This window comes from Dendropsophus ebraccatus, chromosome 9, assembly GCF_027789765.1.
Source record: "Dendropsophus ebraccatus isolate aDenEbr1 chromosome 9, aDenEbr1.pat, whole genome shotgun sequence".
In the NCBI taxonomy this organism is placed as follows: Eukaryota; Metazoa; Chordata; class Amphibia; order Anura; family Hylidae; genus Dendropsophus; species Dendropsophus ebraccatus.
In genome coordinates, this window is record NC_091462.1 from 75,787,775 (window position 1) to 75,859,863 (window position 72,089).

Here is a 72,089-nt window from a genome sequence, read left to right on the forward strand (position 1 = left end):
TGGCCTCCAATGACTACTGCTGCTCCTTCACTGCATTAGTGACCTTTTTCCTGCATAGACCCTGTAATGGTGAGTTTCCTGCATAGACCATGTAATGGTGAATATTGAAGTTTAAAAAAAAAAATTGACTTTGAGATATCGAAAAGATAATGATGTTACTGACATGTAGAGCCCTAAATTCAACCAAGTACACTACCCCCGTATCATATGGATGCTTTAAACTATGAAATCCAAAGAAATACGAAATTCGGTCGAACTGAACTTTTGAAGAGTTCACTCATCTCTAGTGCTGTTGTATGGAGGCAGAAGCAGTGCTGCCATTTTAAGAGATTTTTCCTACAAACGTTCATTTCACAGAGCTCTGATTGGTTGCTATATGTCTAAGGTAAAAATCAGACACATGCATGCCTTAGATCGATAAATCTGGGCCATTCATTACTCGAATATTTTTAGAGCAAGGGTTAAAGACAGAAGGTAGATAGATCAATTTACAAGAGGGACATTCATGTTTTCTAAGAAACTTTTTACAATAATCTTCAGGGTATGTCACTCAGCACACTGATACTACCAAGAGTGTAAATTGTGACAGCTTGACTGGCACAAAGGCTATTGAGGAACAGGCCCTTTTCTCTGTCAAATCGAAACTGATCTAGGGATTTGTCAAAAAGCCGGCAAAGCTTCAAAGTTTCACTCATCTCTTTTGTGGCTCCTAGAAACATAATCAATTCCTAAATCAATTCATTTGATATTACATGCACTACATAATGTACTACATCACCAAGTTTTGGAAACATTTTGCAAAGTATGTATTAAAAAGTGCTTCTTGATGCATTTCTTCTAAAAACTATATGCAGGCACTTACTGCCAAATCCTATCCCATTACATTAGAGACAGATCATTAATAAGAAAAGCAATCCAAGTTAATTATTTGTATGCATTTAATCTGGAAGCGCTACTCAAATCAGTGTAAGGGGATCTCTTGCAGAGTGTAAATGCATATGGAAGCATGTTTACAAATTGATATCTTACTAAGGGGAGAATATGACTCACATAATTTTTGTGGAAAGACTTTGCATAAAAAAAAAAAAAAAGATAGTCTCAAGATAAGTTTTTGATGAAGCCATTATGCTGATGTAAAGTGCAAAAGGTCCTACTTGCCATGTTAATATAAAAAAAAATGGGTACGTCCAGTAAAACCATTAAAGCATCCGCGTCTGAGACAAATTGGTACACTATGCTATGTACAAGATATTAGGAGATGAGAAGAGGCATGACTCCTAGCAATGATGTTCTATGAATCTAATATATCCCCCTGGAGTTTTCCTTTACAATTTTTTGACTATACCTAACACATTTCTAATTTACCTGGAAAGCAAGGAAACAAATCTATCACTTTTTTAACCCCTTCAAGAAAGAGTCCTTTGATGCACGGATTTTCAGGTCAAATTAATGCAATGTTCCTCCTTGCCTTCTAAGAGCCATAGCGCTTTTATTTTTCTACCTACAGGGCTGGTCGGGGGGGGGGTCATTTTTTGCGCCATGATCTCTACTTTTATTAATATAATAATGGTGTAGCAGAAAATTTTTGATCGCTTTTTATTAATTTTGTTTCTGATATATACTTTAATAAAATCATTAATCCTAGTGTTTTTTCTTCGTTTACGCTGTTCACCGTGCGGAAACAAAGATGTTATATTTTAATAGATAGGACAATTCCGCACGCTACAATATCTAATATGTTTATTCATTTTTGTTTTTTAAATATTTTTATTTTTATAACAGGCAAGGGGGTATTTTAAACTTTTATCGGGAGGAGGTTTATATAGGGGTTTTAATACTTAAAAAAAAAACTATTTTTATTGCACTTTTTTTACACTTGGTTTTACTGTAAAAGATGCAATCAATAGTCTGCAAATACTGAACTATGCTATGACATAGCATAGCATAGATCAGTGTTATCGGCGATCTATGCATAGAGCCTGCCTGCCTACATGGATCGCTAATCTGACAGGATTGGCTGTCGGCACAAGCGGGGGTCCCGATCACTCAGTGACAGATGCGTAATCTGTCACTGAGTACCGTTAACGCTGCGATTGTTATAGATTGCGGCATTTAAGGGGTTAATGAGTCACAGATAAGGGATCACAGCTGCCTCTTATTACACATTGATGTGTGCAGGACCGCTCTCACTGCAGCAGTCCTGTACACATCAGAAGCCCCGTCAGTGCAGGAACGTATATATACATTCCTACTGATGGAAAGGGGTTAAATAAATCAACAGGGGTTGGGATTTAAAATGACGTCCGTTATTTTGAGTCTAAAATAACGGACGTTTTTCGAAGCCTGGCATTCCCTTAGTGCAATGACGGGTGTTTGCACATTAATTTAGTTTGGGGTTACTAATTGGCCTTTGGTTGTGGCTTAATTGAAAAATCCATTGAATTTAATAGTAAAAAAATGGAGAAAGAACGGTGACAAAAGAAGAACTGTGTGTGAACAACTAATAAAAAACATCCACTATTTGCAAAAAACGTCTGAAAATAATGTTCATGTTCATTATTTTGACGTCCGCGGCAAAAACATCAGTTTTCAATGCATTGTGTGCATAGTACGTCTGTCTTCCCATTGACTTTAATGCAATTGCATTGAAGTCAGTTAAATTGCTGCAAAAACGGACGTTTTTTTAAATAGCGAAATCGGACGCTTTTCTCCATATTTGACGTTGTGTGAACATAGCCAAATGATGACAATTGGTTTCACACCCCCAAAATAATGACATTATAGCAGCAGAGTGTATAGCTGAGTGTGAATGCAGGCACATTATAGCAGCAATGTGTATAGCTGAGTGTGAGTTCCGGCACATTACAGCAACAGTGTTCATAGCTGAATGTGAGTGCAATCACATTATTAGAGCAGTGTGTATAGCTGAGTATAAGTGCAGGTACATTACAGCAGGAATGGAGAGGATGGGAAACTCAAGAGCTGGCAGAGACTGCATTAAGGATCATGAAGGAATACGCAGGGCAGATGTGGGCACATACATGCAGCACTCTCTGTCCAGGGAGAAAGGGGTTACAGCTATAGAGAGACTACCTCCTCAGTCCTGTCCCTTGATGCAAGCCCCAGCTTGAAGTGGATCTACCATGATTTGGAAGTTGAGGGAGACTTCCTGGGTCAGAGTACTGTAGACCACACAATGCATGCCGTGTCTCTCCCCCACTCCCCTCCCACCCAGTAATGGGAGCTCTTAAACCAAAGCAATGCTCTTAAACCAAGTTACAAATTTGAAAAACTGTGAGCTCTCAATCAAATTTACTCTTAAACCAAGGTATCACTGTATTTGCTTTATTTTTATTTATTTATTTATTTATTTTTGGTTGTTTAAATCAACGTTATACTTGTGACTAAACTGTGATCCATGCTGCTATTTGGTTTTTTCTCAGTTCAAAACACAAAAAGACAACTGTTCATCATGCAGGTTGTATACAACTGAGGGCAATTAACTTAGGCTAATTATCTTATTAAGGTGTACCTGTTGTTATAAAAAAAACTTTTGACATGTCATAGAGACAATTGAAAGACCTTCTGCTGATATATAGGACACATGAAATGATCTAATGAAATGATCTTTTTTTTCAAAAGCACATTTAAAATAACATGCAGTAGGTTTCCTTCAGCACCTTTGTTTAGCAGTCAGCAGATCTCACACTTTGATTCACTTAACACTTCACTTACCAATTTGTATCGTTGAACGATGCTGACGAAAACAGTACTGAGGTCCTATCTGCTTAATAACTTTGATCACTAGTGTTGGTGTTGCAAGATAAGGGAATGTGTTAGGTAAGAGGCAGAAGATCAATATATTATAGAGAAACAATTGCTGCTGAAAAATGCATTACTTGCTCTATTGGCCCATCTTGGGATTTAACAGATTTTTTTCACATATCAGCATGGCTTTCAAAAGTTTAATAGCTTCATAATACACTTTCAGCAAATCTTTAACCTTCCCTAAGATGATGCACTACATCCTAGACTTTTAAAGCTGCATACTTTCAGAACATTAATATTTCTAAACCTATATACTGTATGTGCATCAGAATTGCAAACCATTTTTGCAAAGAATCTGTAACACTAAGGGGTTTTTGGCCAACATCCATAATAAAAAAAAAAAAAAAGAAAAATACATATTGATGTAGCCAAAGCGTAAGGAAGCTCAGTAAGAATCATCATCACTTTCTAGTTTCCATTAACTTTACCTAATGTGTTCATATTGGTATTCGGAACTATTTACACATATTTCTTATTTTTGAATTCTCAACAAACCTTTAAGGAATGTGTCATCAGAATGTAACTTATTGTATAAATCAGTATTTTTTTTTGTAAAAAAAATAAAAAAAAAATATATATATATATATATATACACACACACACACACACACACACACACACACACACACACACACACATATATATATAAAATCTTGCAGTTTTCAGTCTAGCCACTAGGCCTAAAACTAAGCTTAAACGTTGCATTCTGTTTGTGGTCATAAGGAAGAGGCTGCTTAAAATTGACCTGTACAGCTAGATGCACAGACACCTCATACTAAAGACGACAGATCCTACCACCACCGGCAGATTTGGCCATTGGTATAAAGTATACAGGGGTCTCCTGACTTTCCACTAGCAGACGATGTTGGTGGAGGGATGGGTCAGATGTGATATATTTTCAGTGCCTGACCTTTTTGTTCTAGGATGCATAAGTCAACATTAGAGCTGGCTGGCTGCTGCTTACCCCTCAAATGGCCATATGGGGAAGCCAGGAGACATAACTATCGGTCAATTATTAAATTAAATTTAAATTTATGGCTGCCTCTACAGCAACACTAGTAGATATTAGATTAACAATAATTCATTAACCACACAGCTCCCTGTAGAATGGTCACAGAAGAACTTTTCCCATTCATATTAATGGGACAAGTCCTGTCCACAGTTTTTTATATTCATGTGGCTTGCTATAAAGCAGATTTCTAAATGCTGTTAAAAAGGCCAGGGACAATGGCTGACCTTATAATAACGTACAAAAAATAAATTACAAAAATTACCAATAGAAAAATGTTTCAGTATCTGGCTTTGATTAGTCAAACTAAATCTAGCCAATACGTTGCTTTTAGCTGTAGCCACATATTTCTGCTATATATTACATCATAGTATGCGTACAAGATATTGATATTGCACATACATAGCAATAGTGCGATCCACATGTAGTATAGTATAACATATGGTAGTGATATTAAAAAATTACACCCAAAACTGGTTTACAGTCCTGTGTATGCACCTGAATAAAATAGATTAATATATGGCTGAAATAGTCCAAAAACAAAATATATATGCAGCACCCCTAACAGGAGTGGACAACGGGGTATTGGGTTACTACTCTAAGGGTGATCCTAGTATAGGAAAAAGCTGGCAAAGTGGCGTATACAGATTTAGGCTATGTTCACACTATGTAAAAGTACGGCCGTTGTTGCCATCGACAACAATGGCCGTACTTTGTGCGGTGTGTAACATAGCTTATCTTCTATGGGATCCCGGACGAAGCGTAAACACATTGTATACGCTCCGGCCGGGATCCTGTATGGGGCCGCAAATAAATGACATGTCAGTTTTCTGCGGCTGCAATTCAGTGAATTGCGGCCGCAGAAAGACCTGTCAGTTCACACAATGAAGCGAGCGGCTCCGGCCGCTTGCTTCATTGTGTGCTGTGGGAGGTTCTGCTGCGGGCGCGCGCTGATGCGCCTGTATCAGAACCCTGCGGCCAAAAGATCACCTGGCCGGAACAGCCGGTCTCTTCACGTAGTGTGAACATAGCCTTAGTCTGTATTAAAGGCAACCTGTCACCCCCCGTGCCGGGGTGACAGGCTCCCGACCCCCCGCTACAGCCCCCTATACTCACCTGATTCCGACGGGTCCCGTTTCTGGATCCGGTCGGGTCACGGAGATATCAGCCGCTGCAGCCCGGCGCGCACGCTGAGAGATGAGTCCAACGCTCATAGAGAATGACGGAACGCTGGACTCTCCGTCATTCTCTATGAGCGTTGGACTCATCTCTCAGCGCGCGCAGGGCTGCAGTGGCTGAGATCTCCGTTACCCGACTGGATCCAGAAGCGGGACCCAGCGGGATCAGGTGAGTATAGGGGGCTGTAGCGGGGGGTCGGGAGCCTGTCACCCCGGCACGAGGGGTGACAGGTTCCCTTTAACTTGATAACAATAACGCATTTTACTTGACTTTCTAATTTACCTAACATAGCTCCCTGACACAATTGTTGCGTCAAGGAATATGTTAACCCTGGCAACATCTGCATAGCCCCACCACCAAAAACTGAACACACAGTCATGTGATGGCCAGGGTAGTAAGCTTGCAGCCCGAACAAATCAAGTCTGGTAGAAATTTAATGACAGGCAGTACAGGTTCAAGGTCAGTGATCCAGGTCATCTACAGAGACAGCATTAGGTAAGCAGGCACAGGTCAGATACGGAATCTCAGAACAGGAACCTACCCTTGCTATAGCAAAATCACACTTCTTCACACTGTGGTGCAGGTTGAACTTGATGGAACTTGTTATTTTTTTTATTAACCAAACTGAGCTTTAGTTTTTGTAAAAGCACTGATGTAAAATCTTGACATTTTAATAATTTAATTTTCATGTATCATACCATCTTTTTGCATATATGAACACTGGGAATGAGGTGACTTCTCTGATTCATAAATGTAATGAAGGTGCACAGGCAAAGAGAATATTGCATTGTCATCTTTATACTTGCTCATATTTGCATTAACAAGATAAATATTCATCAGTTTTGAATAGCCAATTCACAGCATTCAAAAGATCCTTTGTGAGAAAGAAAGAAACATTCTCTGTTTTGTAGATGTATATTTATATTAAAGAAATATCTGTCTGGGGAAAATGAGGTTGAGTCTTTCTTTTCTCTCCCCAGTCTGTGTTCACAGATTTTTAATAATGATTTAATAAGGTCATGGTATAAGCTATTGTCAATGATGCCAAACTGACCCCAGGTCGCCTCCAATGTTCTGGAGTAACTTATCCATATGTGATTTTCTTAAGGTCACTGTTTATAAAAATATAAATCTTTCAAAGAATGAGGCCTCTGTGACATACACCAAACAGTCAAAACATTAAAAGACTAAAAGGTGTAAAATGAATAACATTGACTGTATTATTACAATAGTGTCTGTCAAGGGGTGAGATACATTAGGCAGCAAGTAAACAGTCCATGTCAATGTCTTGAAAATGGAACAGGCCAGCCAAAGATAATACTGCTGCACTCAATGCATTGAAATCCTAGGTGCATTGCTCCATGGGAAACATGAATATGCAAAAAAGAAGAGCCCGTGGAGCCTCATTTAAGAGTCCCAAAACACAGGACTAACCAGATATCCCTCCAGGAAGGACCCAGCCGAGGGGTGGCTCCTGTAGGGAAACCACCAAAACCACCATATAAAGTGGCCCTATAAGTCAATATAATGACAAGAGATAAATCAAGGCCAGGTAACCATCCTCAGACAGCTATAAGAGAAACAGATCGCTGATCTCAGGGAGACCAGCCAAACGACAACACTGCCAGCTGTTAGTGAAAGCACTCATTGCAGTGAAATCCTAGGTGCATTGTCCCCTGGGAAACATGAATATGCAAAAAGAAAAAAAAAAGCCACTGGAGCCTCATTTAAGAGTCTCGAAACACAGGACTAGCTAGAAATACCGTCCCGGAGGGATTTATGGCTAGGCTGAAGGTTGTATTGGGAGTAAACCCTATTGGGAAAAAAAATATGATAGCACAAATTGCTCAACAAGACAATACTGGATATGATAAAAGGGTATGAAGACAAACAGTACAATGAAACTTGCTGTGTAGTCATGGAGTCACAGATCGATCAGGGTGTTAATGTTATCTATAGCCAAACACATCTACAGAAAACTAAAAAGTGTTGCATTTGTTTTAAGGGTTGCACTTGTGGCTACCAGGTGAGCAGCCATTCCCCCCTTTGCTTTCTCTCCTTTATCCTGAGGTGTTACACGAGACACCATGTTTTTTTTCTACTTGTTTTATTTACTAATTTATATATGGCATGGTTAATTTTCAAAGTATGTTTTTGGGGGAAAAGGAGTAGTTATATGTTTAACCCCTTAAGGACAGAGCCTGAAATGGCCTTAATGACAGAGACAAATTTTATGAATATGACCAGTGTCACTTTAGTCATTAATACCTTCGGGATGCTTTTACCTATCCGGCTGATTCTGAGATTGTTTTCTCGCGACATATTGTACTTTACATTTCTGGTAAATTGGAGTCGATACTCATAACAAATCTTTATGAAAAAAAAAACAAATAATGTGAAAAAATGTGAAAAAATGCATTTTTCCAACTTTGAAACTTTTTTGCGTATACAGAAAGTGGTTATACCACATAAATTATATATTAAATAGCATTAGCAACATGTCTACTTTATGTTGGCGGCATTTATTAAACTATCTTTCATTTTTTTTAGACGATAGGAAGCTTAAAACATTAGCAGCAAATTTCCAAATTTTCAGTAAAATTTCAAAATCAGATATTTTTAGGGACCTGTTCAGGTTTAAAGTGTATTTGAGGGGCCTGTATGTTAGAAAGCCCCACAAAGCACCCCATTTCAGAAACTGCACCCCCCAAACTCTGCAAAAGCACATCCAGAAAGTGTTTTAACCCTTTAGGGGAGTCACAGAAATAAAAGCGAAGTGTGTAAGGAATTTGAAAATTTTAATTTTCTGTGCAGAGATTTTATTGTAATCCAATATTTTTCATAATTATAAACCTATTACCAGAGAAATGCACCCCAATAATTATTGCCCCGTTTCTGCAGTTTATAGAAATACCCCATATGTGACCCTATTGCGCTATTTGACGCAACCACAAGCCTCAGATATAAGGGAGCGCCTAGTGAATTTCAACGCCTCCGTTATATTTGGTCATTTTTGACTGTACCACTTCAGGTTGGCAGAGGCTCTGGGGTGTCAAAACCTAAAAAACACCCCTAAAGGGACACCATTTAGAAAATTACACCCCTCAAGGAATGTAACAAGGGGTGCGGTGAGCATCTGGACCCCACAGGTGCTTCACAGATTTTCCGAACAATATGGCGTGAAAAAAGAAAAAATTTTTTTTTACACTAAAACGTTGTTCTAGCCTTCAATTTTTCATTTTCTTAAAGGGATAAGAGGCAAAAAAAGACAAAAAATGTGTAGCGCAGTTTCTCCCGAGTACAGAAATACCCCACATGTGGCGATAAAGTGCCAAGGGGGCGCAGGACGAGCCTCCAAAGGGAAGGAGCGCCAATTGGCTTTTGGAAGCTGAATTTCACTGAAAAGGATTTCAAGGGCCATGTCGCATTTACAGAGCCCTCGTGCTGCCAAGACACTGGAAACCCCCCACAAGTGATTCCATTCTGGAAACTACACCCCTCAAGGAATCTAACAAGGGGTGCAGTGAGCATATGGACCCCACTGGTGACGGGCACAAATGTGGAACAATGTGACGTGAAAGGGAAAAATTTCATTTTTTCACTTTCATGGCACAAATGTGCCCGTCATCAAGGGGTTCATATCCTCACTGCACCCCTTGTTAGATTCCTTGAGGGGTGCAGTTTCCAGAATGGGGTCACTTGTGGGGGGTTTCCACTGTCCTGGCAGCACGAGGGCTCTGTAAATGCGACATGGCGTTCATCATCCATTCTAGCCAAATCCAACCTCCAAAATCCAAATGGCGCTCCTTCCCTTCGGAGGCTTGCCCTGCGCCCACATGACGCTTTATGTCTACATGTGGGGTATTTACGGACTCGGGGGAAATTGCTCTACATATATTGTGTGTTTTTTTCTCTTTTAACCCCTTGTGAAAATGATAAATTCAAGGCTAAACCAACATTATAGTGTAAAAAATGTAATATTTCATTTTCACGCCACATTGTTCCACATTTGTGCCCGTCACCAGTGGGGTCCATATGCTCACTACACCCCTTGTTACATTCCTTGAGGGGTGTAGTTTCCATAATAGGGTCACTTGTGGGGGGTTTCAACTGTCTTGGCAACACAGAGGCCTTTTGAATGCAACATGGCCCCTCAAAATCCATTCCATCCAAATCCAGCCTTTAAAAACGAAATGGCGCTCCTTCCCTTCGGAGGCTTGCCCTGCGCCCACATGGCGCTTTATGTCCACATGTGGGGTATTTACGGACTCGGGGGAAATTGCGCTACACATTTTGTTTTTTTTCTCCTCTTTTAACCCCTTGTGAAAATGATATATTCAAGGCTAAACCAACATTATAGTGTAAAAAATGTAATATTTCATTTTCACGCCACATTGTTCCACATTTGTGTCCGTCACCAGTGGGGTCCATATGCTCACTACACCCCTTGTTACATTCCTTGAGGGGTGCAGTTTCCATAATGGGGTCACTTGTGGGGGGTTTCAACTGTCTTGGCAACACAGGGGCCTTTTGAATGCAACATGGCCCCTCGAAATCCATTCCATCCAAATCCAGCCTTCAAAAACCAAATGGCGCTTCTTCCCTTCGGAGGCTCACCCTGCACCCGCATGGCGATTTATGTCCACATGTGGGGTATTTCCGTACTCAGGGGAAATTGCTCTACACATTAAATGTTTTTTTTTATCTTTTAACCCCTTGTGAAAATGAAAAAACATGACAAGATTAATAATTTAGAGTAAAAATTTTACAAAAATTACATTAAATGTTGGTCTAGCCTTGATTTTTTTCCATTTCCACAAGGGGTTAAAAAAGAAAATGAACACAAAACTTGTAGGGTAGTGTCCCCTGAGTACGAAAATACCCCACATGTGGGCATAATGTGCCATATGGGCACAGGGCAAGTCACCAAAGGGACAGAGCGCCATTTAGAGGCTGGAATGGAGGATGGAGGCCATGTCGCAATTACAAAGCTCCTGTGCTGCCAGGACAGTAGAAACCCCCGACAAGTGACCCTATTCTGGAAACTACACCCCATAAGGAATGTAACAAGGGGTGCAGTGAGCATATGGACCCCACTGGTGACGGGCACTTACGTAGAACATGTGCCGAGAAAATAAAAAATACAATTTTTTTCATTTTCACGTCCCAAATGTGGCCGTCACCAGGGGGCCATATCCCCACTGCCCCCCTTCTTAGATTCCTTATGGGGTGTAGTTTCCAGAATGGGGTCACTTGTGGGGGGTTTCTACTGTCCTGGCCGCACAGAGGCTTTGTAATTGCATCATGGCTTCCTCTAATGGGAATGGCGGCCATACCTATTTAGCTGGGGAAAAGGGACAATTCTAATTTATTTGGGGGTATTAGGCCAATTATTAGTTTATAAGGTTGGAAATGACAGGTGTCCATCAAACTCAACCTGTGTTGATCAAGAGGAAGGCAAAAACCCCTCGTGAGGCAGACGACAGTAGCCTCATCACTGGGGAAAAATTCCTTCCTGACTCCATAATGGCGATCAGAATAATCCCCGGATCAACGTGACCCCTGAAATAGGAATAAGGGACAGAATTTAGATAATGTAGAACCCCAGTGACGTGTGGTGCGCCTTGGAGCGATCCAGTATGCAGAGGCCGGGGGGATCAGGACAGGTGTCACACGGGAAAATGGCGTCCTTCCTGATCCCCCTGTTACGCCACACTCTGCACTTCTTCTGGGGTCTCCCGTTCTCCAGTGTGGGGGACGTCACCTGGAAAATGTTGTCCTGGTGCGATACGGGGTCCTTCATATCCAGAAGCGCTGGGTCCGCTCCATGGCTGCTAAATATTAGGGCTCTATTACTACTTCTGATATGTTCGGATCGTGCCGCAAGCTACAGGGCAGCGAGGGAGCGGAAGAGGGGGTGCTGGTATAAAAGTTATCCCCGTACAGGTGGTAACCTTTATCCAGCAGTGGGAAGATCAGTTCCCGGACGATCTCCCCACTAACTCCAAGGATGGGGGGGAAGGGGGCATCTGGGGGCTGGATTCGGGTGTCCCTTCCTACATACACTCTAAGGGTACGTGCACACTGCGGAATCGCGACAGATAACCCTTCGTGCATTCCACAGCTGGCACCCACCGGCGGACTGATGCAGGCGCACGTCTCCACACGTGTCATAGACTCCATTCTATGCACGGGCGGATTCCGCTCTCCGTCCAACGTGTTCATTCTTTGGATGGACGACGGATTCCGCCCGTGCATAGAATGGAGTCTATGACACGGGTGGAGACATGCGCCCGCATCAGTCCGCCGGTGGGTGCCAGCTGCAGAATGCACAAAGGGTTATCCTTCGCCATTCCGCAGTTTGCACGTACCCGAAATCTGTAAGTGTACCCTGAGGTACTGTCACAGAGTGTGTAGAATTTCACACCATGCCGTCATCTCTTATTGGGACGGTACTGGCGGAAAAGACGTGTCTGGGGGGCAGCGTACGCTACGCTACCCCCAGACACGTCACTGGATGATGAGGATGAATGGAGGAAAGAAGGATCCCCCCATTCATCCTCACTGGCTGTTTTGGTGTCGGAGGCAATAATAACGTATCCCTCTGACGCCGAAAACACCCTGGGGGCCATCTTTATACGGGGACTAGTATATGGGGTATGTAGTGGTGTAGTGTCAAACTTTATTCAATGTAGTGTGGTGTAATGTAGTGTTTTTTACGTGTTTTTTTACAGTAAGTATAAAAAAAAAACCTACGCCAACAAAGGAGTTGCTGATAAATGCCGCAATGTGCGGCACTTATAAGCAGACCGTGGCAGTAGAATATAGAAAAAAAACACCCTACGCCAAAAAGGAGGAGTTGCTGATTAGCAGCGCACTTTCGTGCGATGCTGATCAGCACTCAGCAGCGATAGGGTGCGGAAAATAGAAAAAAAGAAATTTGGGAAAAAAAAATATTTTTTTTTTATATTCTGAATATCCCTGTAGCTGCTGATAACTGTATTACACATATCAGCCGCTAGGGGGCAGCAGAGCGCAAAATCCGGAAAATGACGAGGCTGGAGCCGAAAATAGCCGAAAGAAGACGACGAGGACCGCCGGAAAGACCCGAAGACCGAACGGAATGACGGAGGACGCCGCGAACCCGGAAGACGCCGATCAGGAGCCCGGGACAGGTGAGTAATGTACAAATACCTGCTCTGGACCCCTCGGCTACCTAGCTGAGGGGTCCAGGGCAGGTATTTACTATTTTGTGGGACTCTGATCGCCGTGCCACTGGCCCGATCGCCGTGAACGGCCGGCCGGCCGTTCACGGCGATCGGGCCAGTGGCACGGCGATCAACATTACTTTTTACAGTAATGGCGGTCGGTGCCGTCCTCGGACAGCACCGACCGCCATTTTTTTCCGGGTCATCGGGTCACCAATGACCCGGAAAGGTTCCGATCGCCGCTATTGGCTGATCTGAATTGATCAGCCTATAGCAGCGATCGTAAGCACGGGGGGTGTTAACCACCCCCCGTGCCGAGAAGCTATGATGGCCTGCTATGATTTATAGCAGGCCATCTTCCCCGACCGCTGTGTGTGAACACGCAGCGATCGGGGAAACATCGGGCGTAAATTTACGCCCTGATGCGCTAAGTACCATGGCGCCAGGGCGTAAGTTTACGCCCGATGTCGTTAAGGGGTTAAGCAGTGTGTGCAATCATGTATTTGCAATATATATTTTTTTATTATATCATTTTTATTGATATCTCATGTATATAAACCATAAAAGCTGTCAATTATCCAAGGACATACATACATAATCAAACAAAGAATAAAAAAAAGTAGTTTCTCCAGGCCTCCCCCACCCCACCCCCACCACCCCGCTTGGACAGAGGAGAAAAATAAATAAATAAATAAATAAATAAATTTATTATTCATAACATATATACACTTAACCAGCTTATATTGAACCTCCTAAGATGTTGGCTGGGGCTCCCGATCCCACCCTTTCCAAAAGCTATAATGCCTTGATGAGCCATCCTTTTTATGGGAGTACCAGACTCGTTCGTATTGTTTCATTTTATCCACCGAACTAATCCACTCTTGTACTGAGGGAGGGGATTGAGAAATCCAATTTCTCAAAATTACCAGCCTTGCATAAAAAAGTACCCTAATTATTACGTTTTTATCTTTCACAAGCGCACTTGAGTCACCAAGCAGAATAGTGAGTGGGTCCCTAGGAATTGAGAGTTGCAATCTATTATCTAGGATGCTGCAGACATCCTCCCAATATTTACTGACTTCCTCACAGGACCAAAGCATGTGGAACAAGTCAGCATCTTCCTGTTTAGATTTCAGGCAGCAGGACCTCTCAGAGAGGCCCATTCGACTAAACTGCTTAGGAGAGTAATACACGCAATGCAATAATTTAAATTGTATCAGTTTATGTGCTTCGCATAATGAGACCCTACTCGTATTGCTAAGGATTGATTTACAGCTATCAGACTCTATTTCCCCAATGAACTTACTCCATTTAGTTTAGCATTTTTCCCCCATCTTATGCGGGATCTCATGCGCCATGATCTTATAAATGTAGAAGAGGGACTTTTTACTTGCTGATTCGTTGACCAGTTTATCAAACGTGACTGAACATGAAATTATAAATCTATGTGATTCGTTAGTGTGTAAGCTAGCAGATTCCAATTGTTTGTAAAGAAGCCAGTGTTTCCCCTCCAAACCATATGTCTCACATATTCTCTGAAAACTAATAAGTGAACCCCTTTCAAATATTTGTGCTACTTTAGTAACCCCTTTATTGATCCAAAATTGTGTGTTAGATATTTTTATAAATTCCTGTAGATTCGTGTTATTCCAAAGAGGAGTGAAGTGAAGACTACCCTCTATTCCACATTTATTTCTTACATACCCCCAAATTTTGTTAAGAAGTAAGCACATTGGCAGCCTCTTAAAACTTCCTTCGACCAGATTGCCTGATTCTAAGAGTTCAGGCCAACCATCGTGCTTACTTAAAAGTAAAAGTTGTGCAAAAATCTCATTTTTTTCTCCTTTCAAGATTCTTGTGAAGTGACTAGCAACAAAATATAAACGTAGATTCGGCAAGTTAAAGCCACCTTTACTGAGTGGGGCAGCAAAAACAGAATATTTTAATCTAACTTGCTTTCTGCCCCAAATAAGACTACCAAGCTTTACCTCGATCCGACGGATCCAGGCGTTGCTAATCCATATTGGGGCTGCGCCAAAATAAAAAAGAAGTTGGGGAGGAACAATAAGTTTAATAATTGCAGCTCTATCTATCATAGCTAAGGGTAATTTAGTCCAAATTTTAATACGTTTATCTAAATTAGACTCGAAAGGTTTTAAATTAGATATACCAAACTTTCCAGCATCCCTAGTTATCTGAATCTCCAGATAAACTAGAGAGTCCGTTGGTTTCAAGATCTTTAAGTTCCCTAGTGGAGTACTAATTTCAGAATCAATGGGGAGGAGAGACGACTTCCCCCAATTTATCTCTAAACCAGAGAAGCTACCGTAATTTTCAAGAGCAGTGACAGTTCCTGGCAGGACTTTTTCAGAATCCCTCATAAACAATAGAATATCGTCTGCATATAATAAAATTTTATTAGCTGAACCTGTCAGACCAAAACCCTCAAACTGTGAGTGTCGTGTCACCCACTCTACCAGAGGTTCCATATATACTGCAAATAGTAATGGTGAAAGCGGACATCCCTGATGCGTTCCTCTCGCTAAAGGAAAGGAGCGAGAAAGAGAGCCATTAAGGATCAGTCTAGCAGAGGGACCAGTATACAGAATCTTAATCCAGTCCAAAAACCGGCCACCCAGCCCCAACTTCTCCATAGTAGCCCACAGGAAACCCCACTCCACCCTGTCAAATGCTTTGGAAGCATCTAGTGACAGGATGGAGCGGGGTGCCGGGAAGTCAGCCTGAATAGCTGCGTATACCTTTTGAATATTGTCATGTATAGTTTTGTTTGGCATAAAGCCACCTTGTTCATCTCGTATCACACTAGTTATTACCGATTTTAGCTGTAAGGCCAGAACTTTGGCAAATATTTTAACGTCCGTGTTCAAAAGAGAAATCGGACGATAGGAGGATATATCTAGTGGGTCCTTCCCCTTCTTCCTGATCAGAGCAATATGCGCTTCTCTCATTGAATGGGGTAAACCCTTCCCCATATAGGATTCATTTAACACCTCAAGGAGAATAGGAAGGACAGCACCGGAGAGATTTCTGTAAAACTGAAAAGGGAGGTCATCCGTGCCCGGAGAGGAATTACCTGAGAAAGAGCCCAGGGCCTCTCTAAGTTCCGCCAGGGTAATATCACTACTCAGTAGTTCACGTTGTTCTTCAGACAGCTGAGGGAGATCTAACTTACTCAAAAAGTCAGCCTGTTCCTCCCCATTAATCTGTTCCCCAGCACTATATAGTGAGGGAAAAAAAAGAAGAAATTCCTCCTCTATTTCCTCAGCTACCTCAGTAACCAATCCTCCCTGAGATTTAATAGCAGAGATAAGATCTCTCTCATGGTTTATCTTAAGGATGTTTGCAAGAAGTTTATTTGGTTTTCCCCCTGCAATAAATTTGTTTTGACCCTGGAAAAAAATTCTTTGTTGTGCCTTTTCTTTTAACAAACTTCCATATTTATTTTGAGCCTCTTGGAGTTCAAGCCAGGCCTCCTGGGTGTCTTTTTGTTCGTACAATAACTTTTTCTTCTCAACTGTATCCTCTGTCTCCCTCTCTTTGCCTTTAAGATATTTTTTCTTTTCCAAAATGGATCTAAAAAAGATCCCTCTCATATATGCCTTCATGGCGTCCCAGGCAACTAACAAAGAGGCTGAGGATTTATTAATTGACCAAAACCACTCAACCTCTTTGCAGAAAGCCTCATCATTATCCAACACTGACAGCCAATGTGGATTTAGCTTAAAAATTTTGGACACAGGAGGCCTTGGGCCCAGCTCCAGCTCTACCATAATAGGAGTATGGTCCGAAAGTGACCTAGGTTCCAACTTAATTTTTTTAATAGTGGACTTTGCTTGCTTATTAGAGATCACAAGATCAATTCTTGATGCAGCCTGATGGGAAGCGCTATAACATGTAAATCCCCTCTTACCGGGGTAAAGTTCACACCAGGCATCAGCCCAGCCCACCTCAGAGCAAAACCTCCTGAGGGGGGTTGGGCCAAGACCCCACCCAGGATCCCTCCCCCTACGATCTATCAGGTTATCCCATACACAATTATAGTCCCCGAAAGAATACAGACCCTCATAGGCCTTATTACCTGCGAATCTTGTTAGGTCCACCAAAACGTCAGTCTTAAAGGGAGGTACAATATAAATAAAAGCCAAAATAATCAAAATCCCATTAAGTCTGCCATATAAAAATATATAGCGACCATTAGTATCAACTTGCTTACTATACAACTCAAAATTAATCAACCTATGTATATAGACCGAAAAGCCAGCAGTATAGGTCGACAGAGTGGAATGAAATTCATATTTGGCCCATTTTCTTGTGCGTACCTCCATATCTTTCGGGAAGTGGGTCTCAATCAATCCTATAATAGCAGGTAAATGCTTATCGACTACTCCCATAATTGCGCACTTTTTCACTCCGTCGGCCATTCCCCTGACGTTCCACGTCAGTATTCTAACTAACGACATTCAAATAGGAAAGAAAAAAAAAAATAATTCCCCCTCCCCTGTCCAAGTCCCTCCCCACTCCCCCACAATTGTTGTCTAAAACAAAGCCAACTCATACTAAACCATACCACCCACCCTCCCCCACTCCCCCACAGATATAATTTCAAAAATTAACATTAAACCATCAAATCAAATGAAATGATCCCGCAAGAACCAAAAAAAGGGAAAATTAGCTTAGGCCTTCCGACTCCAACCATTCATTCACCTCCTGCGGAGAACCGAAAAAATGGATGGAATTTTTGTACACAATATGCATTCTGGCTGGAAATAACAAAGAGAAAGAAAGCCCTGCAGTGGTCAGACGTCTCTTCACCTCCCTATAGGCAGCTCTCTTAAGTTGCGTACCCCTGGAAAAATCAGGATAAAAAATTTTTTCTAGATCCATTAACAAGGGTTTCACCTTTCGTTCTAGCTTGTTTTAGCAAGGAATCCCTATCCCCGGAACATAAAAATTTAATTAGCATTGTACGGGGGGGACTCCCAACTGGGGGTCTCTTTCCAGGGATCCTGTGGGCTCTCTCCACACCAAATAGAGGTGAAAAGACGTCCCGACCAAATAGATCAATTATCCATTTTTGGCAAAAACCAACTGGGGATTCCCCCTCCTCCCCCTCCGGCAAGCCCACCACACGGACATTAGATCTACGCGATCGATCTTCCAAATCATTCAATTTATCTCTTAATCCCCCATTTTCCTTTTTGAGAGCGTCAATTTCCTTTTTGGCCTGAGCCATAGCACCCTCTAGCGGAGGGATTTGTTTCTCTATCACAGCCATTTTATCACGAATGTTGGAAAGGTCCTGTCACACCAACATTATGTCAGATGATACCGATCCGACTTGGACAGTTAATTGAGCTATAGCCTGGCCACATTTAGTTTAGTTTAGTTTTTAGATCCATTAACAAGGGTTTCACCTTTCGTTCTAGCTTGTTTTAGCAAGGAATCCCTATCCCCGGAACATAAAAATTTAATTAGCATTGTACGGGGGGGGACTCCCAACTGGGGGTCTCTTTCCAGGGATCCTGTGGGCTCTCTCCACACCAAATAGAGGTGAAAAGACATCCCGACCAAATAGATCAATTATCCATTTTTGGCAAAAACCAACTGGGGATTCCCCCTCCTCCCCCTCCGGCAAGCCCACCACACGGACATTAGATCTACGCGATCGATCTTCCAAATCATTCAATTTATCTCTTAATCCCCCATTTTCCTTTTTGAGAGCGTCAATTTCCTTTTTGGCCTGAGCCATAGCACCCTCTAGCGGAGGGATTTGTTTCTCTATCACAGCCATTTTATCACGAATGTTGGAAAGGTCCTGTCACACCAACATTATGTCAGATGATACCGATCCGACTTGGACAGTTAATTGAGCTATAGCCTGGCCACATTTAGTTTAGTTTAGTTTTTAGATCCATTAACAAGGGTTTCACCTTTCGTTCTAGCTTGTTTTAGCAAGGAATCCCTATCCCCGGAACATAAAAATTTAATTAGCATTGTACGGGGGGGACTCCCAACTGGGGGTCTCTTTCCAGGGATCCTGTGGGCTCTCTCCACACCAAATAGAGGTGAAAAGACGTCCCGACCAAATAGATCAATTATCCATTTTTGGCAAAAACCAACTGGGGATTCCCCCTCCTCCCCCTCCGGCAAGCCCACCACACGGACATTAGATCTACGCGATCGATCTTCCAAATCATTCAATTTATCTCTTAATCCCCCATTTTCCTTTTTGAGAGCGTCAATTTCCTTTTTGGCCTGAGCCATAGCACCCTCTAGCGGAGGGATTTGTTTCTCTATCACAGCCATTTTATCACAAATGTTGGAAAGGTCCTGTCACACCAACATTATGTCAGATGATACCGATCCGACTTGGACAGTTAATTGAGCTATAGCCTGGCCACATTTAGTTACTTGAGATAATATTTCATTGAGTACTGGTGGATCGGGATCCGGTGTTAGACCAACCTCACCCTCCACTATGCCAGTGTGAGAAGCAGAAGATTCCTCTTCTAAAGAAGTAAGGGAAAGCTCAAGTTTATCAGCAAGAGGGGGTTTCAGGTATTTCCCAATCTTAGGGGGGGGGAGTTGCCTCTTTCGCCAAAGAGCCCTTGCCAGCTTTCTTGTTTTGCACTTTAAGAGACATTTTTGTAGCAGCAAGAGGGGAAGCGATGTGGTAAACACGCAGAGCATACAGCCAGTAAATTGTTTATGCTCAGACCATGTGCGTATATTGGTCTCTTTCCCCAGCTGGATAATGTGGACAACTTTAACCCACAGGCAGAAGAAGAGGTTTCATACTAAACCGTTCAGGGTCTAGGAAAAGTGGAGTCCATCCGTATTCAGATTTGCCCGGGCCCTCAGTTCAATATTGCTCAGTCAAGGGACCTTAGAGGGAACAGCCAAACAGGAGGCGTTAAATTCAGTATATACAAATCACCGGGGGCTTCATGTCCCTGAGGGGAGGATTTTGCTTATAGTAGTACCAGGAGAGTAACACATAGGGCCACATATTCCTCTAAGGCAAGATCAGCAATAGATACAAGTAGTGCCCTTTAACGTAGGTTGCAAAAAACAGTACCTTGCCCGCTTAGGTTCGCGGTATTATCAAATGCCGCCCCCTCGCAGGCCTTGCCCGGTAACGGTGCCCCCAACACGCCGGTCTGTCCCTCGAACCTGCTCCCGCCAAGGGCGCCGCAAGCTCCGACTCTAATGGGCGGTCCGAGGTCACGTGACACGCATCCTCCACCTCAGCGTCCCACGTGACCTCCGCCGCCAACTGCTATCCGAAGGCCGCCTCTCCTCCCCAGGACTCCGTCGGGCCATCTTCTCCCAATCTGGCTTCATCAGGGGGCCACACCACAGCTAGGCCGGCGAAGGCGTCTCCTCCCCGGGCAGAGGAAAGAGGTACATCGGGCTTGCGGGAGTCAGCCTCTCATCGTGGGGGAGAGGGAGGAGCACGAGCGTGCGGCTACCACGTCATGCCGCAGGTCACGCCCCCCTTCCCATGTATTTGCAATATTTAATTGTAATGAATCAGAATGATTGTGCTGATATTGCTTCCAGCTGCACAGTATGAATCTACTTAGCAGTGCCCTGAGAATACAGTGGTCTGCAGTCGTCTGCAGTGGTAACTTTACATTAGGGGAAAAGGAGCTTTATTCTAGCATGCAAGGCCAGGAGAGAGGCTGCAACTAGTCATTTGGGTGGGGAGCCACCTGTGACTAGTCATGGCTCTTTGTCTGGGTTCTCTGCCTCTCTCTTTGCGGGGATGATTGACAGACAGAGAGGCACTAACCGTCCTCTCTGCCTGTCAATCAAACTTCACACTGCGTGCTGACAGACAGAGAACAGTGATTAATCATGGGTGGCTCTCTGCCTAGATGACTAGTTGCTGCCCTTCTTGTGAGCCTTCTAAGTTGTGCCATTTTTAATACAGTTGATCAGGTAAAAATATTAAAATTAGGTCCTTAGGTGCACTGGAGGCATCACTTGCTCCTCCCCCTCCAGTGCACTGTCTGGGCTGTCCACCGCCTCTGATGCTCACACCTACTTATTCAAGAATGCATAAGCAGGCAGGTCTTTTGACATGCATAAGTATGCGTGAGCATCTGAGACAATTGACAGTCGGAATGTGCGCTGGCCGGACGAGAAACATGCCCAGTGCACCTATGGACCAACTTTACATTTTTTTACCAGATTAAATGTATTAAAACAGGCAGTACTTAAAAGGGTTACAAGAGCTGCGCTGGATAGAGGAGAAAAGAGGCCACTGGGAACTAGGTTCATAAAGGCATGAATAGAAGCCAGCAATCTCTTACTAAAAGGTACACTATCCAAAAGTAGCCTTTGAGAGCACACCCTCTTGTGGCAAGACCCAATGTCTAATCAGACCACACCTGGTGATTTACATATCTGGCTGAGACATTCAATATTCTGAAAGTTAACTTGGTTTCTCAAAACTACTTAAATGTACAAATAATTATCTAGCATTAATATTCCTCCTAAATATAAAAGGACTAGAAAAAATAGATATACTATTATTAGTTTTTGCTCACTTGGCCAAAATAATAGCACTACAGTTGGTCTGTTATTTGAAGTTTTTGTTATAAACACTACAGCAGCTTGATATTCACATTTGTTGAAAAATGTTTTTGCTTGAGAAAGAAAATATTTCGTCCCCGGGAAATTAACATGCTATTCCGTATAAATATGCTGAATATCTGAACACTGGCTCATTTGCCTAAAGCACATTCTGCTTAGAGAAAATAGAATTTAAATTAGCTTGAACTTCCAGGTCTTTGATCCGAGTATCTGACTAGCTGGTCTTGTGTGGGTCATACACTGTCTGTTTGCAACCTCTTTTTAATAGGCAGCAAATATGTGAACGATAATGTCTTTTACAGCAAAAGTGAAAAAACTGTAGGGCAAAGGGGTACACAAAACCGTTGTTCAAGGTGTAGATCAATGAATTTTGCAGCACAAAGGTGATGGACAGCTGAGTTATTATATCGTGAAGGGGAGTATTCAGGCTAAATCATCTTGTTGGATATTTAAACCTAGTTATGCTTTTATTACCAAATTGATTAACAATCTGGAACAGTTTGTCAGCCTTAAAAATGTAAATGATTCCCAATCTGTTTCTGTGACTGAGCCAATTGTTTCTAGAATTAAAGAAGCTGTTATAAAACTTTGGCTCATAATAAAAATGCCCTTAACAGCATATCCATACACATGACACCTTTATTTTCTAGGGAAAAATTCCTCCAGATGCCCCAGGAGGGGAGCGTAGAAGCTACTATTAGAGGTGAGCGAATTTTAGGTTAGTGCAAATTTGAGCATACAGCATTTGATTATCGGTGGCTGCACTGGTGGAGCCATAAGGCTATCTGGAAAACATGGATACAACCCAAGGCCATGTTCACATGGCGTAAGACACTGGCCGTTCTGTGACCCTGCTGGGTCACAGAACGGCCAGTTTCAGAGAAGATCAACCCGGCCGGTACTGCAGTACTGGTTGGATGATCTGCTGAATTCAGATGTGTGTGCACGCATCCGAATTCACCGCTGGTCACAATGGAGTGTGCAGGTGGAGCTGCACGCTCCATTGTGTGGACTGACAGGTTATCTGTGGCTGCTATTCAATGAATAGCGGCCGCAGAAAACTGCCGTCAGTTTTTTGAGTGGCCGCTATGTGTATACACTCCAGCCAGGATTCCCTCTAGCTGCAGTACAATGTAAGTTAAGTATTAATGACAGCCGTGTTGCAAATTGGCAACAACAGACATGATTAATACTCAACTTTTGTTGTGTAAACGTGACCTAAGGGTGTATACATGTTTTTTAGGACTCCCTAGGGAAGCATTGACTCCTGCTCAAGATTTACTCACTTCTAGCTATTATCCATGAAACTTAAAGCAAAAGTACCATCAAAACATTCACTTTAAGTCTTCCACATGCATAGAACGGTGATAGAAAACCCACGCGCCTCTATGACACAGCTCTATTAGAATCAATAGAGCAGCATCATAGAAGGACGGGGGGTTTCCTTCCACTGGGGAGTGGGCTGGCCCGTCTCCAGTGCTTCAGCCCCGAGCAGTACCCGGCAACAGAATGGCGAGGGGTACTGAGCCACGGTTTAAAAAAAGGACTGCGGCACTGGCTTCCCTGTGCTGGCACCATTCTATCCATGTGCAACACTTAAAGCAAATGTACTGATGGTACATTTGCTTTAATACTAAAAGTATGCAATAAGCTCCTGAGCTCCCCTTAAATTGTTGCTGCATGCTGACAGAAATGTTTTCATTAACCACAGGCCTGTGTGAAAGAAAACAGTAGATTTAAACCTATACTGTATATCAGCAACAGTAGTGATATAATGCAACCAGTTGTGTACATGCAGAGAAATAGTAAACAATATAGTGAAAACAAAGTTGGTGTTATTTTTGCCAAAAAAATATTTTGGTATTAATAGTTAATCTAAAAAAAAAATAAAAAAAAAAAAAAAAAAAAGTGAATTTATTTTTTTTATTTATTTCATCAGTCTTTACTATTTCTTACATCACAGTCGAAGAATTGTGCTTTACAGTCACTAGAGTGGAAAACTTGATTACCTAATTTAACCCTGCCCTGTCACTCACATCTGTATTTACTGTCTACATTTTCACTGTCATAGCTGAAACAGTACAATAGACATAGAATTCTGCCATTAATCATCTGCCTATCAGCCATAATGAAGTGATCATATTCAATATTACTGGAGGTTTCAAAGCAAAATGTTTTCTATGATTGAATTTGCAGCACAGCTTGTATGGCTTCTAGATTTCAGCACATTAGAGTTAAATGATTGGCTTGTGCCATTGAAAGCACAGAAATACTAAAGACGATAACAAATGCTGAGGGGCTAAAAATTGCTGACTTTGTCAATGGCATACTGTTATTTCTTGCATACACTGGAGAACATTAAAAAGTAGGGTTTTGATCTAACTGACAACTTTTGACTCTTTAAAAGGCTTTAAAATCACCTCCCAACACATTTTTTTTCCAACATATTAAAATAAAAAAAAATACAGAAATGTCTCTTTAAATTAGGGTAATTGAGGGAAAATATTGATGATGTAGTTTGTCTTTTTTAACTTAAAGGAGAAGTCCGACCAAAATAAATTTTTGATATGTTGTTACTTATGAAAAGTTATACAAATTTCTAATGTACATTAATTATGGGAAATGCCCATATAGGGCTATTTCCCTTAATTTAGTAGATCAGGAAGTGTTAGAATTCTCTCAGATCCAGTGACATCACGACAAAAGGTGTAATTCCTATGGAGTGTCCAGCAGGGGCGCTCTCTATATAGAAGTCTATGGGACTTTATTGTTTCTATGGATTTCTATGTAATGTAATGTAGTGTAGTGTACAGTGCTTTATTGAATGAATACATCTATGGATGTATGAATACATCAAAGTATTGCATAAATGTATTCATTCAATACATTAGGATATCACAGTAAGCCCGATCCGCCGCATTCCCGCCGCACGCCGATCCACCGCACTCCCGCCGATCCGCCGCATAAACACTGAACTACAGCTCCCATCATCTGCTTTTAGTATGAACAGGTGATGGGAGCTGTAGCTGGGTTATGGATATGACTTGCCTGCCGCCGCTGATGCCACTGCTTATGCCGCCGGGCGCAGGGGGGAGCCGCTCAGTACACAGGAGCGCTCCCCCCTCCTCCTCCTTCCAGGAAGCTTCCCCCTATACCACTGCTGACTCCCCGCCTGGCCGTCGCTCTCCGCTCTCATATACCGGCTCCCAATGCTTCCTGGTGTCCGCACTGATGCATCAGGAGTCGGTATATGAGAGCGGAGAGCGGCGGCCAGGCGGGGAGTCAGCAGTGGTATAGGGGGAAGGTTCCCGGAAGGAGGAGGAGGGGGGAGCGCTCCTGTGTACTGAGCGGCTCCCCCCTGTGCCCGGCGGCATGAGCAGTGGCATCGCAGGCAAGTCATATCCATAACCCAGCTACAACTCCCATCACCTGTTCATACTATAAGCAGATGATGGGAGCTGTAGTTTAGTGTATATGCGGCGGATCGGCGGGAATGCGGCGGATCGGCGTGCGGCGGGAATGCGGCGGATCGGCGGGCTTACAGTGATATCCTAATGTATTGAATGAATACATTTATGCAATACTTTAGGGAGCACGGACACTTGCTCCCCAAAGTATTCCATAGATGTATTCATTCAATAAAGCACTGTACACTACACTACATTACATTACATTACATAGAAATCCATAGAAACAATAAAGTCCCATAGACTTCTATATAGAGAGCGCCCCCTGCAGGACACTTCATAGGAATTACACCTTTCGTTGTGACGTCACTGGATCTGAGAGAATTCTAACACTTCCTGATCTACTAAATTAAGGGAAATAGCCCTATATGTGCATTTCCCATAATTAATGTACATTAGAAATTTGTATAACTTTTCATAAGTAACAACTTATAAAAAATTAATTTTGGCCGGACTTCTCCTTTAATGTCTAGTCCCAGTAAAGGAAAAAAATCTATCTATCTATCTATCTATCTATCTATCTATCTATCTATCTATCTATCTATCTATCTATCTATCTTTCTATCCATTCATCAACATTTTTGTTTCTCCCTGAGACTAGACATTAAGTTAAAAAAATAAATAAATCTGAATCAGTATTTTCCTACAATTACCCTAATTTAAAGGGACATTTCTGTAATAGTGATGAGCGAGTAATAAAATGCTCGGGTGCTCGTTACTCAAGCCAAGTATTTCCCGATACTCGAGTGCTCGTTTTGAGTAACGAACCCCATAGAAGTCAATGGGAGACTCGAGCATTTTTTGAGGGGACTCAAGTTCGGTAGAGAGGAGGTCGTGTGAAAACATGTCAACCTCAGAAATTGATGGAAACACAACGGAAATGGACAGGAAACAGCAGGGGCAGCATGCATGCAAGCCTCTGAGGCTGCCTAATGGCACCATTATGCCTAATTCTGGGCAACAGCCTGGTTAAAACAGAGGTAGGCATAGGGACCACCCAAAAACTCAGCCAGACATAACATAGCATTGAGAACACATGGAACCATTACAACAGAGGTATCTTATCATGAACCACCCAAAAATTAAGCCTGACACAGCATAGCGGTGAGGACAGAGTGAACAAGGTAGAAGCGGTAGCCAGTCAGCCTTCCAAAAATTATACCAGACCTAGCATGGCAGTGAGCTCACAGAGAACATTAAAAGTGAGTGAGGAAGAAAGTGAGCCTCCCCAAAATTAGGCCAAACACTGCATGGCATTGAGCACACAGAACTGCCGGGATCAGCAGTAGCCAACATGGAGGCCAGGCAGGAGCAACAGTAACCAACATGGAGGCCAGGCAGGAGCAACAGTAACCAAAATGGAGGCCAGGCAGGAGCAACAGAAGCCAACATGGAGGCAAGGGCAGGCACACCAGTAGTCAGCAATAGTCAACATGGATGCCACTTAAGGCCCAGCAGTGGCCCACATGGAGGCAAGGGCAGGCACCACAGTAGTCAGCAGTAGTCAACATGGATGCCAGTAAAGGCCCAGCAGCAGGGGCGTAGCTAATGTCTCTTGGGCCCTGATGCGAGAGGCCAACTTGCCCCCCCCCTCCTTTCACGACCAAGTGGTGCTATTGGTGTATATATATATATATATATATATATACACCCCAAGACAGATATTACCTATTACCGCCATACTGTTACCGACTAAATCCTGTATACTGAGACCAATATTACCAGTAATACCAGTATGTAGGAAGGAAACATTACCGCCACACCACAACCACTACCATCACCACCATATTGTTACTGACCAAATCCAGTATATTAAATCACCTCATCCAGTCATAAAGAGGTGGCCCCAGCTCTACACAGGCTCTATACACCATATACATTACAGTGCAGTTATATCAGGTGACTCACAGGAGACGTCTTCTCTGATCGGAGTTCTTTCCTTTTCATCTTCTCCATCTGTCCTGGGCCGTTATGAGAACCTCTCCGAACCACGAATCCACAGAATCTGCCAGACAGACATATTAGGCTCCTCACACTGGCACCATCCTCATCTCTATACACACTGCACATCTGTACTGTCCCTTTTACACCCTCATTTAATGTGACTCTATGTGACCCCCTAATAATATATGCCCCACTCTGTGTATTCCCTATCCCCGTATGTTGCCCCCCCCCAAATAGATGGCCCCCTTTACCCCCTCCCTTATAGATGGCCCCCTCTACCCCCTCCCTTATAGATGGCCCCCTCTACCCCCTCCCTTATAGATGGCCCCCTCTCTCCTCACCCTCCCTTATAGATGGCCCCCTCTCCCCCCACCCTCTCCTGTGTATTCTGTGTATTCCCTCTGTGTATTCCCTCTGTGTATTCCCTCTCCCCATATGTTGCCCCCCCAAAATAGATGGCCCCCTTTACCCCCTCCCTTATGGATGGTCCCCTCTCCCCCCACCCTCCCTTATAGATGGCTCCCTCTCCCCCCACCCTCCCCTATAGATGGCCCCCTCTCCCCTCACCCTCCCTTATAGATGGCCCCCTCTCCCCCTACCCTCCCTTATAGATGGTCCCCTTCCCCCCTCCCTTATAGATGGTCCCCTTTCCCCCCCTCACTTATAGATGGTCCCCTTTCCCCCCCTCCCTTAAAGATGGTCCCCTCCCCCCTCCCTTATAGATGGTCCCTCTTTCCCCCCCAACCTCATAAATGGCCCCCTCTTTCTCCCCACCCTCATAGATGGTCCCCTTTCCCCCCCCCCTTACCCTCATAGATGGCCCCATTTTTCCCCCCACCCTCATAGATGGCCCATCTTTCTCCCCCACCCTCATTGATGGCTCCTCTTTCCCCCCACCCTCATAGACTACTGCTGGGCAGTGGCGTAGCTACCGCCGCGACCGGGCCCGCCACAAGGTCACTCTTGTGACCGCAAGCATTGTCCGGCTCCGTCTTCCCCCGGCTACTGCGCGGCTGCCGGGGGTGTCGTGTCTTATCCCCGGCAGCGCGCGCATCCCAGAGCTCCCTGTGCGCCGGAATCGGAAGTCAGGGCCCAAGGCGCGCAGGGAGCTCTGGGATGCGCGCACTGCCGGGGGTAAGACACGACACCCCCGGCAGCCGCGCAGTAGCCGGGGGAAGACGGAGCCAGACAATGCTTGCGGTCACAAGAGTGATTGATCAGGAGGGCCCCTCCGCGGGCCCCCCTTGTGGCGGGCCCGGTCGCGGCGGTAGCTACGCCACTGCCCAGCAGTAGTCTACATGGATGACAGTTAAGGCCCAGCAGTAGCCAACATGGAGGCAAGGGCAGGCACACCAGTAGTCAGCAGTAGTCAACATGGATGCCAGTAAAGGACCAGCAGTAGCCAACATGGAGGCAAGGGAAGCACGGTGGCTCAGTGGTTAGCACTGTAGCCTTGCAGCGCTGGAGTCCTGGGTTCAAAGATGACCAAGGACAACATCTGCAAAAAGTTTGTATGTTCTCTCCATGTTTGCGTGGGTTTCCTCCGGGTACTCCGGTTTCCTCCCACACCCAAAAACATAAAGACAGGTGAAGAGCTGCGGAATCTGTGTGCGCTATACAAATAATAAAAAAATATAAAAAAACAAGGGCAGTCAGAGCAGTAGTCAACATGGATGCCAGTTAAGGCCCAGCAGTAGTCAACATGGATGCCAGTAAAGGCCCAGCAATAGTCAACATGGATGCCAGTTAAGGCTCAGCAAAAAGGAGGCAAGGGCAGGCCCATCAGTAGTCAACATGGATGCCAGTAAAGGCCCAGCAGTAGTCAACATGGATGCCAGTAAAGGCCCAGCAATAGTCAACATGGATGCCAGTTATGGCCCAGCAAAAAGGAGGCAAGGGCAGGCCCAGCAGTAGTCAACATGGATGCCAGTAAAGGCCCAGCAGTAGTCAACATGGATGCCAGTAAAGGCCCAGCAGTAGCCAACATGGATGCCATTAAAGGCCCAGCAATAGTCAACATGGATGCCAGTTAAGGACCAGCAAAAAGAAGGCAAGGGCAGGCACACCTAGTGAGGCTCCCTAAAACTAGGCCAGACACAGCATGGCATTCAGCACACAGAGAACCATTACAAGTGAATGAGGAAGCTAGTGAGGCTCCCCAAAACTAGGCCAGACACAGCATGGCATTAAGCACACAGAGAGCCATTACAAGTGAATGAGGAAGCTAGTGAGGCTCCCAAAAACTAGGTCAGACAGTGCAGGGCCTTGAACACACAGAGAACTATTACAAGTGAGTGAGGAAGCTAGTGAGCCTCCCAAAAATTAGGCCAGACAAAGAGAGCCATTACAAATGAGTCCACCCAAAAATTTTAGTGAGTCCAGGGGCTGGGATATGTAGTGGACATGAACCCGGGTGCTGACAGCTAACTGGCTAGGCCATTTGTCAGTCAGCACTCACCATCAAGGGTACACTTGATGCCTCTCGACCGGGGGTGGTGAGGCCATGGCCACGGCTAGACAAAAAAATAAAAATAAAACAACAGGCTGGTTGGCGGGGGCGCGATCGGCGGGCCCCCGTCAACCAGTCCAGCTCCTCCGCAGACGTAGTGTGACGTCAGAGCATGGCAGTGAGGACACAGAGAATTATTAGGAGTGAGGAAGCAATTGAGCCTCCCAATAATTAGGCCAGACCCTGCATGGCGGAAGAAGACTTGGCAGTTGGCTGAGAATTGTAGGAAGAGGAGGAGGAGGAGGAATAGAGGAGATACCAAGAATCTTTATGTTCAGCTGCTTTCCCCGGGTGGACAGTTGGATTCAGGTGAAATCCAGGCTTTGTTCATTTTTATAAACGTCACCCTGTTAGTGGACAGGCGGGTGTGCTTATCAGTGATTATGGCACCAGCTGCACTGAAGACCCGCTCTGACAACATGCTAGCAGCAGGGCAGGCCAGCACCTCCAAGGCGTAAAGCGCCAGTTGGGGCCACGTATCCAGCTTTGAAACCCAGTAGTTGTAGGTAGCAGAGTGATCGTGAAGGACAGTGGTATGGTTAGCAAGGTACTCCCTCACCATCTTCCTGAAGGCTTCCCCCTACTAGTCTAGACTGGGGACGGTTGACATAGTCTTGCTGGGGTGCCATGAAACTGTCAAAGGCCTTGGACAGTGTTCCCTTGCCCCGTGACAAGTTTCCTGCTCCACCGCTCCTCTCCCCCGCTCTTTGGCCCACAGAACTACGTCCTCTGGCTCTAGTGGTGTCAGATTGGAAGTACATTTTCAGCTTCTGCACCAGGGCCTGTTGATATTAATTCACTCTCATACTGCGTTCCTCGGCAGGAATGACAGTGGAAAAGTTTGGTTTCTACTAAGGGTCCAGGAGAGTGAACACCCAGTAATCTGTGCTTTCCAAAACCAGTAGTCAACATGGATGCCAGTTAAGGCCCAGCAGTAGTCGACATGGCTGCCAGTTAAGGACCAGCAACAAGGATGGAAGGGCAGGAACACCAGTAGTCAACATGGATGCCAGTTAACCCCTTAAGGACGGGGTTTTTGCGTTTTCGGTTTTTCCTCCTTGTGTTTAAAAGGCCATAGCACTTGCATTTTTCCACCTAGAAACCCACATGAGCACTTATTTTTTTGCGTCACTAATTGTACTTTGCGATGGCAGGCTGAATTTTTGCATTTAGTATACTACGAAACCAGAAAAAAAATTCGAAGTGTGGTAAAATTGAAAAAAAAAACGCATTTCTTTTATTTGGGGGAACTGTGTTTTTACGCCATTCGCCCTGGGGTAAAACTGACTTGTTATGCATGTTCCTCAAGTCGTTACGATTAAAACAATATATAACATGTATAACTTATATTGTATCTGATGGCCTATAAAAAATTCAAACCATTGTTAACAAATATACGTTCCTTAAAATCGCTCCATTCCCAGGCTTATAACGCTTTTATCCTTTGGTCTATGGGGCTTTTTATCGGTACCTTGATTGCGCATATGCGACTTTTTGATCGCTTTTTATTACATTTTTTCTGAATTTTGCACTTTGGGATTTTTTTGCGCTGACGCCGTTTACCGTGCGAGATCAGGAATGTGATTAATTAATAGTTCGGGCGATTACGCATGCGGCGATACCAAACATGATTATTTATTTATTTGTTTACTTTTATTTAAAACCTGGGAAAAGGGGGGTGATTCAGACTTTTATTGGGGGAGGGGGCTTTTTACTATAAACAACACTTTTTTTTTTTTTTTTGACACATATACTAGAAGCCCCCCAGATATGCTGCAGAGATCAATGAGATAGGCACTCGTTTACTTCCGGCTGCTGCAGCCGGAAGTAAACGAGTGGCGAGCCGGGGACGGCGCCATCTTGGATAAGTCCCCGGCCGGCATCAGTAACGGAGATCGCTTCTCCGGGACAACGTCCCGGAGGAGCGATCTCCCCCAATAGACACCAGGGAAAGGTTGCCTCCGGTTAGCTAATTAGCGGGCACGGCGATCAGACCGTGCCCGCTAATCGCGGCACCCGGGACCGCGGCGCTTCAAAGCTTTGAAGTACTAATGAGGACATATGACGTACCGGTACGTCATATGTCCTTAAGAGGTTAAGGACCAGCAACAAGGATGCAAGGGCAGGCACACCAGTAGTCAACATGGATGCCAGTTTACTTGCGGAAATGCGCACAGATGCGGTGCGCCTTGCTGAGCAAGTTAGCCACATTTCGGTAATCTTTAAGGAACCGCAGCAACATTAGGTTGAAGACATGGGCCAGGCATGGTACATGTGTGAGGCTGCCGAGTTGCAGAGCCGCCACCAGGTTCCACTCCTTGTCACACGCAACCAAGCTCACTGCTAATTACACACAAACCCGGGTGCTGACAGCTAACTGGCTAAGCCAGCTGTCAGTGACCATCAAGGGTACACCTGATGCCTCTCGACCGGGGGTGGTGAGGCCCCGACCACAGCTAGACAAAAAAAAATAAAAATAAAACAGCTGACTGATTGGCTGGGACGTGATCGGCAGGCCCCCGGCAACCAGTCCTGCTCCTCATCAGACGTAGTGTGACGTCAGAGCATGGCAGTGAGGACACAGAGAACAATACAGTCTGCTTAAGAGGCCACGGAATTTGATCAAATACACTTTCAATCCTTAAAAGAGTCTCTAAGAGACGGCAAGTGCGGTAGCCTGTGTATTAAAAAGACCTGGTCAATCCTGCCTTCAGAAAGGCTACTACAACATCCAAGAAAGGAAAGAAGCTACTGGTAAAAGGCCTGGTCAATCCCTGCCTTCAAAACGGCTAAAACATCCAAGGAAGGTAGAAGGTGCTGTTCAGCAGCTTGAGCACCGCCTGCTGGCGCTTACCCACGGCAGTGCTGCTGCGCCTAAAACTAAAATAGCCGTATTATGGCTAGACTTAGCCTCACACCCTCATGCAGTTGTGCGTGATAGGCATCTCTTTGGAGGTAGGGACGAAGAATAACAATACAGTCTTCTTAAGAGGCCCCGAGCTAAAAAATTAAAGGACAGCAGAGAATCCCCAGGTCATATGGTTTGAAATGGATAACACAAGGATGCTAAATTAGGATCCACCATTATCACTGTCTGTTCCTTTGAACAGTGAAAATTGCACTTTAATTGAAGTCGATTTGATTTTAAAATGTAAATTTAAGGTTAGAAAATAAAAATAAAAATAATTGGCCATTACCGGCAAGGGCAGGCACACCAGTAGTCTACATGAGTGCCAGTTAAGGCCCAGCAACAACGAGGCAAGGGCAGGCACACCAGTAGGCTACATGGGTGCCAGTTAAGGCCCAGCAACAACGAGGCAAGTGCAGGCACACCAGTAGTCTACATGGGTGCCAGTTAAGGCCCAGCAACAACGAGGCAAGGGCAGACACACCAGTAGGATACATGGGTGCCAGTTAAGGCCCAGCAACAACGAGGCAAGGGCAGGCACACCAGTAGGCTACATGGGTGCCAGTTAAGGCCCAGCAACAACGAGGCAAGGGCAGGCACACCAGTAGGCTACATGGGTGCCAGTTAAGGCCCAGCAGTAGCCAACAAGTAGCCAACAACCCCCAGCACCCTTTCGATTTTACTGTAGCAGTTGGGGTAACATTCCCTGCATAATGTAACCACTGACTTCTACCCCCGTCACCACCCTTTCGATTTTCAATTTGACTGCAGCAGTTGGGGTAACATTCACTGCATAATGTAACTACTCACTTCTACCCCCGCCACCACCCTTTCGATTTTCAATTTGACTGCATTCCCTGCATAATGTAACTAACCACCTCTCCCCCCACCGCTGTTTTGATTTTGAATTTGACTTTCATCCTTGAGGATCTGGCAATTGTCTCATGCAAAGGGATCATCACTTGAGGAGTAGTGTACTACAAATCCCAGCAATACAGTGTAGTACCAATTAGTTTAGGTGGGGCTGTACGATACAATCTGGTAGTGGCTGGACCTAGACACACGCTGGGATACCCCCTTACAATGAGCAGTGAAGTTTTATGCAGGTTTACTACAAATCCCAGCAATACAGTGTAGTACTCACTAGTTTAGGGGGGCTGTACGGTACTATCTGGTATTGGCCGGAACTATACACACACGCTGTGACACCCCCTCACAATGAGCAGTGAAGTTCTATGCAGGATGCACTACATATCCCAGCTATACAGTGCAGAACATACTAGTGTAGGGGGGGTTGAAAGTTCTATCTGGTATGGGCAACAACTGTACACACTTTGTCACCCCAATACAATGCACTACATATCCCAGCTATACAGTGCAGTACACACTAGTTTAGGGGGGGCTTGATGGTGCTATCTGGTATGGGCAACAACTGTACACATTTTGTCACCCCAAAACAATGAGCAGTGAAGTAAGTTCTATGCAGGATGCACTACAACTCCCAGCTATACAGTGCAGTACACCCTAGTATAGGGGGGGGGGGGGCTTGACGGTGCTATCTAGTATGGGTAACAACTGTACACATTTTGTCACCCCAATACAATGAGCAGTGAAGTAAGTTCTATGCAGGATGCACTACATATCCCAGCTATACAGTGCAGTACATACTAGTTTAGGTAGTACTATCTGGTCTGAGCAACAACTGTACACACTTCGTCACCCCAATACAATGAACAGTGAAGTAAGTTCTATGCAGGATGCACTACAACTCCCAGCTATACAGTGCAGTACACACTAGTTTGGGGGGGGAGGGGGCTTGACGGTGCTATCTGGTATGGGCAACAACTGTACACATTTTGTCACCCCAATACAATGAGCAGTGAAGCAAGTTCTATGCATGATGCACTACAAATCCCAGCTATACAGTGCAGTACACACTAGTTTAGGTGGTGCTATCTGATATGGGCAACAACTGTACACACTTTCTGTCACCCCAATACAATGAGCAGTGAAGTAAGTTCTATGCGGGATGCACTACAACTCCCAGCTATACAGTGCAGTACACACTAGTTTAGGTGGTGCTATCTGGTATGGGCAACAACTGTACACACGCTTTATCACCCCAATACAATATGAGCAGTGAAGTAAGTTCTATGCGAGATGCACTACAACTCCCAGTTATACAGTGCAGTACACACTAGTTTAGGTGGTGCTATCTGGTATGGGCAACAACTGTACACACTTTCTGTCACCCCAATACAATGAGCAGTCAAGTTCTATGCAGGATGCACTACAAATCGCAGCAATACAGTGTAGTACACCAGGAACATCAGCCCCAAAATCGCAAAAAAGGAGTACACTGAGCACTTCTTAGGGGTGTGTATGCAACACCTAATGTCCCCTTTCTGCCAGCAGCCGGTCACCACAGTGTGCTGATTAAATCGCGGTAGCAGCACTGCAACTCCCAGCCAGCAGTCTGTAGTAATAGTATTAATAAAAGCTTTTAAGCCCTGAAAAGGGCTGTTTGTTTATATTGCTAGTATATACCCTGCCTGCTGGAACGCTAAATCCTACACTGATACTCTCCCTGACCAGCAGCAGCTCTGTCCCTGATCTCTCACAGCATGCGTCTGAAGTGAGCACTGCCGGCGCCGAGTTTTATATGGCAGGGTCATCTAATCTGGCCAACCAATCGCTGCTATCGACATGTATGGGTCCCACGTCATCGCAGGATGTACCAAAGAGTCTCCTGCATGTTTATTGGCTGCGAAAAAGTGCGCAAACTTACAGGAGACGGATGATGAGATTTCCTAGAGTATCGCGAGATGCTGGTAAATAATGTGTTGGTATAATGTTTTAATGAAATTAAACTTCTTCTCTCTGTTTTCATTAGTGCAACAGGTAGACTCACTTTCCTCTCCATGAGACCACCAGAGTGGGACCTTAGAGATGGGGAAGGTGTGGTATGGTAACAGGCAGCACCACACCTCTACTATGTACACCTCTTCTGACATTATACTGATTTAATGCACTGTACCTCTTGAAGCTATGTGTCACACTGGAGCCTCTGGGATGCAATATAGAAATTCCCCTGTTGCGGGAGAAGCTCCCTGTGCTTCTTGCCTGGGGCAGGTGAGAGAGGACTGGCTGCCCCAGCATGCAGAGTTAGTGTTGAGCGAAGTGCATTTAGTTTGCACACAAGAGGGTAATGGTTTAATTCTTCTCACTATCTGCATTCTTTGTACATTTTTTTTTTCAGTGATCATTTTTTATTAGTTTCTTTTTTTTATTTATTTATTACTTGCACCTAATTTTTTTCTTTATTCCGGTTTTCCACTTTTTTTTCACCATGCTTTAATTTTACATTTATATCTGGTGTGTACTAGCTTTATTGATGTACTGGTGTTTAATGCACATTATTATGTATGTCAAATAATTGGTATACTTGTATGTGTGCCCATTAGGGACGAGCGAACTTTCGTGAAGTTCGGATTGGTCCAAATCGAACCGAAAACTAACCTTGCTCTAACGGCTGAATAATTGCAGCTACAATAGTGGGAGTGTGATAGGGTATAGTTTTGTTTGGTTGCAGTTGATATTACAATGAAAAAAGTGTGTGGGGGGGGGGAGTGCAAAAATAATGAGAAAAAAAAATAATTATAGAAATAATAATAAAATATAGTAAATAAAAGTGCCAAAATAGTGACAAAAAATATTGAAAAAAAAAAAAAAAGTTTACAAGGAGGATGCGTCAGCACTTGATTGCACCCAGCCAGTATTGTTGAGAAGAGACAAGTTGAGCAGCAGGAGGAGGCAGCATTTGATTGCTCGCCTCTCAGGCCAGTATTGTTGAGAAGAGACAAGTTGATCAGCAGGAGGAGGCAGCAGTTGATTGATTCCAGTCCAGTATTATTGAGGAGAGGCTACTTGAGGAGGAGGCAGCAGTTGATCGATTCCAGGCTAGTATTATCGAGGAGAGGCTACTTGAGGAGGAAGCAGCAGTTGATTGATTCAAGGCCAGCATAATTAAAAACAGACTACTTGAGCAGCAGTAGGAGGAGGCAGCAGTTGATCGATTCCAGGCCAGTATTATCGAGGAGAGGCTAATTGAGGAGGATGAGGCAGCAGTTAATTGATTCAAGGCCAGTATTATCAAGGAAAGGCTACTTGAGGAGAAGGTAGCAGTTGATCGATTCAAGGCCAGTATTATGGAGGAGAGGCTACTTGAGGAGGAGGCAGCAGTTGATTGATACAAGGCCAGTATTATGGAGGAGAGGCTACTTGAGGAGGAGACAGCAGTTGATCGCTACAAGGCCAGTATTATTGAGGAGAGGCAACTTGAGGAGGAGGCAGCAGTTGATCGATTTCAGGCCAGTATTATTGAGGAAAGGCTACTTGAGGAGGAGGCAGCAGTTGATCAATTCAAGGCCAGTATTATCGAGGAAAGGCTACTTGAGGAGAAGGTAGCAGTTGATCGATTCAAGGCCAGTATTATGGAGGAGAGGCTACTTAAGGAGGAGGCAGCAGTTGATCGATTCAAGGCCAGTATTATGGAGGAGAGGCTATTTGAGGAGGAGGAAGCAGTTGATTGATTCCAGGCCAGTATAATTAAAAACAGACTACTTGAGCAGCAGTAGGAGGAGGCAACAGTTGATTGATTCCAGGCCAGTATAATTAAAAACAGACTACTTGAAGAGCAGGAGGAGGAAGCAGTTGATCGATTCAAGGCCAGTATTATGGAGGAGAGGCTACTTGAGAAGGAGGCAGCAGTTGATCGATTCAAGGCCAGTATTATTGTGGAAAGGCTACTTGAGGAGGAGGCAGCAGTTGATCGATTCAAGGTCAGTAATATGGAGGAGAGGCTACTTGAGGAGGAGGCAGCAGTTGATTGATTCAAGGCCAGTATTATCGAGGAAACGCTACTTGAGGAGAAGGAGGAGGCAGCAGTTGATTGATTCAATGTCAGTATTATTAAAAACAGACCAGTTGAGGAGCAGAAGAAGGCAGCAGTTAATGGCTCTTAGGCCAGTATTGTTAAAAACAGACAAGTTGAGATGGCAGCTTCCGCAGCTCTTGATTCCACCCAGTATGTTTCCAAATAGACAATTGACGGTGGGGGCATTAGTAGGAGTAGTATTCTTTTGGACCTAGAAGGACCTAGTACAGACAACTTAAGTTTGAAGCTAAGGATATGCACGTTTGTAAAAATCATTCTTTAAACATGACAACATGTTGATGTAGAGTTCAGCACAGGACAGTCAACGTAAAAAAAAAAAAACTATAACATTACACCTAGTCTAACAGGATATGGATACAGGAAAATAGACAGAGAACCTCACCCACAGAATCCATGAGGTGAAGAAAGGACATTTAAAAAGGCACAGATTCAAGAAGGCTTTACCCCAGTTCCATTATCCAAAAATCCGTGTCCAATTTTCATTAAATTGACACCTCACTGGCACTTGCTTTACAAATTGACGCAACTACTCTGGTGTCAAACCTGTTGAATCTGGGCCTATGGCTGTTGGCGATACACACACACACACATATATATATATATATATATATATATATATATATATATATATATATATATATATATATTTTTTTTTTTTTTTTTATCAAACACCAGTTTGATGTCCTAACCGAGTGTACCGTCCAATCCAATGGATGTATGCTTTTGTGTTTTTTAAGTGCTGTCACCAGCTGGCTTAAAGGATAAGTCCGTTCAATTTATAAGTTTCTGGGTCAAGTAAGGGTACAGAAAGTTATTAATTGCCTGGACTTGTCTTTTAAAGTGGGTATGGGAAAAACCCCTGATGGAGTATGGGAGTGACCTCCCACCCTCGCTTTTGTCATTTCCAAAAAACCTCACCCTATGGGTACCTTCACATGTGGCTGCGGGTCTGCTGAGTAAAATCCACAGGGCATTTTTATACTGTTCACCAAATGGCATTCAGTACTAGGGTGCCGGCCGAACATACGCAGTTCTGCGCTGAACTGGGTATTTGCGCCCAGCCCCATATTACTGAAGGTGGCATAAAATCAGCCAACGATGCGCTGTGGATTTTAGCCAGCAGGGAACCACAAAAAAAACCCATTGTAAAGGCACCCGTAAATAAGGCAAGTTAACCTGCCTTTCAGCAACTGTTTGTTGCTGTAACTAACTGTAGTGGTTTTTTATATTACAGTTGAAGGACAGCAGCCTCCGTGATATATACCCCATAGACAGCCTTATTCCACGAGTGACTGCATGAGAGGCTTGAAATCATTTGCACACGGAAGAACCCCATCGGGATTTGCGGTGCAAGATTTCACTACTCTCATGATATCCACAGAATACCTCAAGAACAGTTAGTACCCACTCACAAAACGGAGAGTAGTGTTCCTTGGCACGGGTGCCATGCATAGAACCCCACGGCTATAGTTCACAAAAGGTGAAATCCACACTTTTTGAAGCATAGTCGTGGGGATTATTTTAGGGTTGCTATTGTTCTTGGGGTATGGGTTGGACGGTGCACTGGTGTGAGGCATTAGTCTGGTGTGGAGATGTTAAATGGCCAACACACCATGGGCATCAAATTTGGAAATGGGGATCTGTTTTTTCAAATGTATCCAAATAAAGTTGGGAATTTTTAAGGTGATTTTTTTTTAAAAAAATTGGGGTCTAAGGGGGGAACATTACTTAATAAATTAAATTAAGGATTTTTACGTTAGGTACATATTTAGGATATTAACATCAATTTCTTGGACACACGGATTGCCATGCAAGACGGGTGACTGATGACTTAGTCATTCACATCAGGCAGGGGGGTGGTATAATCCGATGTAATCCAGGCACGATTAATCTTCACAAACGTCAGCATCTCCACACTGTGGCAAGAGAGCCTCGTTCTTTGCGGTGTTACAATGTTACCCGCCGCACTAAATACCCTCTCTGACGCCACACTACTGGCTGGGCAGGACAGCAGAGCCAAGGCAAACTCTGCCAGTTGAGGCCAAATCTCCAGTTTTTCTGCCCAGTACTGCACTGGGTCGGTGACACTTTGGGGCAGGGTGGAATCAAGGTAGGCAGTGACCTGGTGGCTGAGCTCATGCTGGTCCACTCCATGATTCCGGTGCTGTGTCCTTTCTTCACCAGCTGGCTGCATGAAATCTCTCATGAGGGCTTGCAGGCTGTAGCGACTTCTGACGCCTCCACTAGTGGTGGTGGGAGTGGAGCGCGCTGGTTCCCCCCCAGAGGATGTTGTCTAGGAACCTGGCTGGTCTCGCAGGTAAGTTGAGACCAACTGACTGGTGAGCATGTCCCTGTAGTACACCAGTTTAGCCTCCCTCTGTGATGGCAGGAAGAATTCTGCTATTTTGCGGCGGAAGCGAGGGTACAGGGTGGCCAGCCAGTATTGGTCCCTCTGGCGGATGTCCACAATGCGGCTATGATTCCGCAGACACTCCCGCAGACACCTTGCCATCTGCACCAAGGACAATGACCGCCTCTCCTCTCCACTGTCCTCGGTATAGTTCAAGGGTCTGCTGGGGTCTTCCTGCTCTTCCTCTACCACCTCATCCTCCATCTCCTCCTGTGATGGAGAGGCAGAGAAGCCAGGTGGCGGTGAGCGGAATGGCTGGGCATATACATCTTCCTCCTCCTCAACCTCCATCTGCACTTCATCCAGCTCTGGGCTCAAGGCGATGTTCAGCCTTGGAGTTGTGGCCTGGTAATCCTCGCTGATGATATTGGTCGACGCACTTTCTAAGAACATGGAGGAGTGGGATGATGTTGTTGATCCCATAGTCCTGCCTGCTCACAAAGAGAGTTGCGTCCTCAAAAGGGATCAACAATTGGCAGACTTCCCGGATTAACTGCCAGTGTGTTACTTGGAAGTCGCAGTGTGGCGTGAACCTGCCTGATTGCCCAATGAGGTAGTCTGTTACGGCTGACCTTTGCTCGTACAGGCGGTCAAGCATAAGGAGGGCAGAATTCCAGCGGGTTGGCACGTCACAGATTAGCCGATGTTGGGGCATAACGCGCTGTCTCTGGATTCTAAGCAGGGTGTTCCTTGCAGCGTAGGAGTGTCTGAAATGTTTGCACACTCTACGTGACATCCTCAGAAGGTCATGTAGTGCATGAAATGATCGGAGAAACCTGTGCTCTATGAGGTTGATCACATGTGCCATACAAGGTGTATGAGTCAGCCCTCCCCGCTGAACTGCAGAGACAATGTTCCTCCCATTGTCTGCTACGACACTTCCCACCGTTAGTCGACGTGGGGTCAGCCATTCAGCTATCTCCTCCCTGATGGTCCGGAGGAGCTCCTGCCCACTGTGGCTTCGTTCACCCAGGCTAACCAAATGGAGGACAGCCTGAGAGCGGCGGGCCTGACATCGGTGGTAAGACACTGGGTCAGGTTGGACTGCAGTGGTGGTGGAGGCAGAACTTGTGCTACCCGCTGCTGGCCCCCTAAAGCACCGTGGAGGTGAGAGTGGCAAGAATGGGCCGACTTCCTGATGGTCTCCTGGGAGGATGTTGACCCAATGGGCAGTAACGGACATGTACTGCCCTTGCCCATAATTAGAGGACCAGACATCAGCACTCAGGTGCACGGTCTTGGACACCGAGAGTCCCAATGAGTCGCCAACCTTTCTCTTCACATAACTGTGCAGTGATGGGACAGCTTTGCCAGAGAAGTACACAAAATCCCTGAAAGGCTGGGAGTCCACAACATTAAAAGGCAGGGACTGAAGCACCAGCAGTTTAACCAGGTGTCCGGTCAGTTTCTGTGCCATGGGATGGCTGCTGGAGTACACCTGACGTTTGGCCATGGACTCAGTCAGGGATTGCTGCCTCATTAGGGGTGTAGATGGCAGGGAGACTGTGCTGCTGCTGGCAACTGAGGCTGATGAGGCCTGAGTTCCAGTGAGAGGATGCTGCATGATGGGATCTGCAGTGTATGGTGCATCCTGACAGGAGGTGGTATTGGGGTCACGGTTTTTCCAGGCCTGTTGGTGTTGCCTTTCCATGTGCTTCCTCATGGATGTTGTCCCAAGGTTATCACCCCTGCCACGACTGACCCTCTTATTGCACAGCAGGCACAGACAGATGTGCTTATCTGTCCCCAGCCGAAAGAACTGCCAGACGACAGAGGACCGTGGTTTGCTGCCAGCCACGGGGGGTCTTGCTGGTTGTTCACTGCCACCGCTGCCTGAGGGTCCCCTCTCAGGACCAAGGCTTGGAGGTAATGGACTCTGCCTGGTAGATTGTCTTCTACCCCTCCCTCTTGTGCCTCGCTTCCTTGCACCAGTGGGATGTTGCTGTCTCGGTAGCACCTCAATTTCCTCCCCTGATGACGCTGAAGATAATGGTGCTTGGGGACGCCACGTCCGATCAGTGACATCATCATCACCACCACTGCTACTGTCCTCCAGTGGCTGGGACAGGATCTCAGGTGTGGCACTGGATGCCCCTCCCTGGCTTACAGCCAACACCTCCTCTGCAGTCTCTGCACGTTCCACCTGCTGCCTTTGGGGGACTACCTCCTCCTCGTCACTACAAAAGTGGTAGAGAATCCAAAGGCAGATCAAGATTTGCCAACAGTTCCCTGGCAGAAGGTGCCCCAGAGGTGAGTGGCATAGTAATAACAGGGGACGGGGGAGAGGACTTTCGCTGACCGTCCCATGTAAGGGTGGTGTCGGATGATCCAGACGACCTCTTTTGGGAGCTTTGGGCGGTGGAAGTGGAGGATTGGGTAAGCCAATCTATTTTTTTTTTTACATGCTGAAAACTTTAATGTAGTAAAAAACTTGCTTGTTACATACAAGTATAGCAGACGGCAGGGACGCTGAACCCCTTCAGCAGACAGCTTTTTTGCGTCTCCATGCTCCATCAGTATACACCCCTTTCTTTCACGTCACAGGTAAATACACCTGTGTGAGTGACACGTAGGAAGTGGGTGTCACAGTGGTCCCAAAACAACAGACAACATACCAAAAACATACCTTGTCACCTCTACACAATGCACCCAGACAACATATGTTTCTCTGAAATACATTGTGTAGTGGCAACAACAAATGTCTTCAACATGCTATCTATCGTTCCAAAATGTAACGCCCGGAGTAGTGGATCCACTGGACCGGCACCAGCGATGGCACAAACCTCACCAGGGAGCGGAGTCTAAGGGGCCGCTGGTTTTCACCAGAGCCCGCCGCAAGGCGGGATGGACTTGCTGCGGCAGGCGACCCCCAGGTCGCTACCCCTGGCTTGGTTGCTGGTGTCGGCAGGCGAGGCGTGGCAGGAGATGGCACAGGCAATAGTCTGCAGATGAGAGAGCACGTGACAGGCTGGACACGGGAACAGGTGGAGTGACAGGGGAACAGGAACCAGGAACAGGGACTTGGGACCAGGTAACGGACAGGACTCAGGAACAGGGACTTGGGACCAGGTAACGGACAGGACACAGGAACAACAGGGAGCTGGGCCAAACGCTATGGGAAGCATGTAGAGGCTCCAACACAGGGGACAGGGCATGCTGGGATTTATAGGGGAGTGATTAGGTGCAACTACCAATTAGGAGCGCACTGCCCCTTTAAATCTGAGACAGCCGGCGCGCGCGCGCCCTAGGAGGCGGGGACGCGCGCGCCGGCCGGCACAGCGGGAGACAGGAGCGTGGAGAGGTGAGGCGCCCCCCGGGGCCGAGGTGATAGCAGCGCCGGGTCCCCGACTATGGACACCGGCTGCTGCATGGGGCAGGAAGCGGTCGCGGCGGCGGCCCGGAACGCGGGACGCCGCCGCGGCTGTGACACAAAACCACTGTGACACCCACTTCCTACGCGGAAGGAAGGAAGGAAGCAGCGAAAACGGAGGATGATGGGGGCTATTTATCATTCCCTACATCAGGGCTGAGATGGATCACCATTATTTGCCCAATTTTGCCACTTTGGATGCTGGAAATGATAAAAAACCCCATACTTGCTTTCATATATATTAATATCTTTTTATTTATTTATTTTTTCCATTTCCCATACAAAACAATACCATTACTACATTAATGCAATTTTTAATATACAAACATGTATTACAAAAATAACCCCCATACAAAAAATTCCCCCAGTTATCCCTCCACCCTATCCCCCCCCCCCCTTCCAGTCTGCCCTAAGAGAGAAGAAGAAAAAAAAAAACACTCCTCAACCCCTCACCTCTAATTCCCTGCTCCCTTCATACTTTTCATAACATTTTTCCCATTTTTCACAACTTGGAGTCCCGGGAGCCATCCATTGTTTAATTATGATAAATCTAGCATAGAAAAGCATTTTTTGTACCATTTTCTTACTCCTTTTTCTCGCAATAATGTTAGTAGTGTCTCCCAGCAAAGCTGTGACTGGGTTCAGCTCAAATTTCACCTTACTCTTTCCTTCAATTTTTTTGTGCACTCTCCCCCAATACTCTTTCAAAGAACTACATGTCCAAAGCATATGTGCAAAATCCGCCTCCCTACAGCCACATCTCGGACACTTTCCATCCTTTCGCTTCCCTATTCTACAAAGGAGCTTTGGGGTATAATATAATTGATTTACTATATTAAATTGAATAATTCTATGATTACCCACACTTGAGACTTCCTTAATACTTCTCAGTACTTTCTCCCACCTACTCTCATGTATTTCAAGCCAATCTAGAACCGCTTGCTGTGTGGTTCTTACAGAACCACTGGGTGTCTGGGGTAGCTGCACCCTGCTGCCACGCCTGTTGCCCCGGCTGCCACCGGGCCTGGTGCTGCCACTTCTTCTAGCCTGACCGCCTGTTGCAGTCCCTGCCTGTGAAGTGCTGGATGTAGGACGCTTGGACATGGTTCTTTTGTTGGGGGAAAATGAAAGAAGCTACTGGCCGCAAGGCACAAACTTTCAGTGACAATCTTAAGGGTTGGCGGCACCCAGCAAAGTAGCAATGTACAGGTAATCACAAACGAACAAACAACCAACCTTTTTTTTTTTAAGTTTTTTAGTTTTTTTTTTTAACAACTTTGTGGGTTGCAGCTATACGAGGTTGACGGCACCCAACAAAGCAGCAATGTACAGGTTATCACAAACGGACAAACAAACAACCTTTTTTTTTTAGTTTTTTAGTTTTTTTTTTTAACAACTTTGTGGGTTGCAGCTATACGGGGTTCACAGCACCCAACAAAGCAGCAATGTACAGGTTATCACAAACGAACAAACAACCAACCTTTTTTTTTTTAAGTTTTTTAGGGTTTTTGTTAACAACTTTGTGGGTTGCAGCTATACGGGGTTGACAGCAACCAACAAAGCAGCAATGTACAGGGTATCACAAACTAACAAACAAACTTTTTTTTTTTTTTTTTTTATGAAGTTTTTTGGTTGCAGCTATACGGGGGTTGACGGCACCCACCACAGCAGCAACTGCTAGCGTCTCCTCTCAGTCACAGAACGGTAGCTGGTTCTGACTCTTCTCACTATTCTCTGTCTTTTTTTTTATATCCCTATCTCTGCCTTAATATCACAAGTTTTTTACTTCCTATCTCTGCCTATCTCTCCCTCTCTACCTCCCTGTAGATATCTACTTGTTCTCACACAATGAGAAAGAGCATGGACGCTCAGGCACTTCCTGTTCCTGTAGTGACGTCACACACCTTGATATTCACATAATAACAGGATAAAAGGGATTATAGGAGTAATAATTCCTTATATCCTCTTCCATTTTGTGAAAACAATACAGTTTTGCGACGCCGTTGCAGTTTCAACTAACTTCGTAACAAACTTTTTGAAAGTTCGGTTCGGTACCAAACTGAACTTTTTGCAAAGTTCGTAACGAATCTGGTTCGTAACGGTTCGGTTCGCTCATCCCTAGTGCCCATGTATATGTGTGTGCGTGTGCATGGGTGTGCATATGTGTGCACATTTATGTGCAATTAAATATATTTGCATATGTATATGTGATTGTACAAATGTGTGAGTGTGCATGTGTACGCATATCTGTATGAGTGTGCCTGTGTATGTGAGCATTGGTGTGTGTGCATGTGTCAAAGTGTCTGTATGGGGTTGTGCGCATGTGTACAATTTATAGATAGATAGATAGATAGATAGATAGATAGATAGATAGATAGATAGATAGTGGTGCCTCGAATTACAAGCATAATTTGTTCCGGGACTGTGCTTGTAATCCAAATCTACTCATAAACCAAATTTTCCCATAAGAAATCATAGAATTGCAGACAATAGGTTCCACACCCCAAAAATAAATATTTATTATTCTGAATAACATGTAAAACTAATAAAACAAACATTCAGAAACAGCAGAATATGTGATATAAGTTACTGTACAGTAATGGAGAGGATGGGAAACACAAGGACTGCAGGGAGCATGAAGGAATGAGAAGGGCGGATGTGGGCACAGTATAGCAGCACTCTCTGTCCGGGGAGAGAGGGGTTACAGCTATGAAGAAATTACCCCCACAGTCCTGTCCCCTGATGCAAGCCCCAGGCTGAAGTGGATCTGCTATGATTTGGAAGGTGAGAGAGACTTCCTGGGTCAGAGTACAGTGCTGTAGACCCCGCATTGCAGACCGTATCACTTCCCCACTCGCGCTCCCACCCAATACAGGGAGCTCTTAAACCAAAGCAATGATCTTAAACCAAGTCACAATTTTGAAAAATTTACTCTTAAACCAAGTTGCCACTGTATATATATTACATTTTGAGTGAGTATATGTGATTGATATATCAAAATTTTGTACATATTGTACATGTACATTTTTTTTTTTTTTTTTTTACATGGGACTATGCCCCTAGTAATATCAAGTTATTGGACTGTTTGAGGAACATACTGGATACAACATGTATCCCACTAAATAGGCATAAAGTATATCTAACTATAAGAAAGGACACTGTCTGCATTATCCATGATTATCTAGGGCTGTCGAGAGAACAATATAACTGTCACTGACATGCTGTCCTTCCAATCCCCACCCATTACTACAATGAGACTACCTTACAGATAACATCTTCCCATTACACCAGCAGTAAAGTGACAATAGTTGCACCTGCTATTCAGCAGTATAGTAATGCCAAAATACAATAATAAAATAATATAATAAAATATACTGGCAAAAATTCTAAAAAAGTTTGTTTTCCCTTAATATTGAGTTAAAAAATAGTGCCTTTCTGATGGATGTGTTCCTTTAATGGACAAATGGACAAAGTTGCCTCCATTATTCAAAGTCAGATGTCACTTGGTTAAGATGATTTCATTTTCCACTTTAGGAAGTAGAATTGAAAAGGGGTTGCTATAGAGAGAAAAATATAACGATAAGCTTTGCTGAACATATATATAAATAAATATATATATATATTTATATATATATATATATATATACAGTATATATATATATATATATATATATATATATATATATACAATATATATATATATATATATATATATATATATATATATATATATATATATATTTATTCCCTTAGGACTCTTTCTCCAACACAACTAAGTATTGATCTTAAGATAAGGTGCTATTTTTTATTAATTTATTTTTAAAGAAGAATGATAGCACCGATATTCCATTATCCTCAGGGTAGTTCTATTTGGGTCAGTATGTGTAGGACCCACTAATATGAATTGTAGTGCTAAGAAAATTAGATAGCTTTTCAAACCTGCCTGGGAGAATAAATGTATAATTGACCCTAATAATACTTGGAGATTTGGGGATATGAACTTGTCCTTTCCTGACACAAAGATAATAAATATATCAATAGAAATATTATTAGGAGTGATTCTAAGGGAGATAAAGTCTGCTTCCCTTTCATACTATGTATTGGATTTTCCTGGACTATTTTATGATCAATTATTTAGTAGAACAAATTGCCCTATATCTCAGTAATTAGGTTTAATGTGGTTGATGGGAGCTCAAAGTGCTTTAAATCTATATTGTAGTTAGGGGATAGGTTGCAGGTTTCCATAAATAATACCATATATGTATGGCTTTCTAAGGTAGGATGCAATGTTTTATACGCTATAATCCCTTAAGACTATGTTCCTAAGCTAATAAAGCAGCCGTTGTTTAACAATGGCCGCTGTATTACAGCACAGTACAGTCCGCATGTTCCTGCGGTTAATACTTACATATAAGTAATAATAATAATAATAATAATAATAATAATACAAATGATAATAATAATAGTAATAATTTGCCATACAGTATAGTACCAGTACCAGTTAGACAATAATCTAGTCTAACCAGTGGCATTGAGCAACAAGAAGTGGTAACTGAGTATAAGCTGCTTTATACTGTGCTACACTATTTTGCTCACAGTAGTATACTCACTTAAGTCTAAAACTTGAATATATATTTTTTCTGATGTTCTAATGTTATCCCTTTCCAGAAAACAAAGAACAAAACATCATCTGCCATACATTATAATACCAACTTTATTAAGTCTAACCATTGCCCTAGTGCGATTGAGTATGTATCACTGTATACTGTACAACATACTTTTTTATGTAAAAGTGGCATAATTCAGGGACCTGGGAGCCTTTAATGCATCCATGCATGCTCTTCCTGCTGTCCCAGTTTTATTTTTTTATAGTGTTTCCATCACTTTCAGAGTTTTTTAGGTGCATTAGGCACCCTCCCCTCTGCCAAATAGGAGACCCCTGAAAAAATGCTCAAGTCTTCTATTGACTTAAATGGGGTTCTTTACTTGACTTAAGTATTCAAGCATTAGAAAACTTTAGTAATGAGCATTCAAGCATTTTAGTACTCACTCATCTTTAATAAATAGTATCATCTATCGTATTACAGGGTGTTAAGGTGTTAGATCTGCCTTTATACAAGTTACTATAAACACTGTATTGTTTAAAGATAAACCCCTGAATTTGATGTGTGAGGTCACACCTATGTACATATAATACCAACACTGCACTGTATATGTCCAACAATAGATTCTCACTGAAGGACTTCCACCATGTCCTACTCAATGCAACATATTCCGCAAAATAGTGAGAAAAAACTTGGTGTTTTTACACCAGTACCTGTGCACCTCCAGACCGCAGTCCTCCCTATACCTGGATCCTTTCAAAAAGAAATCCACAAACTCTTGCCACATGTCCATGCAAATACGTTTTCAATTCCAAGGTGCTGTTACTAAGTAGCTCACAGGCTGTTACAGTCACCCAAGCATCCACCTGGTTTCCTGCAGACGTTTTGGAGAATAGTCTCCTCATTCCTCATGCACCAAAGGAAGGAGGAGTCTATCCTCCGAAACGTCCACAGGACACCAGGTGGACACTTGGGTGATTGTAACAGCCTGTGAGGTACTTTGTACCAGCACCTTGGAATTAAAAACATCTTTGCCATCTTGTTCTCACTATTTTGAAGAATGTGAGGTCACTAGTGATGAGTGAATACTGTTCGATCGAATATCTATTCGATCGCACAGTATTCGCTCATCACTAGTAACCTCACATTCTTCAAAATAGTGAGAAAAAACTTGGTGTTTTTAAACCAGTACCTGTACACCTCCGGTCCTCTGTATACCTGGATCCTTCTGAAGAGAAATTCACGAACTCTGGCCACAAGTCCATGCAAAGATGTTTTTAATTCCAAGATGCTGGTACTGAGATATTCGAATATTCGATATTCGTACGAATATCCCGCGAATATTCGATAAATATTCGATAAGCGTTCAAATCCCCCAGCTTCCAGTTTTACCCTCCAAATGGTCAAATAGATGTTTTTCACTAATCGAATACTTGTTCCCATAGACTTTAATGGGATCGAATATTCGATCGAATATTCGAATATTCGCGGGAAATGCGTAATAATATCGAATACTCGAATATCTCACTATTCGCTCATCACTAGAGGTCACACCATAGATTTAAACCTTGTGGATTTCTAGAATTAAGCATAAACATGCAGTAGCTTCCTCAGGTTAACATGTCTACATAGATCCCCACCTCTTTCTCTTTTAACATGTCAGAGAGATATGACAAAATTTTTGATTGGTCAGGATACTCAGATCCTAACCGATAAAAAAGTCTTTAAAGGGAATGTGTAATGAGAAATGATTTATTGTTTAAATAATGTTCTAATGTTTAACACGTTTTTTGAGAATTTATGACATTTTTTCAAATTTTCCATTTTTCTATCAATATTAAAAATATTTGTAAAATCTTGCAATTTTCATTCTCATCACTAGGGCTAAAACTAATTCATGACTTCCTGTTCTGTCTGTGATGATAATAGGTGGCTTTTGTAAAGTGATCTGTACAGCATTACAGCGACATGTGACCCCAGTAAAAAGAGAAGACAATAGCAGCTCCCTGTGAAATGACCTCTTCAGAGGTCACAGATAGAGATGAGCGAACCTCGAGCATGAACCCGAACTTTCGGCATTTGATTAGCGGGGGCTGCTGAACTTGGATAAAGCCCTAAGGCTATGTGGAAATCATGGATATAGTTATTGGCTGTATCCATGTTTTCCAGACAACCTTAGAGCTTTATCCAAGTTCAGCAGCCCCAGCTAATCGACTCGAACCTGAACCCGGTTTGCTCATCTCTAGTCACAGAGTAAGTAATGTTCAGTAAGTAATGTCTCACAGTTATCTCAAGATCTATTGTCATCTATGTCAATGAAGCTTGCTGTAAAGCATATCCCTAAATGCTCAGGTAAGATAGCAGAAAAAAGGAAAGTCAGAAAATAAAAATAGATCAGAATAAAAGAACAAGTTTTAGTATCTGAGTCTAATTAGTAAAACTTAGGTGACCTTTTCTTTACTCCTAAAATGTCAAGTTAAAACTGATATGTTTAATGTTTGGGACCTCAAACCTAAAATGTCTGTGAATTCTATTAACTGGCATTTTTTACAGCCCATATACTGTTTATAGAAACATTCACACCAAACTGGATAAATAACTGTTGGAAGTGTTGCTTCATTTTATATATCCATGTATTATTGGTATCAAATTTGTAGTCATGTATCTGTATAAATGTCCATTTATAGCTAGGTAATAGAATACAACCGTGTTGGATTTTGCTGGAACTTGGGAAACATCTCCCTCAGAAATTACACACCGCATTGAAATTATTGGGAGACTCCCGAATTTAACCAGGTCCCCACTGCTCAGCAGAGAGGGGGGTGCCTGGTTGACCTATTGCATTGTTTCTTCTAATTTTTGCATATTTTGTCCCTTGAAGAGGATGTTTAAAGGAAATATTTAGCATGATTTAGCAAGATATTTAGCATGATTTTCCTCAGCTACATCAGACTTAAATATGGGTATAGAAAAAGCTATGTTCACACAACGTTTTTTTCAGCTCTGTTTAAAATGACGTTCGTCATTTTGAGTCTAAAATAACGGACATCATTTAGCTGTCGGGCTTCCCCTTGCAATGACTGGTGTTTGTACATTAGTCTAGTTTGGGGTTACTAATTGGACTTTGGGTCAAACTTAATTGAAAAGTCCATTGAATTTAATAGTAAAAACGGAAAAAGAACGGTGGAAAAAGAAAAACTGCACGTGAACAACGTAATAAAAAACGTCCGCTGTTTGCAAAAGACATCCAAAAAAAATGATCGTGTTCATTATTTTGACATCCGCGGTAAAAACGTCCTTTATTGAATGCATTGTGTGCATTGGACTTCCGTCTTCCCATTGACTTCAATGCATTGCCATTGCAGTCAGTTAAATCACCGCAAAAACGGATGTTTTTTAAATATCAAATTCGGCCGCCTTTTCTCTATTTTTGATGTTGTGTGAACATAGCCAAACACTGCAACAGGATTGACCATGCAAGGGGTAATTAACTTATTAACTTATTTATTAACTTATTTATCAAAGGGTGGTTGACAGTTTATGTTTTTGTTCTGACCATAATACTGCTTGTAAATCTAGTATAAGGATGCTCTTACATGCACAATAGTAACCACTGCTATTTGCAATACTTGTGTGAGACTTAGGGTCCTATCATACAGCACGATATTAGGAGCAAGCGAGCGTCGATCAGTCAGGTCAGCATTCACTTACTCCTCATTCCCTAGCTTGTCATCTGTGCTATTACACGCAAATACATTGAGTGTGGAGGAGGGGGGGGGAGAGTCAATGGGAACAGACAATAATCGTCCAAGTTTAGTTTAATGGGGCCCTAAGACTTGCAGCTTAAAACAAAGGCAAATCCAGGTGCTGCCTGCCAGTAAAAAGTAAGTAACAAGTGCTACCTATGTTAAAGTATCCTAACACTACAAAATTCATATGGTCCAATAAATGTCTCTAAATATCATTAATTAAAGTTCAGAATATCCAGTTAGAGGGAAAAGTGAGTCTCACATTTCAAATAATATAGCCTGTCTTTCCAAACATTTATTTAACTGGATTAATTGCACAAACTTAAATATAACAGGATCAACGCTAGCAAACGTGTAGAATCTCACAGCATCTTGCATATCAGTTTCTCCTTCCACCTTATGTTGAGTTGTCTTACTAAAAGATACAGTAATAGGAGTTGAGAAAGAAGTGAGGGTTATCTTTCCAATTATCCAAGTATTTACGCACAGAACCGCCAGCTGAGAAAACCAGTAAGCTTTTTGACAAATGGAAGAACAGGGCAATTAAAACAGTGGGGGAGATTTCGAAGAGCACTGAAAAATAGTGTAAAACAAGGAGTTTTTAACCCCTTAACGACATCGGGCGTAAACTTACGCCCTCGCGCCCTGGTACTTGGCGCATCAGGGCGTAAATTTACGCCCGATGTTTCCCCGATCGCTGCGTGTTCACACACAGCGGTCGGGGAAGATGGCCTGCTATAAATCATAGCAGGCCATCTTAGCTTCACGGCACGGGGGGTGGTTAACACCCCCCGTGCTTACGATCGCCGCTATAGGCTGATCAATTCAGATCAGCCAATAGCGGCGATCGGAACCTTTCCGGGTCATCGGCGACCCGATGACCCGGAAAAAAATGGCGGTCGGTGCTGTCCGAGGACGGCACCGACCGCCATTACTGTAAAAAGTAATGGTGATCGCCGTGCCACCGGCCCGATCGCCGTGAACGGCCGGCCGGTACCGGCCGGCCATTCACGGCGATCGGGCCGGTGGCACGGCGATCAGAGTCCCACAATATAGTAAATACCTGCCCTGGACCCCTCAGCTAGGCAGCCGAGGGGTCCAGAGCAGGTATTTGTACATTACTCACCTGTCCCGGGCTCCTGATCGGCGTCTTCCGGGTTCGCGGCATCCTCGTCTTCGTTCGGGTCTTCGGCTTCTTCCGTGACGTCACGTTCGGCTTCTCTCGGCTATTTTCGGCTCCAGCGTCGGCTCTTTCCGTATTTTGCGCTCTGCTGCCCTCTAGCGGCTGATATGTGTAATACACTTATCAGCAGCTACAGGGATGTTCAGAATTTTTTTTTTTTTTTTTCAAATTTTTTTTTTTGTATTTTCCGCACCCTATCGCCGCTGAGTGTTGATCAGCATCGCACGAAAGTGCGCTGCTAATCAGCAACTCCTCCTTTTTGGCGTAGGGTGTTTTTTTTCTATATTCTACTGCCACGGTCTGCTTATAAGTGCCGCACATAAGTGCGGCATTTATCAGCAACTCCTTTGTTGGCGTAGGTTTTTTTTTTATACTTACTGTAAAAAAACACGTAAAAAACACTACATTACACCACACTACATTGAATAAAGTTTGACACTACACCACTACATACCCCATATACTAATCCCCGTATAAAGATGGCCCCCTGGGTGTTTTCGGCGTCAGAGGGATACGTTATTATTACCTCCGACACCGAAACAGCCAGTGAGGATGAATGGGGGGTCCTTCGTTCCTCCATTCATCCTCATCATCCTCATCCTCCAGTGACGTGTCTGGGGGTAGTGTAGCGTACGCTGCCCCCCAGACACATCTTTTCCGCCAGTACCGTCCCAATAAGAGATGACGGTATGGAGTGAAATTCTACAAACTCTGTGAGAGTACCTCAGGGTACACTTACAGATTTCGGGTACGTGCACACTGCGGAATGGCGAAGGATAACCCTTCGTGCATTCCACAGCTGGCACCCGCCGGCGGACTGATGCAGGCATGTGTCTCCACCCGTGTCATAGAATCCATTCTATGCACGGGCTGATTCCATCGTCCATCCAAAGAATGAACACGTTGGACGGAGAGCGGAATCCGCCCGTGCATAGAATGGAGTCTATGACACGTGTGGAGACGCGCGCCTGCATCAGTCCGCCGGTGGGTGCCAGCTGTGGAATGCACGAAGGGTTATCTGTCGCGATTCCGCAGTGTGCACGTACCCTTAGAGTGTATGTAGGAAGGGACACCCGAATCCAGCCCCCAGATGCCCCCCCATCCTCGGAGTTAGTGGGAAGATCGTCTGGGAACTGATCTTCCCACTGCTGGATAAAGGTCACCATCTGTACGGGGATAACTTTTATACCAGCGCCCCCTCCTCTGGTCTCTCGCTGCCCTGTAGCTTGCGGCACGATCCGAACATATCAGAAGCAGTAACAGAGCCCTAATATTTAGCAGCGATGGAGCGGACCCAGCGCTTCTGGATATGTGGGACCCCGTATCGCACCAGGACAACATTTTCCAGGTGACGTCCCCCACACTGGAGAAAGGGAGACCCCAGAAGAAGTGCAGAGTGTGGCGTAACAGGGGGATCAGGAAGGACACCATTTTCCAGTGTGACGCCTGTCCTGATCCTTCCATCCTCTGCATACTGGATCGCTCCAAGGCGCACCACACGTCATTGGGGTTCTACATTATCTAAATTCTGTCCCTTATTCATATTTCAGGGGTCACGTTGGTCCAGGGATTATTCTGATCGCCATTATGGAGTCGGGAAGGAATTTTTCCCCTGTGATGAGGCTACTGTCGTCTGCCTTACGAGGGTTTTTTTTTGCCTTCCTCTGGATCAACACAGGTTGAATTTGATGGACACCTGTCATTTTCAACCTTATAAACTAATAATTGGCCTAATACCCCCAAAATAAATTAGAATTGTCCCTTTTCCCCAGCTAAATAGGTATGGCCGCCATTCCCATTAGAGGATGCCATGATGCAATTACAAAGCCTCTGTGCGGCCAGGACAGTAGAAACCCCCCACAAGTGACCCCATTCTGGAAACTACACCCCATAAGGAATCTAAGAAGGGGGGCAGCGGGGATATGGCCCCCTGGTGACGGCCACATTTGGGACGTGAAAATGAAAAAAATTGTATTTTTTATTTTCTCGGCACATGTTCTACGTAAGTGCCCGTCACCAGTGGGGTCCATATGCTCACTGCACCCCTTGTTGGATTCCTTATGGGGTGTAGTTTCCAGAATGGGGTCACTTGTCAGGGGTTTCTACTGTCCTGGCAGCACAGGAGCTTTGTAATTGCGACATGGCCTCCATCCTCCATTCCAGCCTCTAAATGGCGCTCTGTCCCTTTGGTGACTTGCCCTGTGCCCATATGGCACATTATGTCCACATGTGGGGTATTTTCGTACTCAGGGGAAATTACCCTACACGTTTTGTGTTCATTTTCTTTTTTAACCCCTTGTGGAAATGGAAAAAAATCAAGGCTAGACCAACATTTAGTGTAATTTTTGTAAAATTTTTACTCTAAATCATTAATCTTGTCATGTTTTTTCATTTTCACAAGGGGTTAAAAGATAAAAAAAACATTTAATGTGTAGAGCAATTTCCCCTGAGTTTGGAAATACCCCACATGTGGACATAAAGCGCCATGCGGGTGCAGGGTAAGCCTCCGAAGGGAAGAAGCGCCATTTGGTTTTTGAAGGCTGGATTTGGATGGAATGGATTTCGAGGGGCCATGTTGCATTCAAAAGGCCCCTGTGTTGCCAAGACAGTTGAAACCCCCCACAAGTGACCCCATTATGGAAACTGCACCCCTCAAGGAATGTAACAAGGGGTGTAGTGAGCATATGGACCCCACGGGTGACGGACACAAATGTGGAACAATGTGGCGTGAAAATGAAGTATTACATTTTTTACACTATAATGTTGGTTTAGCCTTGAATATATCATTTTCACAAGGGGTTAAAAGAGGAGAAAAAAAACTAAATGTGTAGCGCAATTTCCCCCGAGTCCGTAAATACCCCACATGTGGACATAAAGCGCCATGCGGGTGCAGGGCAAGCCTCCGAAGGGAACGAGCACCATTTCGTTTTTGAAGGCTGGATTTGGATGGAATGGATTTTGAGGGGCCATGTTGCATTCAAAAGGCCTCTGTGTTGCCAAGACAGTTGAAACCCCCCACAAGTGACCCCATTATGGAAACTACACCCCTCAGGGAATGTAACAAGGGGTGTAGTGAGCATATTGACCCCACTGGTGACGGGCACAAATGTGGAACAATGTGGCGTGAAAATGAAATATTACATTTTTTACACTATAATGTTGGTTTAGCCTTGAATTTATCATTTTCACAAGGGGTTAAAAGAGAAAAAAACACACAATATGTGTAGAGCAATTTCCCCCGAGTCCGTAAATACCCCACATGTGGACATAAAGCGCCATGTGGGCGCAGGGCAAGCCTCCGAAGGGAAGGAGCGCCATTTGGATTTTGGAGGTTGGATTTGGCTAGAATGGATGATGAACGCCATGTCACATTTACAGAGCCCTCCTGCTGCCAAAACACTGGAAACCCCCCACAAGTGACCCCATTCTGGAAACTGCACCCCTCAAGGAATCTAACAAGGGGTGCAGTGAGGATATGGACCCCTTGATGACGGGCACATTTGTGCCATGAAAGTGAAAAAATGAAATTTTTCCCTTTCACGTCACATTGTTCCACATTTGTGCCCGTCACCAGTGGGGTCCATATGCTCACTGCACCCCTTGTTAGATTCCTTGAGGGGTGTAGTTTCCAGAATGGAATCACTTGTGGGGGGTTTCCAGTGTTTTGGCAGCACGAGGGCTCTGTAAATGCGACATGGCCCTTGAAATCCTTTTCAGTGAAATTCAGCTTCCAAAAGCCAATTGGCGCTCCTTCCCTTTGGAGGCTCGTCCTGCGCCCCCTTGGCACTCTATCGCCACATGTGGGGTATTTCTGTACTCGGGAGAAACTGCGCTACACATTTTTTGTCTTTTTTTGCCTCTTATCCCTTTAAGAAAATGAAAAATTAAAGGCTAGAACAACGTTTTAGTGTAAAAAATAAATTTTTCTTTTTTCACGCCATATTGTTCGGAAAATCTGTGAAGCACCTGTGGGGTCCAGATGCTCACCGCACCCCTTGTTACATTCCTTGAGGGGTGTAGTTTTCTAAATGGTGTCCCTTTAGGGGTGTTTTTTAGGTTTTGACACCCCAGAGCCTCTGCCAACCTGAAGTGGTACAGTCAAAAATGACCAAATATAACGGAGGCGTTGAAATTCACTAGGCGCTCCCTTATATCTGAGGCTTGTGGTTGCGTCAAATAGCGCAATAGGGCCACATATGGGGTATTTCTATAAACTGCAGAAACGGGGCAATAATTATTGGGGTGCATTTCTCTGGTAATAGGTTTATAATTATGAAAAATATTGGATTACAATAAAATCTCTGCACAGAAAATTAAAATTTTCAAATTCCTTACACACTTGGCTTTTATTTCTGTGACTCCCCTAAAGGGTTTAAACACTTTCTGGATGTGCTTTTGCAGAGTTTGGGGGGTGCAGTTTCTGAAATGGGGTGCTTTGTGGGGCTTTCTAACATACAGGCCCCTCAAATACACTTTAAACCTGAACAGGTCCCTAAAAATATCTGATTTTGAAATTTTACTGAAAATTTGGAAATTTGCTGCTAATGTTTTAAGCTTCCTATCGTCTAAAAAAAATGAAAGATAGTTTAATAAATGCCGCCAACATAAAGTAGACATGTTGCTAATGCTATTTAATATATAATTTATGTGGTATAACCACTTTCTGTATACGCAAAGAAGTTTCAAAGTTGGAAAAATGCATTTTTTCACATTTTTTCACCTTATTTGGGTTTTTTTCATAAAGATTTGTTATGAGTATCGACTCCAATTTACCAGAAATGTAAAGTACAATATGTCACGAGAAAACAATCTCAGAATCAGCCGGATAGGTAAAAGCATCCCGAAGTTATTAATGACTAAAGTGACACTGGTCATATTCATAAAATTTGTCTCTGTCATTAAGGCCATTTCAGGCTCTGTCCTTAAGGGGTTAATAAGATTTGGGGTCTGCGTCCCACATTTCTTCCAAAACCTGCAGATTTTACAAACTGGGTCTTTCCACAAAAGGCAAAAAAGTACTTCCCCCACTTCCATATAAAAAAAACTAGTTTTCAGAGGCTAATTTTAGATGACCAATTCCAGATGATCAAAATAGAGCACCAGTAGAGAGAATTGTGTGATCTGCCAACAAGCACGAGTTACTGCCACAGTCTCCTTTTTCACTATCCAGAAACAATTGGCATCTTCATTAACCACCCTTCCCCCTGCCAGGACCATTTCCAGGCAAAAAGTAGGAGGGAATTTGGTTTAACGACACCCATTAAATGTCCTTCCATTGACAACCAGTCACATTTGTTAGCAGTGGTCTCATGAACAAGAAACCTGGGCTCCTATGGACAGTAACTATATAGGCTTTAGTGACAAATGCAGGTTCTGCGTGTAGTCCAAACATGGGCTGGTTTGAGTATGGAGGTCTTGTGAGGAGTATTTTAATCCTACCTTTGATTTGGAGTAGCACACTACTGCTGGGGTGATGATCATTGCATTTGACAGTCACCCCTAGTAGTGATACAAGGGACCCTACCAGTGATATGTACAGGGCATCCTGCAGCCACATGTGTTGCCTTTCAGCAGAATAATGCTCCCCCACGCACAGCAAAGGTTTCCCAGGAATGTCTCCTCAAGACTGCAACACCTCCTTGACTTCACAATTTAATATTTTTCCGATTAGCCAGTTCCTGCAGCCTACAAGTGTGCAGGATCGACAAGACCAGCTGCAACATCTGTGGGCAAATGTGCTGCAGGATTCCATATGACACCTGTATGCCTGTATGCCAAACAGGCTGGATGTGGGTAACAGGGTACTGGACTCACCTTTCAATTGTTCGTATTTTCCAGGGTACTGGACTCACCTTTCAATTGTTCGTATTTTCCCAGTTACTTACATATTTCATTATTAAATTCCAAATATAAAGTTTCATTCAATTTCAACAACTCCTTTGATTTAATTCCAACAGTTCTTTATTCCTCCTCTTTCAATCTGTAACTCGAAATAAAAATTCCACCTCCACTAAGGCCTCATTCACTTCATGTTCTGCTGATACATCGCAAACTTGTGACAGCCTATGTGCATAACTAGTTAAAATAGCACCGAAAACAACACATCTGCATCACATTGCTCATTTATTATTGATCATATCTCCTGTTACCATTTTGTTGTAACTGTCAAAGGATATTCAATACATATTCAAATTTAAAAAAGCCTATAGAAAACATAAATTGTTCCCTATGTGCCTTAGTTGTTTTCTGAGCATTCTAAGCATGCTGAAGTTGTACATACTGTTAGAATAACCATGGGTATAAACTAAACTTCGTTAGAGTTGTTGAAAGCTTTGTGAAACACAGTTCTGACTACTATACCTAAAGTGACAGAACATCCAGTTCCTCTTCAACCCTCATTGATACTTTGGTGGAATCCTACAACTACATTCTGTCCTAAAAATTCCAGTTTGTGCTAGGTTTACACCACAGTTAACGTCATACTATGTATGTGCCTAGTACGTGTATTGTTCGGTTGGACTGGCATATTACCTATTTTCTGGTGCATGTAATTAATTGTGACTGACCTTACATGTTGTAATTTTAATAGGTATATATATATATATATATATATATATATATATATATATATATATATATTAATGTTTATAGTGCGCACTGAGAATCAAACACCTTGGGCAGATCTCCTTTATTCAAAGATGGCAGCCAGTTTATCCTGGGGGGGGTTCTTCTACTAAGGCTCATGTCAGTACTTCATTGGCTGTGGTACAAGAGGAGTTACTTACGTAGCAGTAGTGTTTACATGTTTACTAATGTAAGCTTTAACCCCTTGACGACAAAGGGCGTATATTTACACCCTATTGCCGGTAAGGGCGTTCAGAGCGGGGCCGCGTGGCGACCCCGCTCTGAATCGCGACGGGCCCGGGTGCCGCTTGTAGCCCAGGACCGCAGGTATTAGCGGCACGGTCCGATCGCCGTGCCCGCTAATACAGTAATCAGATGCAGCTGTCAAACATGACAGCTGCATCCGATTACCGGATTCAGCTTATCCCTGGTGTCTAGTGGCAGAGATCGCCCCCCCCTGGACGTTGTCCCAGAGGAGCGATCTCCTTTTCTAAAGCTGGCCGGAGACCGCTCCAAGATGGCGCCGTCCCCGGCTCGGCACTCGTTTACCTCCGGCTGCAGCAGCCGGAAGTAAACTAGTGCCTATCTCATGGATCTCTGCAGCATATCTATGCTGCAGAGATCTCTATGAGAGTTCAAAGCACTTACACTAGAAGTCCCCTAGGGGGGCTTCTAGTATAAGTGTAAAAGTAAAAAAAAAAGTATTGTTGTCAAAAAAAGCCCCCTCCCCTAATAAAAGTCAGAATCACCTCCCTTTTCCCAGGTTATAAATAAAAGTAAATAAATAAAGAAATAAACAAACATGTTTGCTATCGCCGCGTGCGTAATCGCCCGAACTATTAATTAATCACATTCCTGATCTCGCACGGTAAACCGCGTCAGTGCAAAACAATCCCAAAGTGCAAAATTGCGCATTTTTGGTCGCATCAAATCCAGAAAAATTGTAATAAAAAGCGATCAAAAAGTCGTATATGCGCAATCAAGGTATATACAACATTGGCAGTGCTATTGCCAGGTGCATAGACATAAAGATTTTTACCTGATACAACTCTGGAGCAGCAACATACAATTTTCCATGCGTAAAACATGCAGAATCCAGATTTATGCCGCCACCTGCAGTGATTGGCCTTGGGCCTTGTTTATTGTCATTGCAAATGGTGCTTAACAGGAAACTGCAATCTTCTAAAAGGTATTGTTTCATCTGAGTTAATCAGTGGAATTAGTGTATACCTGTAGTGCATAGTTGAAGGGGTTCTGTATACCTAAAGTGTATAGTTTTTAGGGGTCCCGTATATCTGTAATGTATAGTTGGGGTGGGTGGGGGGGCTGTATACCTATAGTGTATAGTTGAGGGAGGTCCTGTATACCAGTAGTGTATAGTTGGGAGGTGGCTGTATACCTGTACTGTATAGTTTGGGGGTCCTGTATACCTGTAATATATAGTTGGTGAAGGTGCTGTATACCTGTAATGTATAGCGGGAGGAGGTCTTGTATACCTGTAGTTTATAGTTTGAGGGTCCTGGATACCTGTAGTGTATAGTTGGTTGAGGTCTTGTATACCTGTAGTATATAGATCAGGGGTTCTGTATGCCTGTAGTATATAGTTGGTGGAGGTCCCGTGCACCTGTAGTGTATAGTTTTGGGGTCCTGTATACCTGTAGTATCCTGTATACCTGCAGGGTCTTATTTACCATTAGGCACCCATGGTCTGATGCCTAGGGCAGCACCTTGCAGAGGGGCAGTACCAGGGAGCAGAGGGAAAGAAACAACTTTATTTATAGTCTCCCACCTCCCGTTCAGATTTGCTAGAAAATCTGGTGTCTTTTCGAGGGGGGATATGGCGGTATTGGTCAGGTCTGGTATAGCGGTGTTATCCAGTCACAGCATAGTGGTATTGGTATGGTCTGGTATGGCAGTGTTATCCAGTTATAGTATGGCAGTATGACAGTGTTATTCAGTCAGTGTTATTAAGTCACAGTAAGGCGGTATTGGTCAAGTCTGGAGGTTATGGAGTAGATTTATGATATTTATTGCTGATATGCTCTCGCAATGAGAAGGTATTTCTAATAAATGATGATTTCAGTGGGACATTTTTGAAGTATATGTAATAAACTATATGTAAATAACATGTCTGTATAGTGTAAGGCTATGTTCACACAATGTCAAAAAATTGAAAAGGTGTTGGCCTTTTCTATTTAAAAAGACGCCTGTTACTGCCACAATGTAATTGACTTCAATGGAATGGAATGAGATCAATGGAAGGACGGACGTCCAATGCATGCAATGTAAAATGATAGAAGTTGTCTGTGCGGACGACAAAATAATGACCATGTCAATTATTTTCGGATGTCTTTTGCAAACAGTGAACGTTATTTTTTAGCTGTTTAGTCACAGTTTTTCTTTTTTCACCGTCCTTTCACTGTTTTTACTATTAAATTCAATAGACTTTTCAATTAAAGACCAACCCAAAGGTCAAATAGTCCACCCAAAGTAGAATAATGTACCAACAGCTGTCACTGCACTGAGAGGGAAAATTGATGTGTGAACATAGCCTAAATGAAAAAAAAAAAAAAAAAAAAACTAAAACTAAACCAATAAGAAACACAGAAAAAAAAACTGAGAGGGAAAATTGTTGTGTGAACATAGCCTATTGGAAAAACAAATTAAACATACTAAAACTAAACCAATAAGAAACACACGAAAAAAGTGGAAAATACTTTTCACATAACGCATAATTGTATGGCAAAACTGTAAAATGATGTGTTACTATATAATATATAATTTCAATTTATGGTTAGAAAACTATTGAGCTTTCATTCCTTGTGTGTATTTACTATTCTATGTTGTAGGTTATTACATTGTTTAGTCAGTTATTTATTTAGCTCTTTTATGCTAGTACATTTATAGCTAATTCAAGTCCTAGTTCTTAGCATATATGTCTGATGTAGCGTTGTATGCGTCTATATTTTAGCAGTACATTTAGAGCGCTGTAGCTTTACGTGCTGGGCATGTTTTTAAACAAGTATAAACAAATAGGAACAGTTTCCTAGTAACCATAAATATAGAAATCAGTAACTTCACCCATCGAGCATTAAGAATGTGGTTGTTTAGCAACTATCACATGAAAGGTTCTCCTTTTATTCTGTTACAGAAATATAAGGTTAAGAAAATATACTGTTACCTAACTGATGCTCAGAGTCTGCCCCATTCCTTCAATAGATCAAGCAATCAGAATAAAAGACAGCGCTCCATGGTGTAGATTGCCTGTAAAATAATAAAGGTGAAGGATGACGCAATTGAAATCTCACCTTGGGTGTCTGGGGTGGCACAAGTCTACACAGCATACAGTTGAAAAAAATAGACCGCAACCTCTTCTATGTATCTCCACAGTGGATATAATTAGACAAGACTCTCCATTCCAAGAACATTATAGGCGGTGTAAGGCGCAGATCACAAGAGGAACAATGTAAGTGGATGAAGAAGATTTAAAATGCCTTATTAAGAACACATGAGCCACATTGGGAGACATTTATAAACATTGTAGGCCACTTTTTGGGGGTGAAAATGTCGCAAAATTTTGCGAAAAATTTTGTGACCTTTCACCTACTTAGACTGATCATGCATACTTCAGCTTACGCTGAAAGTAGGCATGATTTATCATGTGCGACTATCTAAAATAGTCGCACATGTGTCACAAACTCACTCCACACTAGAGGTGGTCTATTTCACCACCTATAATGTGGAGCCAGTTTGCTCCATGGGTCGGGTGCAATGCACCCGGTCTACGGAGTGTAAGGGGTTAAGTAGTGATGCAGCAGCATCACTACTAACCCCCTGGGGCTTTACAGGAAGGAGGGGTGCATAGTGCACCCCTCCTTACAGTACAGGAGCAGGGAATCCCCTCATTAAGCCTGGATTCCCTGCCTACAGGGTTTTCCACCCAGAAGCAGAAAGCGGTCTGCTTCTGGGTGGGAAATTTAAAATCCCAGCAGAGAAGATACAATATGGTCCCCAGGGACTTAAACCCCTGGGAACCAGACTGTTCTGGCACTGCACCTGCACGAGCAAGGAAGGGGGTTAAGTGCCCCCTTCCTTGCTGGGGAAGATGCAGTGCGATCTCCATGGGGGGGCATGGTGTTACTCCCTGCTTCCTCTTCCTCCATTGTTGCTAGCTGTCCCGGGATGTCCCGATAAGCCCCACCACCTAAATGGCCACGTCCGATGCAGGGGGCAGGGCTTATTGTCGTGGGGGCGGGGCTTACCAGGACATCCCGGGACAGCTAGCAACAATGGAGGAAGCAGCAGCAGGTAACCCCCACCATCACCCCCCCTTCTCAGAGCACACTGCATCTGCCCCAGCAAGGAAGGGGGCACTTAAACCCCTTCCGTGCAGGTGCAGTGCAGTGCCACAACAGTCTGGTCCCCAGGGGGTTAAGTCCCTGTGAGCCAGACTGTAACTCCCATGCTAAAAGTCACCCAGCTTTCCCAGGATCCTGTAAGGGTTAACCCCTTACTTGTTTGTTTTTGCTTGTGTTTTTTTTTCTTTTTTGGTATGCAGAGGTTTATGTCGGATTCGTTTGGACTACGTCGATGACTAGCGGACTTTAGTGTACAATAAAATGGTCAACGAGGGGTGTGGGGTTGTTTTTATTTGAATACATTTTTTTTTAGGTGTATTGTGTTTTCTTTTATTACTTTACAGACTTAGTAATGGAAGCTGTCTGATAAAAGGAATCCATTACTAAGTCAGGGCTTAGCTGGTATAAAATGGCTAACACTGACACCCAACCCCCCCCCCCCCCATTATTACCCCAGTACCCAATGCCACTAGGGGTACTGGGAAGAGCCGGGTGCCAGTGGTCCCGGGGCGTCAAAAATTTACGCTCCTGGACTAGGCAGCAGCAGGCTGGTAATATTTAGGCTGGGGAGGGCCAAAAACAATGGCCCTTCCCACCCTGGTGTTACTAGGTTTTAACCTGGCTGGTTATGGAAAGGGGGGGGGGGGATCCTATGCGGTTTTTTTTTAGTGATTTATTTATTTAAAAAAAAAAACTGCATAGGATCATCCCTCTTTCCATAACCAGCCAGGTTAAAAACCAAGCAACAGCAGCCTAGTAACACCAGGGTGGGAAGGGCCATTGTTTTTGGCCATCCCTAGCCTAAATATTACCAGCCTGCTGCCACCCAGTCCAGGAGAGCCAATTTTGACGCTTTGGGACCACTGGCACCCGGCTCTTCCCAGTACCCCTGGTGGCATTGGGTATTGGGGTAATAATGGGGGGGTTAGTGTTAGCCATTTTATACCAGCTAACACATTATCCTCAACTTAGTAATGGATTCTGTCTATCAGACAGCTTCCACTACTAAGCCTGTAAAGTAATGAAAGAAAACACAATTCACCTAGAATTTTTTTTTATTCAAATAAAAACACCCCCACACCCCTCTTTGACCATTTTATTGCACATTAAAGTCCAAACGAATCCAACGTAACCCTCTGCATACTGGTATCTGAAAAAGAAAGGGAGAAGAAAATGCTCATTACCTAGGAGGCAAACCAGGGCCAATGATACTATTTAGAGACAATTCTGAGACTATTTAGAGACATATCTAAGCCAAACAAATCAGCACCACAGAAAATAGACCAGGCTTATCTCTGATAGTAAATTGCACTTTAAATAGACCAGTCTATTCTTGCCAAAGCAGAAATAGACCACATCTAGAAAAATCCTCCCCCATTGAGAACACAAAACACATTTAGAAACCAGACTAGTTTTATTTTCAAGTCGATCTTTCAAGTCACACTTGAAAAAGAAACTGGTCCAGTTTCGAAATGCGCTTGTGCATCTTATAAAGCGAACATGTTCCTGGCAAAGACACCCATCCTATGCAATGCACCCACCTGCCGCCAATCTCCACCTGAAAGTTGCCCCTACCTCCATCACGGGGGACCCTGCTGCCAGCCTGCTTGGGAAAGTGTGGCTCTTCTCTAGGCCTCCATTGCGCAGGCTCTGGCCCTAGCCACCAGCTTCATCAGTGAACTGGCCTCCAGCACCAAGCGTTTTCAATCAACAAGAGAAGAGAAAGCAGAGCAGCACACAGATATTGGAAATAACAAGTGTTAACTTAAAAAGAGCTCTGCAGTAGCCACAAGAAAAGGTTAGTGGATGTTGGTGGGAACAGATGATCTATCCTTGGCTGCTGCTTCCATTAACCCTTTATGCCATTCCGATTTCTCTCCTTTTGCTAACTAGAAGTGTACCTATGGGGCAAAGCACTATGGATCCCACCTTCCAGCAAGCTACCAAGCAGGTTTTTCTGGGAGCAGTGTTTCAGGCAATTAACCCTCAATTAGCTGTAGCTCTTGAGGGTTAACTCCCTGGCACCACTGCTCCCAGAACAAACTTGGCAAACTGATAAATTTTGCTCATAGAACCACACAGCTGTAACTGCAGCTCAGCTCCTATTCCCTCAAATGGGAGCTGAGCTGCAGTTACACATCACCAGCTCTACACAATGAATAAACTCCATTTACCGTGCAGCATCAAACAGCTTTTACCCATTTTCCCTCCTAAAACTGATGATTCTATCATTGTCTTACGCAAAAGATCTTAATTCCTCTATTATTCCTCCTGGAAATATATAAATTCATTGCTAACTGGTACATATTCTTTGATGCAGTCTAAACAAGGGGAGCTTCAACACATTTGCAACTATATTTTTACATATTCAGGAGAAAAAACAGATGAAGGCATCAATGTAGAGTTTTGAAAAAAAATTGCTCCAGCGTTGGTATTTTATGGGGAATATATCCATTTGTTTACAGTAAGGCTATGTTCAATCAACGTTTTTTTCAGCTCCGTTTAAGATGACGTCCGTTATTTTAGGCTGTCTGGCCTCCCCTTAGTGCAATTACTGGTGTTTATACATTATTCTAGTTTGGGGTTACTAATTGTATTTTGGGTGTGGCTTAATTGAAAAGTCCATGGAAGTTAATAGTAAAACGGAGAAAGAACGGTGACAAAAGAAAAACTTGTGTGAACAACTAATAAAAACTATCCGCTGTTTGCAAAAGACGTCCGAAAATAATGATCATGTTCATTATTTTGACGTCCGTGGTAAAAACGTCCATTATACAATGCGTTGTGTGCATTGGGCGTTCATCTTCCCATTGACTTTCAATGCATTGCCATTGCAGTCAGTTAAATCGCGGCAAAGACTGACTTTTTTAAAATTTCAAAATCGGACCATTATATTTTATTATATTTTTAGTTATTGTTTTTAAACTACAAAAAGAAGTGTTTAGTCTTGTCCTTTTATGGTGATCTAAAAACATAATACTGAACTCCCACTTTTGGTAAAAGTCATAAAGACTCAGACTTGTTTAGTTTCTAGTTTCTAACACTATACTAATTCTGTAGCTACTCAACATCTAAATTATCAGTGACCTGAACAGTGAACAGAAGCAGGGGATTTTAATATTTACTGCAGAAAACAAAGCAGCAAGCATTTTCCTAGCTATTTATTACTAATTGGTATCTCTTTTTCTCAGCTCCCACATCTTGCAGAAGGTGTCCTGTAACTTTTCTTTAAAACTGCCAAATGTTGGAAAGCTTAGTTAAATAATTTAGTTTTGGCACTTTGTAGAAACTAAACCATAAAAAATAAGTAAATCATAGGAGTTTACATTACTAAAAAATCTAAAAATGAAAAAAATGTTTTAATGGACTGCACTATTATCATTGGCAAGTCAGACATAAACACGAACGTTAATACAATTGGATCCATTTGTATTAGTGTTAAAAAAAATCTTGTTTATGTGATAAACATGACAAGTTATCCTGAGCAACCTATTATAGGGAATAGTCACTAGTCAATCACGGATGACAGAAAACAGTCGAAAAGAAAATAATGTGCCAGTATCTGCATTTATTGTCAAAAATAAGCCTCTGTATGTCTACATATGTCAGTCTATAAAACAGCAAAAGTACTTATCTTTATGTTGTATACTGTGCACCTTTCCATTTCCATGTTTTACAATGATGATAGTGGGCAGTTTTCTTAGTGTCATAATTTTGACTTACCATGCACTTAAAAAAATAGTGCAGATGTTGTGCACCACATTGATTATCTTTAGGGGTGGCAGCGCGGGGCCCAAGGATCCGGGGGGGGGGGGGGCATGGCCATTGAAACTGCCCCCATCATCATAGCACATCTCTCTGGTGTACACTGAAGGATCTTCCAGTGGGCCCCGTGTCATGTGCTGCACTGTACCATGCCAGAATCATAAACCGCTTTCAGGTGACCTTTCGTCAAACTGTTGTATAGCGGCATGCCTGTTAAGTCAGATGGCCTGTTGTAAAACTGTGTATGGCAGCAGAATAAGTGTCATGAACAATGACACTTATCTTGCTGCCAGACATAGTTTAAGGCCAGACCACCTCATGTAACTGTACAGGTGCTTCACAGGGTTAACTTCACCCAGGAGAGCTTTGGCAGCAGTGGACAGAGTTCACTGAAACAAATGGAGAGAGCAGAAGCAATTTCACAGCAACATGAGTATACCTAATCAACTTTCTATAGATTGTTTTAACCCTGCCTCTCCCTGTCTCTACCTATCGCTCTTTAACTAGTGTAAGTGTATGTATTCAGTTCACTGTACAGGAGCTGACTTGCTTTAATATATGTAGGGAAGGAAAAAGTGTGACATTGTGGTGGGGAAGGGGGTCGCTGGGCTTGTAGCTGATTACCCAGCTGCAAGGGATTATGGATAACCCCTTGCATCCAGGCTTCTTATATAATGTAATGTACAATGTGTTGCCGCCATCTTTGATCAGGTCCAAATATGAACTTTTTTTAAAAAGCTTTATTCTGTTGCGAAATAAACTTCACAAAATTTGTAACTAATCTCAGTTCAAGAAGCTCAGTTTTCTCATCCCTAATAGATACCCTTCAGTTTCTGCTGTGCTTCTAGTGTGTACCATCACAATGTCTTTAGGGATATTTTATACCACTAACTGCATGCCTGCACACTGTCTTGAGCTAGGAAATACTAATATACAGTACATGGAGTGGCTTGTTTTCCTAGAACTTTCCTCAATATGAGAGATTGTTTTATTGGTGGTTGTGTATAACTGGTAGTAAAACTTTCCAAAGAAGAAAGGTGCCCTTCTTTTATATAAAGATCTCAGTAACATTGTGAATGTATAATAAAGAACTAAAACGACTGTATGAGTGATCCAGTGCAGCAGATTTTTTTTTAGGTAGTTTGACTTAATTATTCTCTTCGCTTGACATTCATTTGGTCAGATTTTATTAGAAAAGGTCTTTTTAGAAAGTTTCACTGTGTTGGATTAAATAATTCAATCCATAGTCCATAGATGTGCCCCGTGTTATAAATGTGATCTATTTTGCTATTTCATCCTGATTTTTATTCAGTTGTATTTTTCTAACACATAGCACTACAACAATCTCTTAGATTTTTACCAGAACTGTACATGTGCAGTTATTCCCGTGGAGTTACTCGAAAAGGCAATGCAGAGTAATGCACAGAAGTGATATTATTCCCTTTATCCATTGTATTTGAATGTATAGGGAATTCTCTATGATTATCCTACACAATCATCTTATAGTGCTGCTGTCCAGCAGATGGTATGTTTAGTCTGTTAGTTTCCTGTCTGATAGTAGCAACGCAGAACACTTGAAGATGAGTAAAGAAAGAAGTGACAGGCGCAAATACAGCAGTGGCTCATCTAGCACATAGCATATAGGAGTTCACACCCTCTATATACTTTATTATTTAACAAAGATAAAATGCTATTGTTTTCCTAGTATAAAACAGGCCTGTATATCAGAATATTAAAACTATAGGTTTACTATGAAGAAGAAGGCTGTTGTTGGCATATTAGATGAGTAGATTAAACACCCTTTGTGTTAGGCAATACATTAACCCTTTGGCACCACTCTGCATACATGTATAGCACTGCCACTAGGAATTTATGGGCATGTGATGAAGGGATGAGGCTCCACTGCAACAGTCTGCATCAGAGATAACTCTGGTCCAAGCAGTATAACTTCTTAGATGCGGAGGCAAAATGCTTTATCCACATTACTTGGCCTATAAAAGGAGTTGGCTCCATTTCTTATCCCCCTACAATACAATTATGAGGTGCCGATGAAGCCAGAAGCCTATTTATGTACTCTAAAATGGTACTATTTTGAATGTCAACCTATCTCATAAAGCAAGCCCCTACATACAGTACCTGCAGCTCCATCTATGGAGAAATAAGGTGTTATGGGTCTCTAAATCCTTTAACAGAAATACATATGAAAACTAAATTTGAATAGTTGTAGGTGGGATCTACGGCATAAAGTGTTCATGTGATTAAACCACATGGTGAATGTCACAAAAAAATAATTAAAAAAAAGTAAATTTTCCTGCCAGCCATTTTTGTTCTTCTCTAAAAAAAAAGTAAATTTGTAAGTAATTTGGTAGAAGTCTAATTTTCTTTTATAAAGTTACCATGAACCTTATTTACTATACATAAAAATTCTGGTGCAGTAAGTTTACACACTATTTTTTAAGGTGAAAAAAATGCTATAATAAATAATACTAATCTTTATTTACGGTCGCACTTATCAAAATACTACTAAGTTTTTGTCGCTTTCCTGAAATACAGCCAAAAAAAGAGTCAACATAGCCTCAAATTCTCTTACATTACTTGTGTCACACTTTTAGGCTATGTTTACACAATGTCTTTTTTGCTGTTTTACAACCATCTTTATAGAAGGCTTTTAATTTGAGCTGAAGATATGAAGAGTATTAAGTCACTTTTCCCTGTGCCCTTTCAGGGCTGGATCACCACTCTGAGACCCCCGCCGGGCTCTGGGATCTCTGAGGCTGCAGAAGCCACAACCAGGCTAATAGACTGGCTGCTCAGCCAGCCAATGACTGGGGTGGGATATCATTGTGAAGTCATCACAACTTGGGGAACATGCCTTCCAGCTGGTGTTCCGTGGCCGGTTATGGCATGGGGAGAGGTTAATGATGCTTCATTATTACTCTCTCCCCTACCCACTTTTAAAAGTTAGTTTAGGCAAGACATCTGATTTAATCTTCAGGAAAAAGCGTCATTTAAAATTAGTGTAGAGCGAGTGCTTGATCAAGCGTCAGGGTGCTCGATCAAGCTCGCTGCTCGACCAAGTACCTTGTGGTGTTTCTTTAAAAGTGGCCATCCATCTTCAATAACTGACCATCAGCTGCACAACACAGTAAACTATTTAATTTTTTCATTCTACTTTTTTGTATAATTTGTGTATTTTGGATGTTTAAGTGAATTATACAAAAAGGTAACTGAAAAAAAAAAATGCAATAGGTTTCTGCAAAACACATTAGAAACCTGGCACTATGGTGGAAATTGCTGACGTACTGCTGGTGTTCTAACGTGTCTTGCAGAAACTTATTTTATTTTTCTGTTCTAATTTTTGTATTTCATTTAAACATCCCTTCAAGAGAAAAAAAAAATAAAAATAAAACTATGATATCGGTTAACCAGGCAACCTACCTCTGCCGGGTAAGGTTAATGCTAGTTAAATACTTGAGTCTCCATTGATTTTAATTGCGTTCCTTACTTAAAAAATGCTCAATTCGAGTACTCGAGCAAGTACTCGAGCATTTTAAATGCTCAACAGTATTTAAATTTTTGAACTAGAACAGAGGTGAAATTTGGCAAGTTCAGGTGCTCTCTCCATTACAAGTAAGGGCTGTAAGAGGCGACACAGCTTTCCAATAATTTTGGGGAAACTAATGGCAATGTGCTTCATTGTATAGCTGTAGCTGAGATCAGGAATAGAGAGTGAAGAGTCTGGTTACTTTGCGACTCAACATGGTCTTTGTAGCTGTAGCTACTAATTTTTTTAAGTACTATATAAAAATTTTTACATGTATATGGTAGTCCTCTTTTTATGTTGTATGATAGTTTTTTTTTGTGTGTGTGTTATTTGACAAGAGGTATAGTTTAATATTGTTTGGAAACTTGTATTAGAGGTGTTGGTTCATGGCTTTATCCATGTTTTCCAGACAGCCTTAGGGCTGCACCCAACTTCATCAGCCACCGGTAATCAAATGCAGACCGCTTTGATTCAGATAAATTTAGACGTGCTCCATGTTCGCTCATCTCTACTCCTCACATAATGCAACTATAAAATGCATTATGTAAAATATTCTACTGAATGTCACTGAAATGCCTAATCTTGAGATGCTGATTGTCTTGTTTTGCTTAAATTCTTTTGATTGGTGATTTATGTGGTAATGAATGTAAAATCTGAGACTTGTATATACATCACCCATAAATATTAAGGACATTCTGATAACACATTATTTTCAGTGCTCTGAAGCTTAAGAACCATATGTTGGTAACAGATGTCTTACACTTAACAATTGTAGTATCTGACTTATTTCCCATATGGTATGTGCGTACTTCAGTTATCTTCACATGATTTATATCATCATAGGTTTTCTT